This window comes from Clarias gariepinus, chromosome 13 (genome assembly GCF_024256425.1).
Source record: "Clarias gariepinus isolate MV-2021 ecotype Netherlands chromosome 13, CGAR_prim_01v2, whole genome shotgun sequence".
Taxonomy (NCBI): Eukaryota; Metazoa; Chordata; class Actinopteri; order Siluriformes; family Clariidae; genus Clarias; species Clarias gariepinus.
In genome coordinates, this window is record NC_071112.1 from 10,612,454 (window position 1) to 10,684,542 (window position 72,089).

At 38.5% G+C, this 72,089-nt stretch overlaps 3 protein-coding genes across 3 annotated transcripts; 1 reads left to right on the forward strand and 2 right to left on the reverse strand.

The window, feature by feature from the left end:
• The first annotated feature begins 22,731 nt into the window (after nucleotides 1-22,731).
• Nucleotides 22,732-38,866, forward strand: mrps5 (mitochondrial ribosomal protein S5). Its single transcript, XM_053509194.1, has 11 exons — nucleotides 22,732-22,810; nucleotides 25,515-25,649; nucleotides 27,222-27,347; nucleotides 27,674-27,907; nucleotides 28,249-28,283; nucleotides 35,291-35,381; nucleotides 35,744-35,790; nucleotides 36,735-36,792; nucleotides 36,945-37,007; nucleotides 37,396-37,532; nucleotides 38,435-38,866. Exons 1-11 carry the CDS (start codon nucleotides 22,762-22,764, stop codon nucleotides 38,657-38,659), a joined length of 1,200 nt encoding a protein of 399 aa, XP_053365169.1. The 5' UTR covers nucleotides 22,732-22,761; the 3' UTR covers nucleotides 38,660-38,866.
• A 4,530-nt stretch (nucleotides 38,867-43,396) lies between these two features.
• On the reverse strand, nucleotides 43,397-54,741 carry LOC128536103 (myelin and lymphocyte protein-like). The gene is made up of 4 exons (XM_053510263.1): nucleotides 54,589-54,741; nucleotides 49,840-50,007; nucleotides 46,727-46,870; nucleotides 43,397-43,942 (listed from the first exon to the last, which is right to left on the reverse strand). Exons 1-4 carry the CDS (start codon nucleotides 54,679-54,681, stop codon nucleotides 43,868-43,870), a joined length of 480 nt encoding a protein of 159 aa, XP_053366238.1. The 5' UTR covers nucleotides 54,682-54,741; the 3' UTR covers nucleotides 43,397-43,867.
• A 7,213-nt stretch (nucleotides 54,742-61,954) lies between these two features.
• Nucleotides 61,955-66,006, reverse strand: LOC128535969 (myelin and lymphocyte protein-like). The gene is made up of 4 exons (XM_053510099.1): nucleotides 65,845-66,006; nucleotides 62,821-62,997; nucleotides 62,359-62,505; nucleotides 61,955-62,156 (listed from the first exon to the last, which is right to left on the reverse strand). The coding sequence occupies exons 1-4, from the start codon at nucleotides 65,926-65,928 to the stop codon at nucleotides 62,082-62,084; spliced, it is 483 nt and encodes a 160-aa protein (XP_053366074.1). The 5' UTR covers nucleotides 65,929-66,006; the 3' UTR covers nucleotides 61,955-62,081.
• Between the last annotated feature and the right edge of the window lie 6,083 nt (nucleotides 66,007-72,089).

Sequence of the window (72,089 nt, forward strand, 5' to 3'; positions counted from 1 at the left end):
AAGCTTAAGGATTAATTAGGCGATATATGAGTCATGAATAATCATTAAGTAATTAAGTAAAACTTAGCTGATATTCCAAAGTGTTAACAGTGTGGCTGTAGATCATTAACTTAACACATCGTTAGTTAAACTATAAGTTACATGGCTTATGGCTGTGTTCACACTGAAGCTACTGTACTATATACACCAAATACACATATAGACAAACTATATACTGTATAGCAAGCACACAGATGGCTGGAGGTAAGTAATAACAATAAAAGAAGTAAACAAGTAATAAAAAAAATAGTTATTGAATAATTATTAATAATAATAATAATAATGCATTTTATTTAAAAGCACAAATGTTTGTCCACATTTGTTTGTCCACATCAGTGTCGGGAACTGGATATGAAAGCCCTTGTCGTTTTATTTGAGGTGCCTACTTTTATTATGGACCATTTTGCTATATTAGCAATTAATCTTCTTGTTTAAAAAATTCTCGTAATACGGTGACGTAGCGAGAGAAAAAAATTTCCGCCGCTACTGGGTTCACCCTCTGCCTGCACAAAGACAGATTAAAGGTTTTTTTGTGGTTTATGAAGAAATGCTGTAGCTGGTAGAATGCCACATTGCACGCTGATCAACCAATATGCAATTTGATGTTAGCCCGTAGAGAGACTACTTTATTTTGTATAGCATGTAGGATCATGGGATATATCCGGTCCTCCGAAGCATTTTCCTTGCTTTCGTTGGGATTTGAACGCCAAGAAAAAGCTGCATGCAACATTCTTTTGACGCCGTATAAATGCGCAGCCGAACAAACGCACGTCACCAAGGCCAGTGTGAACACTCTCATTGACTCCTATGTGTAGAAAACCCTTGGCGCTTGAGCCGCGCTCACCGGACACTACGAATGCCAGAAAAACGCTCGATTTTAACGCCAGTGTGAACAAGGCCTTTAGGCTGCTGCTCAGATACAATTTCCTTTTTTTTGTTGTTGTTGTATCTTAATAGTCTGACATTAATTTAATAGGTGCAAGGAGCCATTATTTATTTAAGAAAATAGCTTTCTAATGATACGAACATTAATGCCGGCATACATTGTTAAAGAATGCTTTCAGTTATAGAACAATTGGATTACAGTGTGTGACTTTATTAAGGCTAGAAAATGCTCTTGGAAAGCTCCTGCCTGTTTAGCTAGCTAGCTTAGATTGTTGTTAGTCTTTCGGCTGCTCACCACACCGGAACATCCAATTCGCACAACAACTTGGCACAGGTTGCTAGCCAGTTTAGGAAAAGTTGCTTATAAATTGAGTGTGCACTTCTTTCTATCTGTGTGTTTAATGGTTTATAGTTAGCATTACTATGGAAGATGAGGAAAATGAGTTTCATGAGTTATAGCTACAGTATCAAAAATCTGCTCCAAAAATCTTGAATGAAAAGGGAAAGATTCAAGAAAAAGAGGTTAAATGACTGCGACAAGCATCACATGTGGATGAAGCTAATGAAACAAACACAGGTTCTTCAGACTAGAAAGATTTTTAACAGCCTGTCTATCATTAAAACAGAAAAAGCTCTGTCTCCAACACACACAACACATACACAAAACGTCTACACACACACCCCTACACACACATGTAGATAGATAGATAGATAGATAGATAGATAGATAGATAGTGTGATTGTAGGTCAGTAACCCACAGACACTCCCCACTACTGTACTGTCTCCATTATACATTTCTGTAGCACACACACACACACACGCTCCCCCTGTTCAGGGCCATTTAATATCGGTGTTCCTGTGCTGCAGAGGAATGCTGTGTGGAATTTTAATGAGCGACGCTGAGACAGAGCCACTAAACTCTCTCCGTCACTCTCTCGCGTTCTGTCTTTCTCTCTCAGCCCTTTAACATCCCTCCATCCTCCACAGTTTACTCCTCCATCACACCACTTCAATTTTCTTCGGTCTGACAGGCCCAGAAGTTTGTGTTTGTGTGTGTGAAAGAGAGAGAGAGAAAGATTCCTTTGTGTAATTATGTAATAATAATAATAATTTGTATTTTAAGATACCATGTTCCATATGGTTAATGTGTCGATACACTGTGTACTCTGCAATGACTTTAACTGGTTTATAGATAATATTACTTTTATTAATGGTAAAATTTAACAGCAACAGTAATTCCTGCAATTAAAATTATAAAATTTTAAATTTTAAACAATATGTATCCGCACACTGGGAGCCGTGGCATCGTGTGTTCCCGTCTAGATTCCTTGGCAGTTAAGTGTCCACACGAACCCCCTACCCCCAAACCCCAGGAGCAGTGTGTCCACCCAGCAGGTGTGTCTGAAATGTTCAGTCTCCCGCAGGATCGATCACTCTGCGCTTTATTAAAGCAGGCGGCTCGTTATTAAAGCTCTGAAAGGCTTGGTGTGGAATCAGCACTTTTTCTCATCACATCCCTAAACTCCTCAATGATGCATGAGCGCAGATTCACTGCTGAGCCCCAGCCAGCAGACATGAGTGTGGAGTGCAATATAGGGGGAAAAAAACACACGAAAAAGGCAGGAGGAGTTCAGTCTATATACCGATGTATTACAGAGGACTGGTATTAGCCATAAACTACTGCCATTAGCCACGCCCACAAAACAGCACAAAAGGCAAACTGTTAATCATTTTTTTTACTCTCTCACACTTATTCTCTGTAGCTCTTATCCTGTTCAGCAGTGGTCTCCAACCATTTTTTCCAGTTTTATAGAAGACGGGCCAATGCATACTCATAACTAAGTGCAGAATAAATACACCATACCATAACACTAAATCAGTGTGAGCCCTGAGGTACTTTCCCTGCGAAGAGACAATCCCATCTAGGAGTGATGGAAGACAGTCTGAAGGAACATATCCCCGAAGTCTATTCCTTATGTCCAGTCTGCTCAGTAATTTCATTTTCGTTGCTGCACTGCAGATAACCCTGTTTCACAAAGATGGCTTGTTGGAAATGGAAGCAGGGTTTTTAGTGCTTTTGTGGTGATCTCGGGATTTCTCCACAATGATTTTAATCCAAAACATCGGCAGAGGTTGCAAGACATCTCAACACACTTTTAAAGCCACATCTATTATATAGAGCGGGCTTGAGGCATGTCAATCACCTGTTGCGATAAACCCATAATTTAGGTAGGACTCTTGGAAATTTTCTTTTAAATGCAGCTTTCTTTTTGTTGGCAGTCTGAGAGACTCCTCTGCTGTCTCATCATTGGGTTATGTTCCCTTTTTCATTTTAGCTAGACTTAGCTTATAAAATTAGCTTAATTTTATTGGGCATCAAAATAGAGAGAAGTGTCGGAAAGTGGCACAGATGGAACAGAATGTGAGATAATCTGATAATTTCTCACAATAAAATGCTCTGCAGGCTTCAATAGTCATGGTGGTGGGGAATAAGGGAAAGAGAAAACCCCATAACGATGCCTGAATGACCTCACCAGTTGACGGACCAGAATAACCAGAATGATATCATCAGTCATCAGTGGTACAGTATAAGGTATAGCTGTTATACAGTATGTAAAGAGCAGGTGTGTGTATAATTAAAGCAGCCAATAAAAGCATAGCTTATTTGCACACAAAAACCTGCGTTTAACTGGGTTCTCAGTTCAGTCTCAGTGATTATGTAACATGGGAGGTTTCTATTATGATGTAATGCATTAGGAGACATTTTTCATTATGATATAATCTGGGTTATGATGTAATTTAGGGGGTGGAGTCTGGGGTTATGATGTGATGTAGAGGAGGGGTCTGGGGATTATGATATATCGTAGGTGAGGGGTGTGGCATATAATATAATGTGTTGTATATAATAATATTCCACATGGTATATTATATCATAACCCACCAAATCACTAAAAACCTTTTACAGAAATAACAATAAAAGAGAAAGAGAAAGTATACAAAACTAAAATAGAAAAAAAAAAAAAACACAACTCACTCACTGCAAAGGTCCTCTATTTGTGTGTGTGTGTGTGTGTGTGTGTGTCTGTCTGTCTGTCTGTCTGTTTGTAATAATATCACCTTCTGCTTTTTAATATTTCTGTCCCAATGCCTGCACGCACACACACACACACTTCACTGACAGCTGAAAAGTCGATAAGAGGGTTTATAAAAAGAAGCACAGAATGAGAGGTATATGTGTGTTCATACTTGTGTGTTTGTGAGTGTGTGTTTTAACACCACTGACTGCTTGTATCACATTACATATATCAAAACCTGATACACTTACATGGTAAGTGTCAATCATACACACACACACACACACACACACACACACAGTGTTCTGACTGGCTGAAAGCAGGACGGTCTGTCTGTCTGTCTGTGTGTCTGTATCTGTGTCATTCTACAATAAATAATAAACCATTTTTGTTTTAGACCATTTGGCTTTTGGAGATTTGTGATAAATTTGTGTGTTTATGATAAATATGATCTGTCAAAACCTCTCACTGGGGGCATAAACACCACGACCCCCACCCCCATCACACACACACACGCACACACAAACACACACACACACAGCAGCAAGCAAAAAAGCAAGAAATGGAATTTTCCCTCCTGCAGCTAATATGTATTGAGTAAATAGACCTCATGATCACATTAATGTGTGTGTGTGTGTGTGTGTGTGTGTGTGTATGTGTGTATTTGTGTGTATTTATGTGCTGACATACCATTCTGTTATTCTTGCATTTAAGCAAGTGTATGGTATATTATTTGTGTTTGCATGTGAGTGTGTGTTTGTGTATGTGTGTCTGTGTGTGTTTGCATGTGAGTGTGTGTTTGTGTGTGTATGTGCTTAGGCTGGCCAAGGGCATTGGGCAGTGATTACTGACACTAATGAATTACTGTTAATAAAAAGTGTGCTCAAGACACACACGCACACACACACACAGGTTTGGGCAGATTGCTGGTATGTAATCAGGTGCTGATTAATCCATTAGCTTAAAGAATTAGCATGCCAGGGTGCACTTGTTAGTTTGTCGTGTCTCTAAATTCCGATCTCGATCAGTAATGAACCAAATGGAAATGATGTTATCATGTAATTACAATACGTCTAATATGGTATAAAAAATTTACACACATTAAACTGGAGTTTTTTGAATTCCTCGTCTCCTCATTTTAATTAAGTGTATTTTTAATCCCTAAATATTTACTTTTAACATTCAGTGAAATGAGTGAGTTCCTGATGTCACTTATGTTATAGCAGCTTTAAACACTTGTTCCCTCACCAGTCTCTCTTTATTCTCTCTTTTCAAGTTAATATGAGAAAATCACAGACTCTAGCTGTAAACATTACATGTAAAACTCCTCACCATATTAAAGATACATGGTGTTTTTAACTGTTTATTATGAGCAGGTACATGTTCATGTGAATGAGCCGTTACTATGGAAACGATAATGCATTAGCGAGAGAGCACATTAATATACTGTACACCTGCACTGCTGTCAGAGCTGAGTCATAGCCCTGTGCTCCTTCCTCACACTCTTAGTATAAAATAACACACAGACTTATGAATAGTTTTTTGAGACAAAAACCCACACCTATTCAACACACTGGAAGAAGCTTTTTCTCTTGTTCGGGCTTGAAGAGTGTGAGTGCTGCGGCTGAGAAAAGCATACACTCCTCACACTCCTCACTGAAACTCTGACAATCAGGGAGAAAAGGATAAAAGGCTCCATCCTTGCTTCAGAAAATCCATTAAGTCAACAAGCTAATTAAGGCATTAGCATTATGCTACACATGCTAATCTAACAGGAATTCCATTTTATTGAATCTAATATTGGTAATAATATGAACATTAATACAATAAGTAGCATACCCACATCAATATTTAACTAATAGCTCAGTAGAACATGCTGGCTATTTTTCATCCTGAATATACTGTAGTTATATATACGATTGTTGAGGTCAAAGCAGGACTTTTGATTGTGCAGAAATAAGGAATGCAGTTCTGAGAGTCGGTGGCATGGTGGCCACCACTGTTTGCAAGAAGCTTGATGCTTGATGGGTTTTCACCGGGTACTCTGGTTTTCTCCCACAGTACAAATACATGCAGATCAGGTTAATTTGCATTCCCAAATTGCCCGTAGTATGTTAATGAGTGTGTGATTAAGTATGTGTGTGCCCTGCGATGGATTGGCACTCTGTTCAGTGTGTACCCTACCTTGTGCTCCAAGTTTCCTGAGATGGGCTCCAGTCCACCCACCAACCACCCCCCACCACCCTGTATACTGAATGAAGTGGTATAGATGGTAAGTACTGTAAGTGAGTTCTGAGAGTAAAATGTCCCATTATTTCAATATATAATTCACTGATACACTAATGCACTTTTCTCACCATTTCACAAGTGCTTGGATGCCATTAAGGTAAAAGTACGCCAGAGCCGTGATCGGACTGCCTGCTTCATGCCTGAAACGCTTGAAACTCCTTTAATGGCCCAAACATGTGAAAGTGGCTTGGAACAAGGCCAGGACTATACGGAGGAAGTGGCAATTACTTCCAGCCAAGTTCCTGTAATATGCAAGTTGTGTTCATGAATGATTGTCTGTACAGTTCCCACAGACAGATGCGTCTCTAATGCAAGTTGACGACAACTTATTTAGTTTTTTTTATGGATCAGGTGTTCCACTTACTGAATGTCCAGGGGAACTACTGCAGTGGAATGACTGAGATTGTATGGTCTTCTTTAAAACAGTTCAAGTGTTTTATCCTGAAAATGACCCCCAATGTATCCCAACTTTCTTTAAACCCCTCACCAGAAGGTGCTGGAGAACCAGTATTGGCAGTCTAGCATGTGAGGAGATGCACAATGCAGGACTAACTAATTTGCACACAGTTATACTAAAAAAAATAAAATAAAAACAGCTTCCAGACTCATTACTTAGTAGCACAGAGAATAACACCTGGTCTTATTCTGTAGTTTATTTATTTATTTCTATCAAGCTCAGGCAGTTACTTGAACTTTAAAGCCACTAGACTCTAAATCAATATGATGCAATGATAGTGTGTGTAAGTGTGTGTGTGGGGGGGGGGGAGGGGGTTAAATTTTAGGATTAGGTGTTGGGTTTAGGGGTTAGTGTTAGAGTTAGGTGTTAGGGGTTTAGTGTTAGGAGGTTGGATTACGTGTTAGAGTTTGAGTGATAGATGTTGGGCATTAGGTGTTAGGTTAGGGGTTTGGTGTTAGCATTTAGGGTTAAGGGTCACGTGTTAGGTGTTAAGACAGGTGTTGGGGATTGGGTGAGGTGTTGAGTGTTATGTAGGTGTTAGGGGGTAGGGATTTAGGTTTAGGTGTTAGGGCTAAGGGTTAGGGTAAGGGTTTAGGGTTAGGGGTTGGGCTTAGGCGTAAGTATTGGAGGTTAGTGCTACTGTAGGTGTTAGGGTTTAGAGTTACCCTCCCCCATACTGAGCCATGTTCCCACTCCATCTGCAAAATAATTGAGTGAATGAAGTTAAATCTGGTTCTTACCACATTTATGGTCACATGCAGCAGGTTATCTGTGTGTCTATGACACATTCTAAGAATTCTGTATAAACCCGGGATCCAGTTCCTCACACCATCACTTATTAGTACCAACCTGTTGAGAGAATGAGAACGTAGTAAGCATGTGATAAGCGCCTGATCAGAGCGTGGTGCGATCTGATTGGATGTAATAATAATAAAATGTCAGTTCAATCTCATTGGAACCGGTTGAGTGTGTGTTGTTGTGTATGTGATAGAAAATTACTGACAACGTGACAGACACATAAGAACCTATGATACTTATAAGAACTTGATAATTGCACATTTATATATTTGGCCCAGTCCCTGCTGCATTCTACAATATTTTTTGGGACACAGTCTGAACTTCATGGTCATGGTCAGAATGTGTAAGGGGCCTTAGCGTTTAGGATCAAAGGTTATAGTCCAGCCGTATCAAATTTTAATTAAATTTAATATTTTGTAGCTGGCATGCTACAATTTGGTTAAATATTTCTTTCATTTCATGGAGGATCAGAAACTTTAAAATGTAATACTAGCAATGGGATAATCTGTCCAGGTGTAACTCTTACACAGTGTGTGAGGACGCTGAGTGACATCCCTTCACAGGTATAAGAAATTAAGTATTTATATATCCCTAGACTAACCTCACTACCTGGTTTTTTTTTCAGCAGTAGAATTAGCACTAAAGGTGTGTGTGTGTGTGTGTGTGTGTGTGTTAGGGTGACAGGAGAAGTATTGTATGTGTATCCCTCTGAGCCACATCGTAACACTGTTGATCAAACACCTGTGTGCTCAGAGATCTCCTCCAGCTACACCAGCAAACGTGTTTCTCACATGTTCCTCATCAGTCTGATAGAACAGTAAAAAGAACCTGTTCACTTCGCACATAACGATTGTCCTCAAACAACACACAACCTGTTACACAATTATTCTCTGTCTGTCTGTCTGTTTGTCTCTCTCTCTCTCTTTCTCTGTTTTTCTCCCTACCCGCCTGTCTGAATCAAAAGATTTTTTTACTCTATGTTCAGCAGCACTTCAGAATTAATACAGCTTAATTGTACGATTCAAATTTTTTAGATTTTTTTTTACTTTTTCATTAAATTTAACTTTATTTTATTTTAAGCGCCACATCATCTAAAAAATCCATTGCAGAAATATAATAATTGGCTCTGAGAAGAGTGACAGCCATGCACAATTACACATAATGGAGCTCTAAATGAGTGACTGGCAGGTATAAATTAACCCGTGTGTGTGTGTGTGTGTGTGTGCTTGTATGTCTATAGATACAATGCATTAAAGTGAACGTCCTAAAATAAAACACCAGCCGTTACTGAAATGTGCAACTGAATAGATGAACAGTGTAAAAATGATGAACACACACACAGACACGCACAGTTCATTTATTTTACATGCATAATTGCTGTACAGCATTTTTACCTCACAGTCATTAATTCTGTGTGTGTGTGTGTGCACATTCTGAAATAAATGACATTAATTCAGAAAGGTTATTTTCCTAAAATCCTGCACATGTTCAGAGAGAAGGTGCTGATTAATTAAATTATACCTGAGATACAGTATGAAGCAATCATGCTTAGTGTGAGCGCAGCCTAATGACAGAAGATATTGTGAAATCAAAGGAATGGAGACGTCATTGTGTCAGATGCCTGCCGGAGAGCGGAGCTCAGGTGCAGGAGGTGCTGTTATCAGTGACAGGGGAAATTTTATAAAAAATCAGCTCAACATGCAACAAAAAATCAGACTGTGTGTGTGCTCTCTCCTGCAGGAGCTTTAAAGGAGAAATATGGAGGCTAGCCGAAGGCTACGAATGGGACTGTGCACTGTCTAACAGACTTAAAGATTCTAAAGAAATACAGTGTGAAGGGGATGAGGATTTTGGGTGAAGGGTGGATATTTTTTAAATATAAATATAAAAACAAACTAAACCCATGCAGCATTGGCATCATAAAAAAAATCAAATGTCTCTCTCTTTCTCTCTCTCTCTCTCTCTCTCTTTCATTAGTTTTCTTTAATCCCATTTTCCTGCAGTAAAATATGACATCATGACATAATGTGAATATTTGATATAATGTGGAATTCCTCTTCATTATTCATTATTCATGCACTCTGTACTCTGAGTGTTACATAGAGTTCCTGAGCGTAATGCATGAGGGACTTTAGTTTTTACATTTTTAATTTTATTTACGGTGGTACCTGCCTTAATTATATTTGCCTTAAGAGCTGAAATTTTGCAAGAAATTTGCCTTGGGATATGAAGCATTTTCGGCATACAAGCGACCGAACCAAGCTGAACAAGTTGTGTGCACGTCCGGGAGTGGACGAGTTTACATATTTTAAACTTAATTTATATGTTTCCTTGGATTTTTTCTCTGATTTTCTCCCTAATTTAGTCATGACCAATTCCTCCCTGTCACTATGGGGCTCCCACATTAAGCTACTACGACCACTCAGTCGGGAGGGCCGAAGACTATCACGTGTTTCCTCTGAACCATGTGACGTCATCTTTTCGAACTGCTCACTCACGCACCATTGGGGGTGGCGTAACACATTTGGAGGACAGCGCTATCAGCTCCCTCCGATTGCGTGAGCTCACAGATGCCCCTGCCTCCCATCCCATCCTGCTGAGAGAGCTTAGCCAAAGAGGCACTCGGCTGCGAGAGGCTACAGCATCACCCGGGGATCAAACCAGCAATCTCCAGAGGATAGGGCGAGTATTTTACCACTGCGCAACTCGGGACGAGTTTACATATTTTTTGGTGTTTTTTTGTGTGTTTTTGTTTCATTTTGTGTAAGTTTTAGTGAAGATGTAACGCCATGGCTCAGAATAACATTAGCAAGGACAGCAGTAAAAAGAAATCGGAGCGACTTTTAGTTACGTTTTTAAAACAGCTCGTGCTAAGAGGAATAATAAATGAAGGTTAAGTGAATTATAAATTGTATAAATTGGTAATATTGGTTATACACCTGGAAGTTAATAAGGTGCCTGGGCCAAATGGCATCCATCCTCACACTTTCAGAAGTTGTCTGAATCACTTATGCAACATACAGTAGTACATTAGATTTTCTCTCCCACTTTCCTTTAATAAATAAAAAATCCTGAGACATGGAAGAGGCCTCTTGTATAATGCTGTTTCCTATAAGAGGAGTCATGCTCGTGAGAGCACCAATTTCAGACTCATAGCGTTAACATCATATATCATGAATTGTTTTTGAAAGGGAAGTTTTGAAAACAAATCAAGATGCAAGTTTTCTCTTTCCAAGTTCCTTTGAAGTTTGCATACAGAAGAAAATGTATGTTGCTGATGCTCGAATTTATAAGTTACATGCTGTATAAAGTCATCTTAAAACGGCTGGTGGCTCAGTTCAGATTATGTGTTTCTCGTGTGTGTTTAGCATGGCATCCAACCACATTTGCTGGCCTTCAATTTTCAAAGTTCTACTGGAGCTTGGAGTTTGAATAATTTAATCTCCAGACCTCAGTAGGTTAAAGTTAACAACAGTCTCTGTGACACGAATTTAACCATAACTTTGGGTAAGTCTGGTCACCCTTAAGATTTTCTTGTATAAAGCAGATCGTAGACCCTGTCAGACATCTCATCATCATTCTCAGATGATTCTGCTCTAGTAGGCCTTCTACACTGTGGTAATGACCAGACACTCAGAGAGGAGATTAAGAGATTAGTTAACTGGTGTCACACTGATTGCCTGGACCGTCACATCAGTTAGACGAACGAGTCGGTAATTGATTATTGGAGAAGGAACTTTATCAGTTTATCTCAATGACCAGCAGATTGAAATTGTCTCCTGCTATAAATACCTAGGAGTCCCTATTGATAGGAGACTGAAGTGCTTTGTGAATGTTCAGGCTGTGTTCAAGAGCACACTAGAGACTGTTTGTATTTAGGACATCAAAATCATTAAAAAGACTATTTAAATCTTTTTTTTTAATCAGAGCTTTAAAGCCAGTGTGCTGTTTTACACTATCACTTGTTGTGGTAAGATAATCTCGAGCAGAGATAGTAACAGGATCAATAAGATCATAACAAAGGGTAAGTTGTGTTATTAACGTATCTGCTGATTCATTAGAAACAGTGTTTTAAAAAAAGGCCAGGAAGAGGATGCCGATCACTCTCCAGACTTACTGTAGGATCATGCTCTGTTTAATATCTTTAACGTCATAGTTCTATGTGTTCTATGTCATAGTTCTATGTGTATTATAGTTCTATGTGTACAATATATTTCTATTTTCAGGTTCTATTTTTTCTAGTTAAATTTTTATTTAAATTTTCTATCATATTTCTTCTATTGATATTTATTACTTATAAGTTTTAATTCTCTTTTTAAGGTCACTGGCGGTCGTGTAAGCATTTCACTACATTTCGTACTGTGTATGAGTGTGTATGTGACAAATAAAATTTGAATTTGAATTTGAATTTGAAACGTCATGAGAAGTGCCATGAGTGGACGCTTTTTTAGTTCCTACTGCTGTTAAATTAATCACTGAGATTTCTGCTAGGTATAAATTAATTAACTGGCCTCAGGGTTTCACTTGTCTTTGTCGGGAGCACATGTTATGTGTTTTACTCTGTACATCGATGTTATATTGTTTATATTGTTTTTTTCGTCTGCGTGGTACAAGGTCATCAAGTAATGACCAAATAAGTTTCCCCTTTGTAATAAATAATGTTATTTATTTACGTATTTTGCCGAAAATACTTCTGTGGTGCTGTGCAGAGCAGGAAAATTGATGACTAAGACCTATTCTAGCATACTTATAAGCACCTCAGTTTTGACTTGAAAGAATTTGACCTATCCCTTAATGCCTCTGGTGATGTACCATATACAGATGCAGCTAAAGGTTAGAGCCTACTAAAATTTTGCAGCACCTGATTTATATCATTACGTGATACTTTTACCTTCTTTCTGTGTTACATGATTAAAGGTTATGTTGTCCATTCCTTGCCTGTTAGCACACACCACTGCTCAATGACCATGTGGAATTTGCGGAAATATTTGTTTTGTAATGGCATCTGGTAAGTAACACCCCTTTTGCTGTCTAAAAGCGGGCAGGACCATGGCAGACAGACATTGTGACAACAGATGCCAAAAGGTCTATATCAGGAATATTGCCCTTGTAATAGAGTATTACAATTAGTTAAATATTGTATATTATTGTAAATAAGGTATGATAAGACTTCATTCATGGATAATGTTGGTATTTCAAGCTGCAGTGCATGTGCTTAACTGTAATAATAATACTTAATCAAGCTAAATGATCTCCTACTGCCCTCTGATTAGGGTTGTGTCTCATTGCTTGTGTTATTTGACCTTAGTGCACCTTTTGACATCATTGATCAGACATTTCTCCATGATTGATTGAAAAGTGTTGTAGGAGTTAAGGGAATGACCCTCTCCTGGCCCAGGTCTTATTTGACTGATTGTTATCAGTCTGTAGATCTAAACTGTGGCTCTTCTATATTTTTTCTCTACATGTTTTTTTCTGGGCAACATAATTCATAACTATAGTATTAGTTTCCACTGTTATGCTGGTGACACAGTTATATATCTCAGCAAATCCACCTCTGGGTTGGATTGTTGTAATGCCTTACTGACTGAATGTTCTACTAGATGCATAAACATGCAGCAGCCCAAGTCCTGTCTAGAACAAGACGATATGAGCACATTGCATTGGCTCCCAGTGAAGCACTAAATAGTGGGGCTGTGCAAAAATATCGATACATCTAACTATGCGATAATTTCTTTTACAATAGTGTATCGATAGTCAAACCTCAAGTATCGATACTGCACTTAAGTTTCTAATAGTTTGGAGGCAAGAGAGTTTTTGGTCTAACAGTTTGGTGACAATAAATACCTCATATTAGAGCATTATGTTCCAGTTTTATGTTTACTTGATGAACTTTTAATTGAAATTTTAGTTTTATAAATTGTTTATTTAATTTATATGTAACTTTAGTGGCATATACATTTTAGTTAAATGTTTAAGTGTTAAGTGTTTTATAACAATATGGACTTCAATCACACTGTGCCGTTCTAATGAATTGGAATGGATGGAAAATAAATTGGAATTGGAATTTTAATTCGTCTGCCTACTTTATCAAGTTGTCAATATAATGTGACACACATACTAATACAAACTATTGCAATATATCACAATATGTATTGTATCGCAATATATCGTGATTTATCGTATCGTGACCCATGTATCGTGATACATATCGTATCGTGAGGCCCTTGCCAATACACAGCCCTACTAAATAGTCTCGCAACACAGACACACTTATATGAAAGTTTGCTGGCTATTTGTTGGTACCTTGTATTATGAAATTATGAAAACTACATCAGGGGCAGGAAGTTATGAAATAGCCTTTCAATTGATGTTTGGGCTTCAGACATAGTCTCTTATACTTATTTTTATACAAAGTCCAATGCTTTTTTATCCAATCATTTTGTGAACTTAAAAACGTAGATTATTATGGTGAACTGGTATGTTTAGATGCTGTCTTCCCTCACTCTTATTGATCACTCAGGTTTGTTGACGGGGGAGTGTCTGGTTGCTTTACATTCCAGGGAGCCCTCATGTCTGTGTTTTCTTCTGGCTCTCCCTTTTTATGCTATCATAACGAGCCCTGCCGGAGTCCCTGCTTGCCCTCTGCACAAAAAAAAAAAAACAATAGCTATCTTCCTTTATATCTCTCTATCCCGCCTTCCTACCTCTCTTTCTTCTTTACTACACAGCTGAGTGTTTGTTCAGGTGATGAACAGAAACACATTTTAACATTGTTTATTATGTATTAATGTAATGGAAGATGAAAGAACACTCTTCTCGTTTACACACTCGACTCTTCTTCTGTGTCTCAGTAAGCCTATAAATCACATCTTCTGTGTGTGTGTGTGTGTGTGTGTGTGTGTGTGTGTGTGTGAAATGCTCACGGTTCCCAAGGTGAATAAATAATGTTTGTTTTTATATCCACCTCAATGACACAGTGTGTGTGTTTTACTGATGATGGATACATCCTCCCTTTTTTGCTTTCACATTCAAGATTCCCAGTGACTGAGTCAAGCCATTAAACCCCTCTTTCTTCCTTCATACTTCCTTCCTTGTTTCCTTCATTTCTCTATATTTACATTTCTTTCTTTCATTTCTCCTTTCTATATTGTATTTTACTATACTATGTGTTCACATTTTCTGTCTTTTAATCTTTTTCTGCAGTGCTTGCCTTGTTTTCTTTTTTTCCATCGTTCCTTATGAAGAGCCGCTATTACTCCAACAAAAGCTCAGGAGTGTCTCAGTAAACAAGCTCCAATATCAATAATGACCCACTGAGATAAGTGTACAACGGCACCGTGTGTGTGTGTGTGTGTGTCTGTGTGTTTTCCGCATATAGGTGTCTTGATGATGGTGTTTAGAAATGCCAGCTCGGTGCCCCCGAGTCGAGCTGTGTTGATTGTAAAAGCTGTGTTACTTTCCTTGCCCTTTCCACCCAGTCTCTTTTACACACACACACACACACAATGATTATAGATGTAACTTGGGAAACAGTTGAGTTTTCAAATACAAATTTTAATAAATTTTGTCTTGGAAAACAAACAAGTCTTGGTTTACGAGTACCAAGTATCATGTATCACGCATGCGCTTCTTGTTTTGACGACGAGCGTCACTTGATCACAACTGAGCCAATGGTTTTTGTCTCTCTTGTGCTGCAGAATTGTGGGTAATCGCCTCCCCTGCTGGGTCTTAGTGTGCATCTTTTACTGGTAATGTACTGTACTGTACTGGTAATGTACTGTACTGTTAACTATAACGTTGTGACCACGTGTGCTCGTAAAATATATTTTATTTTGTGTCTGTATGCGTGTGTATACAGCAAGTCTTATTAGAGAGGTTAAAAATCCATTTTCTCTCTCTGCTCAAGGCCCAGCCTGCTCTTTGTGTCTATACACTTTGGATACACAGACCCCTACTACTTTCACCTTCAGACACACACACACACTCTTTCTCTCTGCACAGAAACACTTTTCTGCAGGTTAATTTGTTTTACAATTTTTTATTTTACGTTACAGCAGTGATTCCTTATCAAAGAATAAAATAATTATTAAAATATAAAAATAGATATTCCCAAATATTTAATGTAGGCTATAGGAAATTGCACACAACATACATGGATTTTTTATTTAATTTTGTGTTTAATGACTCGCTCCAACCCTCCCCGCAAATAAAGTGACAATTTATTTACCCGCCCAACCGGACCTGCGGGGTCCGCAGGTTACCAGACGAACCGCACATCACTAACATACATACACAGCGCCTGCATGCACAAACAGAAACAATTATCAGTTGTGATTTATTTTTACTTAATATTTTATGTTAATAATTTTTATGTATTTATTTCTTCGCACCGTGGAACGACTAATTTGTGTTTCCATTATTTCTTATGGGAAAACTTGCTTTGGTTCATGAGTGTACGAATTATGCTCGTAATCCAAGATTCCACTGTATTACATAGTGCTGTTGAATTTTCGATTCTGATTGGCCAGAGGATGTTGATTAATTTTACGTTATCATTTTATTAGTAACCACTTATTTACAGGGACCTGTTTATTTGTAATATTAATAAAAGGGGTCCCCAGTGTCAGCGCTTTGTAACTTTTGCTGTAACTTTAAGGGAACCTAAATATATAGAAACAGAAAATACCATTTTTTAATAATGTTCCTCTAGTTTTTAGTAAGTTACTGTGGTATAAGGGAAATAAATTAATAATATAATTAACCTTGGCTTGTTAACAGGAACTCTGCCTCAATTTATTTAAATGCATTGAAATAGGGTTGCTAACTGTTGATTGTTTAAAACTTCTAGCAATAAATAAATAAATAAATGTTAACCATGCATCCTTTAACTCAAACTAAGATTTGAGGTAATGTTTTCTTAGGCATATTAGTATAATCCATCTCACAAATAGACTGTTAGAATTATTTTATATATAAAGGAGTTATTTCTACTCTCTTGCTCTCTTCCTCATAGATCTGATATTAACGTGTTAAATCTTTCCTGCTGCTATCTTCCTGTCTCCTCTTGCATCTGTTCTTAAAGGTGTGAACGCTCCCATGCTCACCTTCCCATTCTCTCTTTATGTCTCTCTCCCTCACTCTCTCTCCCCCTCTGTCTCCTTCCCCCTCTCCCCTTAACTCGAGCCAACATCTTGCGATCTGTCTCTGGACGGACACCTCTCTATCTTCCTCTCCTTTGATTCTTTAGAATCTCACCAGGACATTTACAATGGTTTATGTTCTTTGTAGTAACATATGTCTATGGCACAGGTGTTTGGTCAAACATATATAAACCCCATCTTTTGCTGTTAATAAACAGAGACCTTTCTGACAATGTGTGTGTGTTTGACTGAGTCTCTCCTGGCGCCAGAAAAGCTTACCGAAGCACAGCGGACAGACCGAGCGACTGGCCTCTTCTACTATGCAACTTTAGTAAAACTTTACATAGACTCTTAACAATTATAGATTATGTTTAACAATGCATATTAGCAAACAATCTTATTGAATTATTCGTGAAATAATAATAATAATTTCAATTCTAACTATTTATAAGGTGATAGTTATTAACATGCTAAATATTTATTATTATTATTACTATGAATGATGATAATAATAATAATAATAATAATAATAATAATAATAATAATAATAATGGCAGTGTAAAATACTATTAAGTGCACCATGAATGCAGCATTAAGCACTTAATTAAACACAGCTACTGAACCAGCTAATAAACCCCCCCACACACACACAACACACACACACAATCCATTCCATCCGGTCTATATATCGAATAATTTTATCTGAGGCATGTCTCCAGGCTCTAATTATCCACTAAACTTCCTCATTAAATCTAAACCATCACCTTCAACTACAAAACTTAACCCATGACCTTAAACATGAATATGAATTATGAGAAGAATTCAATAACCATAAAGCCCATGTGACCTTCATCACCGTTTGATCTCAGGTCAGGCTGCGAGGTCAGAATTTCAACTTTATTCATTTACATCACACTTTCTTCAGTTTCTCTCAAGTCATAGTGTGCTCATGCAACAAAGGATTTTCTCACGGTCTATAGTTTTGTGTGGTTATGCACTACACTGTTCATTTATAGTGCAAATTAAGCCATAATTAACTGCCAGCACACATTTGTGTTAACAACATGAAATAATTCTTAGGAATGTAAATACAGTGGAACCTTGGATCGCGAGCATAATTTGTTCCGGAATCATGATTGTTTATCAAAGCACTTGAATTTCCCCCATACTAAATAATGGAAAACCTGGACTTTAAAGAATCGTGACTGTTAGACGAGAGCATAATCAGGAGTCCCCCTGCTCCTGTGTAGGACGACATTCACGCCCACTGAGACTGAGCATGGGAGACGATTTCACACAATTCCACAGCACAAGAGAGGGACGATTGGCTAAGTTGTAATCACAAGTCAAAATGTATTTTAAAAATGTTCTCATCTTGCAAAACGCTGCAGACCAAGTTACTTTCAATTCAAGGTTCCAGTGTACATGTTAAATAATTAAACACTTATAGCATATGTAATCGCACAATAAACAAGAACACATTTTGTATCTTAATATAATTGATAATTGTGTAATGAAATGTAGTAGTAATTTTCTCTCCCCCAAAATTGTTTACAAAAATTTTATAAATTTTTCCATTCGAGAGGCGAGTTCTTAAAGCAAAATTTCATATTACCAAACGCATTTACCCATAGGAAATAATGTAAATGCAGATAATCCGTTTCAGCCACCCAAAAAAATCACCAATTTTACCAATTTACCATAAAAATGGTCCATGCTGATGCAGACAGCTTTTCTCTGAGGACTTATGACTGCAGTCACTCAAACTGGACTCCATATTATCTTAAAGACATCAAATGTTTTACTGAACTTCCTGCCTCCTAACACACAGTATGACTGCAGATCAATTCCTGCTATCCGTTATCCGATAAAGTTTTTCCTTGCCACCATTGCCCTCAGCTTGCCCATCAGGAACTTCTAATCATTTTAATTCATTCACATTTTTCACATTTCATACAAATTTCTATAATTTTCTTTCGATTATATAAAGCTGTTTTATAACAATGACAATTGTTAAAAGCGCTATACAAATAGAAAAAAGTGTGAATAAATTTGAATCAAAATAAATTGGTTAAATGGCATAATCAATTAGATCACACAACAGCTGAAAGCCCATCTTTTAAAACATGCTTTGTAATGTAACATGTCTCGCGACAGGCAAACCTGTAGTCAGCTGCACCACGGTTTTCCAGTCAGGCAGGCCCATGGCCACACTCTTATGCTGTCACTAGGCCATGATGGCAATTAAGGACAATGCACGACACCTGCATTCATGTCTATATAGGTCCCCAAGATGATGCAGTAGATGTGCGGACATTTAGGAAACACCAGGATGTGAAGCGATGCTCTGGAAAAGGAGGAAAAGAAAAGAGAAAACTGAAAACTGAAAAGAAAGGAGAAAACTGAAAAGAAAAAAAAAAATAAAAGGATTAACACTGTTTAAAGAAAGCACGGAATTTGTGTTCACGTTTGTATTTCAGTCCGTTTAGTTTTATTAATAAACCCACGGTAAGTTTGCACAAAGCACTTCTGCAGCAGACACACACAGCCTCCTCTCCGACGCCCTGCATAAGGGCTCTGTATACAATCACCCAGCCCGCTAACACCACGCACTCTCTTCACCACATAACATGCTTTTTAACATTTTGAGTGTGTTTGAACAGAAGAATCACCAAACTGTGATTGTATACAGAGCCCTTATGCAGGGCATCGGAGGGGAGGCTGTGTGTCTCTGCTGCAGAAGTGCTTTGTGCAAAGTTACCGTGGGTTTATTAATAAAACTAAATGAACTGAAATACAAACGTGAACACAAATCCTCTGCTTTCTCTAAACAGTGTTGGTACACAACAGCATTCCCTGTACTATAGTATTCTGTAAACACCAGCATTCCATAGACTTTAATATTCCATACACCTCAATATTCCAAGACTTTTGTATTCTGTACACATAAGTATTCCATATACATTAGTATTCTGTACACATCAACAGTGCATAGACTTTTGTATTCTGTACACATTAGCATTTCACATACATTAGTATTCTGAACACATCAGTACTCCTTGGACTTTACTATTCTGTACACACCAGCATTCCATAAACTTAAGTATTCCATACACCTCGATATTCCAACACTTTTGTATTCCTTACACCAGCATTCCATATATTTTATTATTTTGTACACATCAGCACTCCATAAACTTTAGTATTCTGTACACCTCATTATTTTATACAATCTTGTAATCTGTACACATCAGCATTCCATAGAGTTTAACATTCAGTACACCTTAATATTCCAAAACATTTGTATTCCGCACACCAGCATTCCATATTCTTTAGTATTTTGTACACCTCATTATTCCATACACTCTTGTATTCTGTACACATTCCATATACATTAGCATTCTAAACACATCAGTACTCCTTAGACTTTAGGATTCTGTAGACATCAGCATTCCATAGTCTTTAGTATTCAAAACACATCAGTTCATTTTGAAAAACAAAACGTAATATTTCGCAAACTTGAGGATTCCATATGCTTGTGTTCCATGAACCCATACCACTATGTTTGAATTATAAAGAGGTATTATTGTTATTTATTATTTATTTATGTGAGCACTCTGAAATGTTGACAGAACTGCTAAAGGACATAAAAGTTCCGGGTGGAGAAGCATTAGAGATGCTAATGTCATGAAATGGGAAAACTTTTAGTCATGGCTAATTAAACATTCATCAGTTTGCTCTTGATATCAGTATGTTCTGGACATCAGATGTGATGAAATATATTAAAATGAACAGTTTCTTTTCTTGTACAGAGAACACAATACAGCGCTATTAAATTAGCTATAAAAGAAACATTAAAATGTAATTTCACTTCACACTGCCCCAGTTGCACTGTTCATGATAATACTGCATCCTTGCAAGCATGTGTTCAGGAATACTGAATGAACTAGAATTTAAAATATGTTTCTTTTTTAACTATAGATCCCACTTGTATCAGTTAAAACAAGTTTTTATGTGAATTTTACAAATCGTTTGTGTAATAGGCACTGAGAGGTGGAACATAGTGGTGTAGTGTATGGAAATGTTGGAAAAGAAAGGTGCTGCTGAATTTGGTCACTGCTGTACTGGCAAGCACAAGCATCCAGATTAGCATTTGTGCTAGCATTGCCACCTAGTCTCATGTTACTGTAGTTGATAAACTACTGATGACTCTATCAATAACTTCTTGGGGCAATTTATCTTGTTCATACAGGATAAACCATGTGTGTTTGGGTGTACACAGTGAGAATAGAGCCTGATGCTCAGCCATGGTGTTTCTATGAGATGTTTGGAACTTTAATCAGGACACCAGGCCTCAGTCATTATTGGCCACCTGAGCTTGTCCCTGCCAATCACATCTCCCCCTCACTGTGTGATTTATGGCGGTTTCCTCTGTCTCCTGCACATCTGATGATTAATAATGGGTGGTTGAGTGCTGACAGAGGCCTTCAACACTCTGCTGCATTCGTTTCCTCTGGTGTTGTTGCACAGGAAATTGGAAAAGTTTACATTCACTTGAGCCAAAGTAGCAGATTTATACTGCACTTAGAAACCTGGCAGATACACGACTCTACTGAGACTACAGTGGGTGTGTCTCTGGGTCCATGTATGGGAATGTGGGCGTGTCTTTAAGTCCATATATGGGGATATGAAAATGTTTTAATTGTATTTTGGTTACTGGTCCTCCAATGTATAAAAAGTATGAAAAGATAAAAAAAAAAGATATAAAATGTATAGGAAGATATCATTGAAAGAGCAAGTTCTGACCAACGTAAAGACAAAACCTTACTTTTATATAGGTATTAGTATTATATTTAATTCTAAAAGTATATTCTGTGCGGGTGTACCCCGCCTTGTGCCCTAAGTGTCCTGGGATAGGCTCCGTGTATACTATAATTAAACAGTATAGACGATAAGTGAGTGAGTAAGTGAGTGAGAGTATATTCTGTATAGTTTGACAGCAAAACGTGATAACTCCAAGAAGTAAGAAGTATTGCAAATTCAGGGAAAATATTTTGTGGGTGATTTCTTTGATTCACAAGGGTGTTAATAAAGCACAAATGCCAAAATATTATGTCAAATTTTTTTTGATTATATAAGTGAGAATTTTGTCTTATTCAAAACACTATAACTTCACCACCCACCATTTTGTCCAAATGATCCAGTATCTATTGAAAAGGGAAGTGTAAGGTTTGCACTACACAAACTCCACACACTAAAAACTCCCATATAGCTTTATTAAGTTATGTATATACAGTACAGTAAAATGGTGTTTGCACAACATCCAAATCACATAATGTCCTGTCTCACAGAACGTACTGTGGTTTTTTACACGACACATACATGTCATTCATTGCTGCTGGAGTGACAGCAACAGCAGCAACAGAGTGTAAACCTCCATTTGATGCATCAACATTATCCAAAAATCCACTAAATGCATTTCATTTGCAGCCCCTATTTTGTGAAGTCTGGAGTTCTGTTAACTTGATCGTGTGATAGGAAGAAGCGCTATGATTGGCACATCACAACTTGTCCGCTTTTGCCCATAAATAAAGCCAGTCACTTCTGTTGTGGTTTATTTTTAACGGGCTGATGGTCTAATGTTAAACTTACTCTTCGGTAAAAAAGTGAACAAATAAAATGTTAAGTCTTGTCAAAAGCCTTGCCTGTAAACACTAAAGATAGCCATATGGATAAATTGACTTGTTTAGTGACAGTGCTCCGTGTACCCCCTGATATCTATTCATTTATACAGTAGTTATTTCATTTTATTTTATTTTATTTTTTGTCAAGCGCTTTCTTGAGCTACTGAGTAGGATATTGTTTTATGTTCAAACTTTTTATATTCAAAAAAGTTTTTATCTTTTTCTGCGAAAAGTGATGATTGGCAACTTTTTATTTTGTCATCAGCTCTTTTCAATTAAATTACTTGAACCGGTTTTATTGTAAGAATTTTATTTATTTATTTTTATATTTTGGACCGGCATTTTCTTTTCCTACTTGTTGTGCTGTTTGGGGTCCTTTCAGAATTTCAAGATGGCGGCGGCCACCCGGCTGTGCTGTGTCCTCCGTGTATCATTAGCAGGTGAGATTTGCAGCTGTGGTTTTATTAATTTCACCGGTTTAAATTTTAAAATTATAACTATTAATAACTAGCACGTGCTTGTGCAGGCAGAACGCTTTGTTATAAATTTTGTCGCAGTTACGGTTACAATAAATGCCGGATGTCTGTAAGCGGTCTCTCCCGCGCATGCGCAGTGAGGTTGACATTCAGGGTGGCGTTATGACATGTGTGAATTACAAAAAGACTCCTTAATCCATGGATGAGAAGATTATAGTGCTTATAATTGATGCTAGGTCTAGTCATTGGGAGGGTATTGTGTCCTTTATGGGTAAACTACAGGGGTCGTACACCATGCTGAAAAATCTCCAAAAGTAATCCAATCAAAGCCGAAGTACTTCTGATATAAGTGCACTGCAGAAGGAATCACATGGCCTCATGCCAAAGATTAATCCCTATTAGATTGATCTCTTCTGAAGTGCTCTCCATAGGGAATAAAATGGGTTGTTTTAGTGCATGTCCTGTGGGTGTTTCTGTAATTTGCAAATTCGTTCCTTTTCCTTCATTTTTTTGTAGTGCGGTGCGGACAATATTTACACATAAAGTTAGAGAAGTATACAGATTGTTTAAATCACCTACATGTACTTTTCGTGCCAGCATGAACACATGAAATCTGTTCTTTTCTAAATATGATTTTGGCCACTTCCATAGATGGTTGGATCAGATTTTTCACAATGCAACCTCAGCCTGAAAAGTCAATGTGTTTTTATGCCAATACAACATATTACACATCACATTTTAGCTTTAGGAAATATGAAGGATGATAGCAAATGAAAAAAAGCTAACAACAGTGAAATATAACATAGTTTTTATAGGTCTGTGTGTCTACAGTCATGGCCAAAAGTTTTGAGAATTACATAAATATTGGAAATTGGAAAAGTTGCTGCTTAAGTTTTTATAATAGCAATTTGCATATACTCCAGAATGTTATGAAGAGTGATCAGATGAATTGCATAGTTCTTCTTTGCCATGAAAATTAACTTAATCCCAAAAAAACCTTTCCACTGCATTTCATTGCTGTCATTAAAGGACCTGCTGAGATCTTTTCAGTAATCGTCTTGTTAACATAGGTGAGGATGTTGACGAGCACAAGGCTGGAGATCATTATGTCAGGCTGATTGGGTTAGAATGGCAGACTTGACATGTTAAAAGGAGGGTGATGCTTAAAATCATTGTTCTTCTGTTGTTAAACATGGTGACCTGCAAAGAAACGCGTGCAGCCATCATTGCGTTGCATAAAAATGGCTTCACAGGCAAGGATATTGTGGCTACTAAAATTGCACCTAAATCAACAATTTATAGGATCATCAAGAACTTCAAGAAAAGAGGTTCAATTCTTGTTAAGAAGGCTTCAGGGCGTCCAAGCAAGTCCAGCAAGCGCCAGGATCGTCTCCTAAAGAGGATTCAGCTGCGTGATCGGAGTGCCACCAGTGCAGAGCTTGCTCAGGAATGGCAGCAGGCAGGTGTAAGCGCATCTGCACGCACAGTGAGGCGAAGACTTTTGGAAGATGTTCTGGTGTCAAGAAGGGCAGCAAAGAAGCCACTTCTCTCCAAAAAAACATCAGGGACAGATTGATCTTCTGCAGAAAGTATGGTGAATGGACTGCTGAGGACTGGGGCAAAGTTATTTTCTTAGATGAAGCCTCTTTCCGATTGTTTGGGGCATCTGGAAAAAGGCTTGTCCGGAAAAGAAAAGGTGAGCGCTACCATCAGTCCTGTGTCATGCCAACAGTAAAGCATCCTGAGACCATTCATGTGTGGGGTTGCTTCTCATCCCAGGGAGTGGACTCACTCACAATTTTGCCCAAAAACACAACCATGAATAAAGAATTGTACCAAACACCCTCCAACAGCAACTTCTTCCAAAAACAGTTTGGTGAAGAACAATGCATTTTCCAACATGATGGAGCACCGTGCCATGAAGCAAAAGTGATAACTAAGTGGCTCGAGGACCAAAACGTTGAAATTTTGGGTCCATGGCCTGGAAACTTCCCAGATCTTAATCCCATTGAGGTCAATCCTCAAGAGGCGGGTGGACAAACAAAAACCCACTAATTCCGACAAACTCCAAGAAGTGATTATGAAAGAATGGGTTGCTATCAGTCAGGATTTGGCCCAGAAGTTGATTGAGAGCATGCCCAGACGAATTGCAGAGGTCCTGAAAAAGAAGAGCCAACACTGCAAATACTGACTCTTTGCATAAATGTCATGTAATTGTTAATAAAAGCGATTTAAACGTATGAAGTGCTTGTAATTATATTTCAGTACATCACAGAAACAACTGAAACAAAGATCTAAAATCAGTTTAGCAGCAAACTTTGTGAAAACTAATATTTGTGTCATTCTCAAAACTTTTGGCCACGACTGTACATCTGCTCGATTTAGATTGCAAAAGTATAAATTACATTATGACATATTGTGGTTCCATTAATCTGTCATATGGTGGCACTGGACTTAATTTTGTTTTTCATCCGAGCAGATGTTACAAAAGAGAGATACGCTTAAGATCAGACTTGAGAGATCTGAGACACAGCCCTGTTTAAGACAAACCTTTCCCCTGTCAGCCTGCAGCTGTCTGATCTCTGTTCTGTGAATTACATCTGCATGTGATTTATGTCTCTTGTCTTTCAGACCTGCATGAAGTTAACTCTGTGTCTGTCTGTTAAAGGTGCTAGAACATCAAGCGGTTCTGGGTTGTTCTCCTGCATGACTCTGAGCAGTGGATTTCCGATTTGTCCGGCTACTGTTCTGACGGCTCCAGCTACCTGGAATCAGACTCGTCATTCCAGCTTTTTCAACAAACGTAAGCAGTGTGTGACCTTTTATCTCACCACGTGACTGAAGAATAATTAAAAACCTTGATGGAACAAATCCCCCCCCCCACCCCCCAACATTTTACTGTGATGCATTTTCCTTACCAACATGGATAAATCAGGGTGCACAAACTTTTACTTACGTGCTTAACCATGATGTGAAACCCTTGTTCAATCAAGGAAGGATGTAAAACACTTTAACTGGGTTCTAAAGATATATGCTTTATTAACTCTTGATTACATAAGTAAAGAGTGGCAAGCCCAGCAACACTTATCTTGAAAGAGGAACTAAAGACATTTTTACAAAACTTCTTGGTTCTTCAAGGCTTCATTCAATAACTAAAGTTTCCCTTAAGAAAAAAAGTTCTACTTTAAAATTTTTTTAAATGAATCTTTGCGGAATTCTGGGTTCTTATCTCTCTCAGCAGGGTCTACTTCACAAGGGGAATAGGTTTATTACACTAGTAAATCTAATCGAACCTCCTACATAGAACCTTTTATGTGATCAACTGAGTCCTACAGTTTTTAAGTGTATAATTTAGAGCGTAAATAGTGCTGGTCATCTGCCAGTGGAAACCCTTGTTTAAACAGTCAACAAAAAAAACATGACCATCTGCTCTTCTCTAAGGTCACAGTTTTTCCAATTCATTGCAAATTGCACACTTGTAAATTCTTGTAACCAGTCATAATACCGAAGGTGGGATTTGTTGGGGGGGCAAATTCACCTCTTACTGTGGATCTGAATGTCTCTGATCTAGTCTAAGATGCCCCTTTCAAATTTAATCATTTCATATCGTCATTAAATGAGTCCCCGTGTCCCACTGCAATAACATCAAACTAAAGAGGGAATGTGTGTGTGTGAGCACGCACTTGTGTTTTTAAAATTGTAAATTGAATTTCTTATACTGCCCCTCAGCAGGCAAAGAACACAGGATCATAATTAAATCAACTGATTGAAATGTTTATTTATCATTTATTGGGTTAAATCAGTTTCCTTAGTTTAATTCACTCAATTCATTAGGTATGCGTCATTTAACATCTATGATTTATTTTAGGAAACAGGAAGTGATGTGATTTGTTATACCGTCACAGAGTTGTGTGTGAGGTCCTGTAGATTGACCTTCTGTCTCAGTTCCAGATCTAGAGATTTCTCCTCTTCCTCATGCTGCTACTCTCACTAGCACTGGGTTGAGCTCTTACACTTTTCTCTGAAAAAAAGAAAATGAAAGAGAGAGAGAAAACGCTGCAACACTCAATCACATAAACGCTTTGTGTACAAGAGATGATACACACACATGCTGTGTGTAAGAAGCTGTTGTAAGCTCTGTTATAAACTTACGATAGTCAGGCATGGCCTTATGATGATGGTGACAATGATGATGGCGATGGAGTAAATCAAATCTCTTCTCAACTCGAGCCTCTCACAAACCTCATGTGGCACAAAAACCCATATGATCATCAGTCCTGGACATTGTGCAAGAGGGACATTGGTGCATCATAAAAAACAATAAACCCTTAATATCAGCTCATTTTATCACTGTGTGTGTGTGTGTGTGAGGCAGTGACTGCGGATGAGCTGTGGCGCGGTGTGTTAGCCGAGAGCGGTGCCGGGTCCAGGAAGGGTCGAGGGAAAAGAACCAAACGCAAAATGAAGAAAGACCTGAATAGAGGACAGAACATTGGAGAGGGTAAATTATATATATACACACACGCACACACGCACATTTAATATTCTCACTTATGAAAAACATAGCTCACAAAATGAAGCCACGTCACTTCTGACTTTTGACTGGCATTGCACATGAACTAAAGAAGATGATGCTTCAGTTCAATTCATGAATCATTTAAACAATTAATGACTCACTGATTCAATTAATGAATCAGAATAACAAATGAATTAATAATGAATCAATTCTTGTTTTTTTTCTTTTTGTCTTTGTCATTCTTTCTTTTCCTTCACATTGTTCTTCTGTTTCTCTTCCCGTTTGTGTCCCTCCTCATCTTCCTCCTGCAGGTCGTGGTGGGTTCCTCTGGCCAGGTCTGAACGTTCCCATAATTAAAAGTGGAACCATACAGTCGTTCTCTAAGCGAGGGGAGACAGAGCAGCAGGAGCTGAGGGCGGAGCTTGAGCGTCAGCGGGACGAGTGGGACAGGAAGAGAAAGATGAAGATAAAGAGAGAGAGGGGCTGGTCAGGAAACTGCTGGGGAGGAATCAGTCTTGGACACCCAGACCCTGGACCGAATGGAGGTGTGTGTTTGTCTGCGCGAAAGACCTGAATCGTGTGCCAGCTATAGACGTGTATGTGTGTGTGTGTGTGCCTGCAACTGGCATTAGTTTTCAATAGACATGCAATAAACCACACACACTCAGGGACAGTCATGGTGGTGGTGATGGAGTGTATATCACTGAGACAGATCTAGTTTAACATGCCCTTGGGTCGCCACTGTGCAATACAGGAAATATTTCTTGTGTCTAATTTTTCTTGTCTTTTTCAGAAATACACACACAGAGTCATGCTGGACAATGTTGTGTTTATTGCTGTGTGTTTATTAAGTGGCTAAAAAAGTTTTGATGTGTTTGCTTTTCAGAAACATATGAGGATTTTGACTGCCGTGTTATTGAGGTGAGTAAATACACACTGGCGGTGTTAAATGAAAGAAAACTCAAGAAAGAAAAAATATTTTTTACTTTATTATACTTTTATTATGGAGCTTTTAGGTTTTAATTTTTAATTAAATTAAAATGTAAGGTTTAAATTAAGTTAAAATGTGAATATATAAAAATGTTTTGGCAGTATTTTTATCATTTTTTCTTATTATTGTACTGATTGACTGATCATTGGTCCTGGCTGATCAAGCGATTGATCCATCTTTAGTGTTTTATCCATAATGCACACTGAACCAGAAACAAAGAGGAGGTTTAGACTCCTACTGAACACCAAGAAGATGAAAAAGATAGCTGCAGTGTTTAATACTGATTAACGTCATAATTAATGTTTAATACTGATGTCGTCATTCTCACTGCTGTAGCTGGTCCACTGGGTGATAGCCAAGGTAGAGGGGTGCCAATACATTGTTCAGAATGGTGCACCTGATGAAGTGGTCAATTTCATTCTGCAGAAATGGAACAATTGGCCGTTTTGTGAAGTGCATGTTTAAAAGCGACTGAATCATGCTGAAACAGCCGATGTCTGCGAGTTTTATTGCTCTTTTATTTTTGATCCTATCTGCACTCCCTCCTTTTCCTCTCATCAGAGTGCTCTCTGTGCTTTCTTTCTTCACCTGCTTTTTAATTTCAATAAAAGCTCTGTCTGCAGCCGAATCAGTGCTTTCACTCGTCCAGCACTTTTACTGCGGCTATCCTGAAGTAGGAGAATGACATTGTGTCGCTTAGTGAAGGTGGTTGTTACCCTCGTTATAAGGAGTGATGTCACTTATTCTGCTTCTTAAATCTAAAAAAAGAAAAAAAGAAAATAACAGGCTACACCTCCTTCCTTGGTACTGAAAACAGAGGCCATATCTTCTTCCCTTAGCCTGATGGGTACAGAGCATGCGTTCTGTTCGGCTTAAAGTTCCCCGCACAGGGTAGTCTGCCATTCCAAACCTCAGGCAACGTCTGTGCTGGTCATTTTGCTGGGTGTTCCAAATGAAGGACTTTTGTCTAGGGAAGTTATCTTAACCGACATTCCCTGCACAGGGAGTAGGGAACACCTTTTAAAGTACACTGTGGAACATAACACATCTAGAAGCCATGTCTCCTTCCCTGAGACTGATGGGTTCAGTGGTCATGCATCCTATGTGAAAGAAAGAACAACCGAGTGTATATGTGGGGAGAGTGATTGGCACATTTTTAAAGGAAAGACAGATTATCAGGAGTCATTTGCGTGTGCAGATTAAAGCTCACACACAGTGATGTAGTGTCACTTATTCACTCTGTAACGATGGAGGACATGAGAAAGTGATTCAGGAGTCACGTCATTTTAAATGTCAGTTATAATAATATCTCAGACACTAATGACGCTTGCACGTGTGTGAGCGCGCACACACTCTCAAAGTAAGTGACAAAGTGCTGGTTAGAACTCCTGTCCACTTTTAAAGGTGCACTAATTAAATCAGAGGCTTCCAGGAAGCTGTAGAAGCTGTGCCAAGGACACAGACTTTACTGCCAACATGGAGAGACTGAGCAACGGACTGAGAGAAGGAAACGGAGCAAGAGTTGGACAGCTAGTGGGAGAGAGAGATGTTTTCCTTTATACACTTTTCCTCTAAAGGGAAAGTCTGCCACCTTCAAGGGCTAAAGTCTATATCTTGATTGGCCAAAAAACTGCCTCTGAAGTCTGCAACTTCTCAATCTGCACTCTGTGAGATTTCAAAACATGAGGCTCTGCATTTTTATTGGTCTAAATGAAAAATTGTCCTCTAAAGTGTCTTCTAAGTCATAACATCTATAGGTACTTTTCAGAGGTATATGTTGGGCCTCTGCTGGCATCTACGGCTACACTCCTATTAGGACTAAAGTCTAAAGCCCCTTTCTCCGGACTCTTTTTCGGCCCCTCCCTCTGGACTCTTCGTCGGCCCCTTCCTTTGGACTCTTTTCTGGATTTAGGTCTGGACATTGACTGGAACATTCTAACACATGAATATGCTTTGATCTAAATCATTTCATTGTAGCGTTCACTATATGTTTAGGGTTGTTGCCTGCTGGAAGGTGAACCTACAAGTTCATTTTTGGTCTCGTCTGACCAGAGCACCTAATTTCATGTTTGTTGTGTCCTCCACTGGCTTGTCGCAAATGGGACTTTTTAAGGCTTTTGTTCATGGCTATCTTCTTGTCATTCTTCCAAAAAGGCCAGAGTTATGGAGCGCAATCAAAAGAATTATTTAAGTTTGTATGGAAAAATTAATGTGTATATGAAGCAAAATGGTCAGATAGTCCCTGATGAGCAAGCCAAGACAGTGGCAAGGTAAAATTCCTTGAGATGGCAATAGGAAGGATCCTTGAGAGGAACCGGACTCAACAGGGAACCCACTCTCATTTGGGTGAAACAGAAAGCAGGAATTAATCTGCATTCCTACTGTGTGTTAGGTGGCAGGCAGTTCAGCATAACAGTTGATATTAATTGATGTTAATATGGAGTCCAGGTAGTTATTGGAGGCTCAGGTAGACTCGTAGGAAATTCCAGTCCTGAACTATCGAGCGACTGCAGCCAAGTCAAGTCCTCAGAGAAACAGCTGTCAACATCAGTCGAGGCCAGAACCGTCTTCGTGGTACAGTGAAACCGTCCCCGGACACCAGACGCATCCCAAAGAGAGACACGGGGCATCCATGTGACGAGATATCCAACCAGAAGCGGGGCACCAGGATGAATCAGACAAGTCCTGAGGGCAGAGGGATTCTGGATCACTGGCAGCTCAGGAACGACATGTGTAGGTCGACAGAGAGAGAAAACAAAAGAGGGGAGAGCAGAAGAGGAAATACAGATACAGTTGGGTATGGTCCCAGTCACATAATGTATAATATGACTGTATATTTAGTGTAGAATGCAAGCAGGGACTCCGGCAGGACTAACTATGACAGCATAACTAAAAGGGAGAGCCAGAAGGAAACAAACATAAGGGCTCCCTGAGATGTAAAGCAACCAATCACCTCACCGTCAACAAACCTGAGTGATCAATGAGAGTGGGGAAGACAGCATCTAAACATACCAGTTCACTTAATACTCTGTCCACGAGTCCCCCAGATCTGCTTCTTTAGCCGAGGCAAATCTGTTTACAAAAATGCTTGGCTAAATAAATAGGTTTTTAGCCTGGACTTAAACACTGAAAATGTCTCGAACATTATTTGGAAGACTATTCCATAACTTTGGGGTTTTGTAAAAAAAAAAAAAAGAAAGCTCTGCCCCCTGCTGTAGTTTTCATAATACGCTGTACTGACAAACAGCCTGCATCCTTTGATCGAAGTAGGCGTGGCGGATCGTAAGACACTAGCAGTTCACTCAGATACTGCGGTGCGAGACCATTTAATGCCTATAATGTTAACAGTAGCATTTTAAAATCAATTCAGAATTTCACAGAGAGCCTTCAGTGTGTATAAGATAGGGGTGATGTGCTTGTGTTAGTTGAACAACCGGACAGTAAGGCATTAAAATAGTCCAACCTAGAGGTGATAAAAGCATGAACTACTTTTTCTGCATTGTTTAGTGATCATATGTTCCTTAACTTGCCAATATTTTGAGGTGAAAAACTGCTATCCTGGTGATATTGTCTACATGAGCTTCAAATGAAAGGCTGGAATCTATAATCACTGTTGCACTTGATGGAACAGAAAGACCATCTAAAGTTACAGTGTGAACTGTACTCTTGCTTCTAGCTGCATGCGGGCCTATGACTAGAACTAATAGTGGTCCTGTGGTCAGATTCTCTCTATGCAGCAGTGCTCTATAAGCTGTTCAAAGCTTAGGGTATTTTTAATAACCTAACCATGATGCTGTTTGTTCACTAATGTTCTTTAACAAACCTCATAGGGCTTCACAGAATTACTGCATGCGTACTGAGATTAAATTACTAACTAGGTGACTTTTGAAGACAGTTGGTTCTACTGGATTGTAGTTAGGGATATCAAAGTATAGGGGGCTGATTACAAATGCATGCCACACTTTTCAGATTTTTATTGAAACATGAAAACCATTCATCATTGTACCTCAACTTCACAATTATGTGGCACCTTGTATTTTTATCTATCCCTTTAAATTCCAATAAAGTACATTTTTGTATTTGTTTGTCGTTGTCACAAATGTGAACGTTCTAGGGGTTGGAATACGTTTGCAAGGCATTGTATTCGTATGAATAGGATGAGATTTTTTTTTTGTAGATTTGCGTTTTATATAATGATTCTTGATTCTAATTTTCTCAGAACAGCTGGGTCGAAGCATAGATTGTTTTGGTTACCTGATTGGAGAAAAAAAATGTTTGATTGGAGCTCAGAATTTTCTGTTTCTGGAAAACACACATGCGCACACATTCGTACACACACACACACACACACACAATTTCCACTTTTAGCAATGAATAGCGTGTCCCTGCAGCCTTGCTCAACTTCCTCAGTTCCTTCTCTCGTCTCCTCCCCAGGAACTCTGTTCTATCGCTTGCCTAATTAGCCTTCGCAATTAGGTTTCTCGCTTTGCATTTTCTTGTAAATTGATCGTAGTGCTTCAGGGCAAACGAGGTTTTTGTGTGAATAGAAGCAGTATATCTGCGCTACTGTTCTTTTCTCTAAAGCTTCGGCAGTAAAGACAGAAACAGCAACTATAATAAAACACAAAAGCGGCTTAACGACTGGGCGAACTTAATTACCATGCAAAAGGAGTCTCCCTCGCTTTATTCTCTCCATTTATCTCTCCATCTCCCCGCTTGCTCCACCCCTCCTCTATTCCTTTACTCATATTCCACTATTCTCTAAATTGAACTCGTGCTGCACTTTTCGCTAATAGGTTCGAACTCGGTCAGTACCAGTCATGTTCATTACGATAAATAAAATAAAAGATGTTATTGATATTGAACAGTCTGCCAACTTGTCTGTAGTAAATCTTTTCAATATCCTTTAACGGTGAAGAAAAGTAGCATGATTCATAATAAAATAATCGACTGATTAACCTTTGACCTTAAAGTTATCATGGTAAAAGGGTGGATGTTGGTTTTACTGGGAAGTGAGCGGCTTTGAGCCTACACTGGATGTATAGAGTACCACTGGGAATATTATGTAATTTGGGGGAAGTCTGCATTGCCTCTGCAAGTTGAGTTTTTAGCCACACACACACACACACACACTAAACTTAAGTGTCTCTTTTGGCCGCTGGAGTCATGTACAGTATGTTGTGTTTTATAAAATGATAATTACCCGTTAAGATAATGAACAGCGGGATTGGATAATGACATGGCCCTGGCTAATAAGCAGATGTTTTGAGTGTGTGTGTGTGTGTGTGTTCACATAACTCCCACGATATTTACTTTATGACTTTGAAATCACTAATATAAATCAGTGTTTTATTCCACTGGTAATGATTTACATACACATAACTCAGTTCCCTGCTTCGCCTGTGTTTACAGGGGAAAGTATTAATTGTTAATTAATGTATGTTAATTATATACTAAAGGTGATGGATATTTTAACAGCATTATTAGACTTCAGTATCATTTTCTTTTCTTTTTTGTGTGTGTGTTGGGGGGGGTGATTTAAACTTGTCCGTATGCAATTCCCACCCATCTCTAGGGGTCTCCCACATCAAGGTTACTACTTAGTCTGCACCTTCCCTGATTATCATGTGTTTTTTCCTCCGGACCACATGACACCAGCCGACTGCATCTTAAGGCGTTACACACTCGGATGACAGCGCTATCCCCTCCTTCCACTTGCAGGAGCTCACAGACACCAATGATTGTCTGTATAGCCATGATTGATTTGATGGCGCTAATATCCTCCCATCCCACCCCGCTCTGCCAATCCGCTCTCTCCAGGCCCTCAGCTGCGGGAGGCTACAGTATAACCGGGGCATTGAACTAGCGATCGCCACATGGTCGGACAAGCAGTTTACCACTACGCCATTTCTGCGGAGTATTAAATAGAATATATAAAATGGTTCATACTCTTAAACAGTTTAGTTTAAGTTTCCCAAGCAGTCGGCAATCACACTGCCCGAGGAATCCACTTCTCATGTTCTGGTCATAATGAAGTTGTTCTGGGCTGTTAATGGCATTACTGGAGCTGCTGGTCATATTACATCATCCACTTTGAATTACTGTAGAAACTTTACAGAATGACATCTTAATGTTTGTGTGTGTGTGGTGCCATCTGAGCTCAGCACATTTCCCTTGCCAGGGGTTTGAAGACTTGGTACTTGGCGCTCTGTCGATTTCCATCTCCTCACTCCTGAGGAGTGTCTGACAGCACAGAGAAGGAATACACACAAGGTCTCTGAGGCCAGACAAGACGGGAAGGAGACAAAGAGGAGGAGATGGACAGACGAGTGTTTCAGTTTATATGGTGTGAGGAATTGTGTAAAAGAAAGGAAATAATAAGGGATGACCTTGAGGGAGGTTGGGGGCGTGGTTACAGACCTGAGCCATATCTAGGTTTTATTATAAACGAACATAGGCGCACAAACACACGCAAACACACTGATGGATGTGATGGCCAGTATATCTCTCAGTCAAGAAGTTACTTAATAATGCATGGGGGGAGACTACATTTGATTCATGCCTTGCCTCTCTCTACACACACACACACAGAGTTGTTGTTGTTTTTCTTTTTTCTGTGGGCAGTGAATTTTTTTTTTTTGGAAAATACTATACCAAATTTATTATTATTATCTTATTTTTACTTTTATTTACTGTTTTATTTTGCATAACAGGCATTTTTTTCTTTTGTTCACTGCACATATGCTGCAGTAATATTGTCTGTGTGCGCGCGCGAGAGACTGCAGTATTTGAGCTCACGTGCTGCAGTTTACTCGTCATTTAGTGGAGTCACACTGCCCCCTAGTGTTAGAGTCAGTATTATACCACATAGATTCTACTGGAATGAACTTGCTGTGTGTGTGTGTGTGTGTGTGTGTGTGTGTGTTTTGATTGACAGGTAAAGAGTGTGTTCAACATGACAGCTAAAGAGGGCAGGAAGAGGTCGATCAGTGCTCTTGTTGCTGTGGGAAACGGTAACGGAGCTGCAGGTAAGTGATACACACTGGAAACTGACTGTCTGTGTGTCTGTGTCTCTAACAATAATGTCTGTTGCTTTTTTTTCTGTTCATCTCTTCTGTTTCTTTTTCTCTTGATGTCTCTCTTTTATCTGTCTTTAATAATAATTATTATTATTGTTATTATAGATTATAATTATATAGATTTTCCTTTTCAGGGAAAAAATATTTTTTATATATTTTTTTACTTTCTTGTCTGTTTCTGTCTTAATTTAAAATAATTATCTATTTCTCTCTTTCTCTCTCGTTCAGTCTGTTTATCCTTGTTTGTTCTGTCTTCTTGTGTGTGTGTGTGTGTGTGTGTTTGTGTTTTTAACATGCTGTTGTGTTTTCAGGCTTTGCTTTGGGAAAGGCCACAGACAGAACCACAGCCCTGAGGAAGGTGAGTGTACACACACACACACACACACTCTCTCTCTCACAGAAGCGTTATTAACATCCCCGCATTAGTTGGTTGTATAATGAGAAGTAAAGCGTGATGTGAAGCTCCTGCCGGGTCGCAGCCCGTTTTAGTGTTGTCAGAAAGCTCCGCCCACAGCCTGGTTTCATTCCACCTGCACACACTTCCTGGAGGTAACACACCTGTAGTACACCTGGGCAACATTTTCTCTACATACTGAGTGTATGTGCTGCACTTGGTGTGAGTCATACTCGTGTCTAATATGTTTGTGGAGGTGTGTGTGTGTGTGTGTGTGTGGGCAGTGGCATAACCAGAATGAAGAAACTTCAGTGGAATGAGTATCGATACAAAACAAAGCTGTGATTGTTTTTCTGGTCTATGGAGTGAAATATAGTCACGAGGAAAAGAAAGTACGCCCTGCTTTAGGTCTGAGTTTTTATATATATTTATGTGTGTGTATGTGTGTGTGTGTGTGTGTATGAGTCGGTGATCTTCACAAACTTCTGTGGAGAAATAAATAAGATCAGGTGATGACCACAGCAGGTGTCATCATGTCAGTCCTGTCTCTCTTCTGAGTGTGTACAGACGCTGGTGAGACTCACACACTGAGTGTGATGCGCTCGTTCAAGGAGAAGCGATGAGGATTCGGGTTATTTCATCATTTACAGTTAGCTGTACCCCTGAGTGACTGTCTCCGTGTTAATAACGTTAGTGTGAGCACCACATATGGCCCTGACGCAGGTTACTGTCAGATGAACAGTGTACAGCCCGTTTTATAAACTCTGATTTCCTTAAACTCCAGTAGTCGCTTAATCCGGCTACTGCTCTTAATCCGGTGTCAGTGTCACCGCCCTTAATCCGGCCTGGTATCGGAACGCCTCAGAGCAGAATTTACTTATTATAAATAAATCTTCTGTTGCTTTCAGGCCAAGAACAGAGCAATGCACTACCTCTACTACATCGAGAGATACAACGATCACACCAGTGAGTTACCTGTGTGTGTGTCTGTGTGTGTGGAACATGAGACGACTTGGCTGTTTGCCCCAGAGGCAGTAACCTACATTCAGAAAGATGTGTTCATGTATGCGCTCTGACCTATGTGTGTGTGTGTGTGTGTGTGTGTGTGTGTGTGCCAGTTTATCATGATATTGAGTCAACGTTTAAGAGAACCACACTGCGCATGAAAAAACAGAATCAAGGTAAAAAGTTTTCTTCATAATTTTTTTATAATAATTATAATACTAATAGTAGAAGTTTTTACATTTGTATTTATTTATTCCCTTTATAAAGGTAAATTCATAAAAGGATATGACATATTACATATGTAGTATTAATTATCTAAAATATTGTATGCATAAATTTTAAAATTCAAATTTCAATGTGTGTTTTGGAAAGTTTACCATTTTAAATTCAGATGCAACTATTACTGGAAAGTAACTAACAAACTATGCAAAAGTAATAAAGTCTGAATTGAAAAAAACAACAAGTGTCTTGAGAGCCAAAAAATTATATAATTATTTTATCCCTCTGTGTGTGTGTGTGTGTGTGTGTGTGTGTGTGTGTGTGTGTGTGTGTGTGTGTGTGTAGGATACGGGCTGCACTGTCACAGGGCAGTAATAACTCTGTGTAAACTGATCGGGGTTAAGGACATGTACGCTAAAGTGGAGGGCTCGGTCAACCTGCTTAACATCACACGCGCACTCTTTCAGGGCCTGGCCAATCAGGTGAGACCTTTATCCCCATGGAGACCTCATTAGCCAATCAGTAAAAGGTTAAAGGTTAACATGATGCCAGTTAACACACACACACACACACTGATGAGATCCTGGGTTCTCATGCTGGGAACAGGTTTATTCCTGATCCTTCCTCAGGAGTGTTTACACACGGATATCTTCTGCTGAGTGTGTTTGTGGGTGTGTGTGTTTACGAAAATTCTTTAATGTGATCCTGGACTCATCCTCAGGTCGTTAAGGTCTGGATGAATCTTAGTGTTCTGCACACGTGGACATATCTGTAAACGAATGAGTTTATGAATAAACAAGATGAGCTGCCCAAGTAGGATATAAGTATTGGCACCCTGTCCAAGAAAAGGAGTGTGTGTGTAGTAGCAGGTGCACTGCAGTGGCCAAGCTGCCATACTACTCGTTGCACTTAGGGCATGATAAACGAGCATAAGTTTCTGTCCCTGTTTCTCTCCAGTTCTCTTCTTCTCTGCTCTTTTATTTCGCTTTTCTCTTAGCTCTTACTCTCTTCTCTTCTTAAGTCCTAGTTTTTGTTCTTAATGTTGATTCAGCTTGTGTGTTTATGTAGATAACATCAATCACACTAACAGTTTTCGGCGAGACGAGTCAGACAGCCGCTTCAGCATGCGCTTACCCTGAGACCTGAAGACGCACAAACAGGAAGCCGATTGTCCTCCACATCATCAGTCAGCCTCGTTATCCTCGTCATCATCAGTCACCTTCGTTATGCTCGTCTCGTTAGCCATGTCTCATTTGTCTGAGTGAAGGAGATGTTAATGCTTTGTTACTGCAGCTGCAGGTTTACAAACAGGCCCGACTATAATGAGCTGTGAGTTGATTGTGTGTGTGTGTGTGTGTGTGTGTGTGTGTGTGTGTGTGTGTAGGAGACGCACCAGTCGCTGGCTGACAGGAAGCAACTGCACGTGGTGGAGTTTAGTGAGGAGAGAGGACCACTGCCCGTGGTGGTGGCAAAGCCGCAGCTCGGAGCCCGTAGTGATCCGGAGGTGGAGGACGACGTTCCGAACACCAAGTTGCACTGGGCCGACGTTCAGCTGGCGCAAGGCATGAAGCGCTCTGTGTGGGCCGGCGTCAAGAGAACCATCTGGTGATTTAGGTTGGAGTAGAACCACGGTGGAACCCAAGACCGAGTCTGAAACCACAAGAACAGATTGAAATAAACACACCATGAGAACCACAAAGATCCCAGACAGCGCAGTGTGAGGTTCTCAGGTCACCACCAAGAGAGTCACATTCACCGTGTTTATAAATATTATTATTGCTAAAGATAAATAAATGAAATAAATGTTTCCAAAAAATGTTTGTTGTTGAAGCTTTAATGAATCTCATGTACATTAGGGATTTAAATAATTTAAGTAGAACTTACTAACCTTATATGTATTAAAAGTGGGCTGGGACTGCTTTAGGTCATAAAATACACACTACATTAAAATCATTAAAATATCAATTAGTACATAATGTACAATTAATACATTAGTACAGTGAATCTCATTTCATCAGATGACTTTTTTTTCAGTGCTGTGCTTAATTTTTTACCCCCACTGAACCTTTCCCCAGTTTGTAGTGTTTCAGTCTGGAGGTAGGATAGGTGGAGATGATTTAAAATCCAGGCTGATCCTCGGCGTGGTTCACAGGAAAGCAACCTGAGGTAAACTTCAGCTGCAGGAGCTCATCCACCTGCAGGTTATAATTACACCTGACTTATCTGACTCTACTGTGGACGTGTCCGTCTTCTGAAATGACACGTATGCACACATCCGTACGCCTTTTCTTGCTCCGTCTGGGTTAAAACATATCATATTTGTGCGTGCACTCATTTATTTCAAACAATGGATTTTAGCAGAAATCTGCTTGGGGTTTTGTGCTGGAGCACAACGAGCTGTTAAAAGGAAGAACTCCTTGCTGTAGCTGTTTTAGCATCTGTTGTGAGCATTGCAATGAAATCACCACACTTCAGTTGCTGATTTGTGACATCATGCCTTGTGTATGCACAGAGGTAAAAAGTCACATGAATTCCTATCTGCTGGTTCACAATCAACTCACATGACCATGTATCAGATATGCATCCAGTCTGTGACCTCATACGAAAGTGACTCAGGTCTGATCTGGAAATCATCAGGTTTGTGTCAGACAGCTCTAACAAATCAGACATGAGATGCTTCAGGCGGGCGTAGCCTCAATGAGCTCTTCAACTCACATCAAGATTTTATCATACTGTACATGACACACCAACTGTGTTTCAAATCATCATCAGTGTTAATGAGAGATCTGTGGGTTTTTGAGTTTTATGGCGAATCATGATAAAAGTGTTTAAAACTCCCTTTCACACACCTGTTTAGAGCTCCAGAGCTCCTTATTCTTGGATGTAATTATTCTAATTATGATTTATAATTAATGTGGTGCTCATGTGAGGCTGGATATTACACCACACATTAACATTACCACTGAGAAATTACAGCAAACGTGTGTGTGTGTGTGTGTGTGTTGAATAAGTAATAAGTCAGTTGTGTTATTGTCCGCTGTCTCAGAGATACTTCATCAAATATTCATTTGTGTATAAGAACAAAAGAGCACAGTTAAAGATGAAGGTCACAGCATCATAAACACACACATACACACACGCTTAACATTTTTAGATGTTTATATAATTCTCAAATACTCTATAAATTATAATTGTACTAAACTATCATTAAGATGAATTGTGATGCTTACCTGATTAATATTACAGGGTGTTTAGTAATTATTTTTATTACTATATAATTTATTATATAATTCACTAATTTTAAACAGAAAATTAAACTTTTAATTAAACAATGATGATGTAAGTATATACGTTTTAAATAAAAAATCGTATTAGTAACACATTTAATTGAATAGATATTATGTAGATTAATTAATGATATTATTGATAAATGTAATTATAATAAAATATCTAACAAACAATAAATACAATTGAATTGTTTGTAATTATCAATATAATAATTTAATAAATGGAAACAATCCAAACATTGTGGTAAATGATATATATATATATTTTTTCATGGATGTGTGGAAGATGAGCAGCTGATAAAAGTTTTTCAGTGAGACTGATCTCATTGGCTCTGGAGAAGGAGCCGAGTCCAGTGTGAGTCAAGTTTAAGTCCTGAACCTAGAAGCCATTAGGAGGAAGCAGTGAGCAGGACACGCCCAAAGTCCCAGGCAGAGGTGTTGAGGCGTGTCACTGTCCCAAGCCGTAAACTGACACCACAGACTTCTGCAAGTCACGCTGAGTGTAAAAGACTAGCTCGAGTCACAAGCCTGTGTTTCTGCTGCCAGCAACTCAGGAGGCTTTCTGTAGAGAGGAAAGGAACTGTCAGGTTTATTCTAAAGAGGACCTCAGAATGTTCTGACTAAAGAGAACTCGAGCTGATAAAATTACACTTTCACACCCAATATCAGTTGAAACCATCTAGACTTTATACACACTGTCCCAAAAACAGTCTATGCACACAGGAGGAAGCCAACACTTTGAATTTTATATTATTTAAATCTAGCATTTATGGCACAAGATTACAATATACTTTTACAGGAACATGGCCACCACATCACATACCAAGACATTAGATGACAGAGCAATTGTCTTCATAAGGTTATATAAACTTCAATTTTTTTTAACGTATCTCCTTGCCTCCTAAGTCTTCATTTCTCTAATGATAATGATGTTTTTGCAGTTAGAACTTGGTGTTCTCCTCTCGTCTCTGTTTGGAGACCAGACCGCAGTCTGGTTCCTGTCTGTTTTATTAACTGGAATATGGAACGTTGAAAAAAAAAGGCCTCGGATCTTAGAAGTCATAAATATTTGAAACTTGCACTGTTGTCTTAATCTTGATCTCCTTAATCAATAGGGGCGACAATCAGACATGCACAAAAAAAAGCCAACTCCTTAGAGTTTCTCAAGTTTTATTTACATAAGATCATATTTACAGTGTTGCTTACTGTGTTGTCAGGGCTTAGACCAGAGTGTGGTTTGTTTCATTCCATTACCCTTTGAAAATTAGATTTTGACGTTAAATAATTGCCGTACAGATGAGTAATAACACACAAGTAATTCAATTAGAAAATAGTCATAGATCATGATAATGAAGTGTAGTAGTGTCTACAACATGGAGTCCACTGCACAGTAGTGAAAGCTGATGTACTGATCTTACTGTGATGATGTTTCTGAGTTTAACAGCATGATATTGAGTCTCTGTGGTTCACCTGTAACTTATACAGATAAAAATAACATTTTACATCATGAAGCTCATAAGGTTAAGAGAAGGAAAGAGATTTCAACAGGGAAAGAGAAAAGACTGAACTAATCTACACATTTAAAAATAGAGATGGAGGGGAAAACTGATTCAGTTGAGTATTAGGATTCTTTTGTATGGGGATTCATGTATCTCCACTTTAAAATTTGAATCGCCATACAAATTGCATTGCCACCTAAGTATTGTGATAGTATCGTATTAGGTGGTCTCTGTTTAGAAAAGGATACAGAAGAAAAAGAAAGCTTAATTTGGTATTTATTCTCTAAAAAACTGAAATTATTTTCCGTGCATATTGCAGTATGTCGGGATGTTGGGTCAGAGCACAGGGTCCGTTATGACGCACCACCTGGAGTATAGAGTGTTAAGCATCTTGCTCAGCATTGGCATCTTGGTGTTTCTGGGGCTTGAACACTGACTTTCTAATCCGTAACCCAGTAAGACGCCATTTACCTCTATAAACTGAAAAATTTTGTTTAGAATACAGAATGTAATTTTGGTTAAAATTGGTTATCCTGTGTTTATTACACTCAGATGTCCTCCAGAGCTCTTTCGTCACTATCTTGAATGGAGCTTACTCTGCCTAAACCCTGGTTAATCCATAAATGGTCAAATGGGTGACGCCTAATATAGTTTGACTGTTCTTCGGAACACATATACTTTACTCAAAGACCAAATGGAAGTACAAAATTTTTGGATGGTCTGTGAGTATAATTAATTCCAATGCAAGGCATATTATCTTTAAAATAAGAATAAGAATGCTCTTTAAGGGTCTACGCAGCTGGGACAAGTCAAGTTCACTGATTCCAGTTAGCTGGTTAGTTAAAGGGAAGCATTGCAGACAGCTAGCGGGTTGACATCAGAAAATTCACAAGTTCACTCTCCTGTACAGTCGGATCTAGTTATTGAGACCAAAAAAGTTTTTGTAAAAAGCCAAAAACATGTTTATTTCTTTATGTCCATAAGGTGGAGATTTTAAAAAGGGGCTCTATGGAGATTGACTCAGGTTAGGAGCCAGCGTTGAATTAAACAGAGTTTGTCAGGTTGATTATTTTTTTATGATTGAGTGTAGTAAGCAGATTAAAAGGCAGGCGAGTCTGCTGGCAGCCGTGTTGTTGCTGTGGAACCACAGACAGCAAAAGTTCAGAATCTAGCCAAACATATCTGTAAGTAAAACTCATACACATGTAATACCGACCTCCATACTCAATTTAAAGCTGATCAGTTTGTTTCTGTCTTGCACTGAACATAACAATTTACCATGCTAATTATGCTAGCATGTCTATGGGATTTGTAATGTTATGTTAGCTTAGTGCTTATTGCTAGATAAAATTTGCTAAATGCTAGTTATTGTTAGCTGATAGTGAATTTTACAAGCACTTGTTAGTTGTATTTTGTATATCCTTAAGTTGATACTACAGTATATCATTGATTTGGGTTTTGACTAATTTGTGGGGGAACAATTTTTTCCATTTTTTATTGCAGTTTTATGTTCCTTTCTTAAGTAAACATCATAATAAGAGAGCTAGTATTTTAGTATTGAATCAGATGGACGAAGAAAAACAATATGTCGACCTCTAGAATGAAGACCTTACAAGTATTTATAGAGCTCTAGCTGGACTCGAATCCATTCTGTAAGTGTTAAATCAACACCAGGGACTTTGTTGTGAAACACACAAACAAGCACACACAAACAGAGAGAAAGAGACGCATATAACTTTTATTAAATCATGTTACTTACTCCAAAGTCTGTCAAAATGATATAAAAATTAATTTCTTCTCAGGTACAAAGATTTTTTTTTAATCCATGTCTTTTACTTTCTTATAAAATTTTTCTTTTTTTTTTATTTCCAAATAAAACGTTTTGTGTTAATATAATACAGAATTAATTTACATAAAACAATGATTATGTTAAACTATAATCTGTGATTAGAATGATCTAAACTCATCTGAAAGAAAGGATCAGATCAGAGAGGTGAGGGAGTGAGGAGACCAAGACGGCATGGCGTTTGTTCAGAACGATTTCCATCTGATGGCAGACAGAATACAGTGAACAAAGTAGAACAGTGTAGCAGTGTAGGAGAAGACCTGAAAAACACACACACACACAAACACAGATGTTAATCAGTTAATGCTGATTTGAGAAACAAATTTTAATCTGGTGACTGTTTCATGTGCTGTTGCATTTGCTCTTGGGTAATATTCATGCTTTGATAAATCTAAAATGCTGTTTAAAAGTGTCACATTCATCACGAGGTAGCCCTTTCCACCAAGGCAGTTGCAGAACTAGTTTGGAATTGGTGCCCAATTTTGAACCAGTTCTTTGTTTTTAGATAGCCAAAGCACCGGCTCTCAGGCAGGAAAAAAACGGTTTATGGCAACACTTTGCTTGGCTAGAACAAAAAACTGCTTACAGGATCATCAAAACCAACTAAAAGTTAGTGACCATCATCTTTAAAGAATGGACTCAACGGGCAGCTCAAATGCTTTCTAGTAATGATGGTTTTATCCCAAAGTAGACTTGCAAAGCCAGGAGAACTGCTTGCAAAGCCATATTGAAGTTGTGCCACTAGCTTTTTTCCCGCTAGCATTGCCGGTTAGCATTACATAAAAAGTAGATACTTACATGAACATCTACAGTGACGTAATTACTCTATAGCCCATTGAAAAGCAAGGCCTGTATGGCAGTACAGTAAAACCTCAGATTACGAGTAACTTGGTTTCGAGTGTTCCGCAAGACGAGCAAAGATTTTTAATAAATTTTGACTTGGAAAACGAGCATTGTCTTGGTTTACGAGCACCAAGTATTATGTATCATGCAAGCACTTCTTGATTTGACACCGAGCGTCACGTGATCACAACTGAGCCAACGATTTTTTCTCTCTCCTGCACTGCGGGTAATTAGCTCCCCTGCTGGGAGTGTGTGTGTTATGCGTGTGCGTAATTTGACACCGCGCCGGTTTGCACACACTCTCTCTCTCTCGTCGTTAGTGTGTGTCAGTGTTTGAGTGTGTGTGTTATGTGTGTGCGTGTGTGCGTGTAATTTGACACCGTGCCGGTTCACTCTCTCTTTCTCTCGCCTTTATTGTGTTTGTGTGTGTGTGTGTGTGCGTGTGTGAAACAGAGAGGGGGTGCTTTACTCACACACAACCGGCACAGTAGCAGCGCAGGAGAGAGAAAAACACAGAGCTAATAAATTTCATTTGCTAATTATTTCCACTAAATCAGTAATAGAACATACTGATGTGTGGACATGTGAACCTAGGTTAAAATATTTAAAAAGTTTGGTTCCTGTCACATTTCTAGGTATGCCTAGGTATTTTGGGGTGTGTAAAACCCACTGACGCTGGGGCTTGAACCAGGAACCTCAGATCCAAAAATTAACAAACTATAGACTAGCTATTTGAGCCACTACTCCCACATCAGCTTGTAAAAATTAGGGATGCACCGAAAGGAAAATTCTGGGCCGAAAACGAAACCGAAATTTTTGGATGCACTTGGCCGAAAACCGATACCGAAACCGAAACCGAAAATGGCTTCATTAAAAAACATGTTTAAAATATTTTCTTTTTGTTTGTATTTAAAAAACTACAAATTAATTAAAATTATTGCAACTTTGCTGTCCTCATCTGAAACTTTGAAGTGCTTCCAAACCGCCGACATACTCCGTGTTTGATGCGTAATGACAGCGCGAACGAGACGGGAGGATGGGAGAGGCGTGGCGACAATTTCGGCTTTTATTTTCGGCGCTTTCTTACGTTTCGGCCGAAACCGATAATGCTATTTCGGCCGAAAATTTTCGGCGGCCGAAATTTCGGTGCATCCCTAGTAAAAATAGTTCTACTTGAAGGTAGCTCGAGCACATAACTTTGGCTTCATTTAAACTCCCTTCTAGAAGCTCTTATAATGAAACTTGGCATTAGCACAGCTGGGTAACCGCCGCAAATATGGAGAGTGTTGGATTTCCAGATTAATCACATGTGTTAACGTGTTAATATTAACAGCCCTAATAATTTAGACAAAAGCCTTATAAATTTATTTTACTCTTAAACTTCATCACTTTCATATAGCTGGTTACTGTGGTCCGGTTATAGACAGGAGTGCACACTGTCTTATATAATTCTGCTTCAAAGTCTACATCTGAGGCTTTATTTAATGTTTTCAGTCATGAAAATGATATAAAGTGATATTATCGCTTTCTACACTCTTAGAACTTTCAGAATCACAGCATTGTTGTTCTTGTGTGATTCCTGTGTATGAATCGTTGTCCAGGAGTTTCTCAACTGTGGTATTTAATCTATATGCGTTTTTATTGTTTATCCAATAATATTCCATATAATGTTAAAGAATTCCAAATTAAATGTAAAGTTTGCCTTCACAGCTATGAAAAAAGAAGAAAAAATCTAAATGAACTAGGAACAAGACCAATATATCATAGAAGCACAAAACCAGAAGTAGTAGTAATAATTATCCTTTATTAATGACAAAACTTTAAACTTTAGACCTGACCTTGATCCCTTTGAGCTGTTTAAATATAGGCAACTATCAACCCTCCTCTTTACCTTCAAGATCCTAGAAAAGGTTGGTGCACAGCAGCTATTCTCATTTCTACACAGAAATTTCATAGAAACGTTCATTAAATGTATCAGTCAGGGTTTAGGCCTTTTTCTTTGGTTTCAGATAACTAGAGAATTAAAAGACAGACAACCAAATGGAGAACAATTCTACATAATGAACTAAATAATTGTTATAATAGAACAATAAAATCCAATGTATTACAGCTTTGTCTTGGTGTGTGTGTGTGTGTGTGTGTGTGTGTGTTAGCGTGTATGTGTGACTGTTTGATGTGTGCGAGTATGTGCGTGTCCTTACCACTGCTGCGATGTCGATTTGATAATATCTGAACCTGTCCACTGGAAAGACCATGGTGTTGTTCTTCATGTTGAGTGTGATGGTGGCGAGAGGAACCGAAGCACTGAGATAGAACATAGCTGCCAGGAGGTGGTACACAAAGTCCTACACACACGCACACAGAAAACTAACTTTAGTAAATGTAGTTAAATGAGTGATTTCTGTAATGCACACTTACATATTAAATATCAAGTGTTGACACAGACACACACACACACACACACACACACATATACACACACATAAAGACTTTTTAATTTCAGCCTCTTCCTTTATATGTGGGTTAGATTTAACACTCAACCTAGATACATCATCCCTCATGACTAACTACATTTACATTAGCTACTGGTACTACATACCACTAACGAGGTGTTTGGTGTTTGTTGAAGGGTGGGTATTGAGTTCTTCTAGCAGAGAAGAGCTACAGAATGTTTAAAAGGTGGAAGAAACAGAAGGGCAATGTTTGAGGGAAAGGGTCTGGAAACTCCAGTTATGTTCAAAAGTTAATGTGTTGTTTGTAAAAGCACAATAAAAATAATCTGTTCAAAGCGGGTCTCTGTATTAGTCAAAAACAAGCTCAGAGAGACAACATATTTTGACCTAGCCATTATTTACTTAACAAAAATGAAACCAAAAAGAGGGAAAAACATGAGTACAATACTAAGTACCCCATTACTGATTGCACAGGTTTTAAGAGGGTAAGTTGCAGCCAGGTGCTGCGGATCATCAGCCATTCATAATTTCCATACTTCTATGAATGCAGAAGTTTTGGCAGTTTCCTGGTCTGAAGCATTCAGATGTCAAGAGGTAAGGACATAAGCTATGAACTTAGAGAAGCAAATGTTTCTGCACATTCATCTGGAAATAAAACCATTTCCAAACAATTTGGAGTTCAACACTTATTCACATTCAAGACAGTTGCCAAAATGACCATGTAATGGTCAAAGAAATACATAAAAAAAACAAGAGCTACATGTCAGACCTTACAGGCCTCACTGAGCATTTTAAATGTTAAAGTATATGAGAGAACAATTGGAAGACGACTGAACAAGTGCAGTTTGTTTGGAAGGTTTGGCAGGAGAAACCTCTTCTGTCCAAAAAGAACAAGCACGACTGAGGTTCAAACCAATACCAAAATATCATCAAGGCAAATATGAGGCCACCTGTCCGACAGCTACCTGTGGAAATTGCGTCATGCGACAGGAAAATGATCCGAAGCACACCAGTAGCTCTAAATTAGAATGGCTGTAAAATAAAAGAATGAAGGTGTTCGAATTGCCTAGTCAAAGTCCAGACCTCAACCCAAAATGCTGTGGTGGGGCCTTGAGAAACCCGTCCATAAGCGAATGCCCAAAAACTAAAACGAAGAACAAAATTAACTAAGAGACTGATAAAGTCATACAGGAAACGATTATTTCAAGTTATTGCTGCTAAAGGTGTATCTGCAAGCTACTGAATCATGGGCGTACTTTGTATTGCCCACATGTTTTTGTTCTTTTAGTTATATACTGTAAATAATTACACTGTACAAAATGTTGTTGTTCATCTGATGATTTATTATGATGTTTTTACACAAAAACACTTCAGAGGAGATTGTGTTTAGCCAGGCCATCTAGTCTAGAGTTCAAGACAGTTGATTCAGAAATAAGATAAGGTTTGTGTTGTAACAAACATGGTGCAACTAAGATTGAGTTGAAAACAAATTTAGACACATTTAATACGCCCATTAAACCCTGGCCATGATTTATATTTACTTTGAAAACACTCGTGTTTCCACAAATGAGACAACTAATTGACATAAACTGACAGAAACTTTATGTCAACACTACAAAATCAGAAATGCAAAAGTCACTGGACTGCCGAAGCAACAGAACCGTGTAGACAGTACACATAACCAGATGTCTACCTTATAACCAGCATATAAAATTACAAAAACTCAGAACACCTTAACATAAAGCTCAGGAACCTGATTTGTGCAGCTGCATAACTCAACTCTGATTACGTTAACATCAATAAATACTATTTAATACAAAACAGTGCTTTTAATATTTACATTTCCCAGTTTGAATCAAAATGGCAGTATGTGTCAAAATAATATATATAATATATAAAAAATATACCGCACCAGTGTATTTATTTACAGTGAAACCTCGGTGTTCCGCAAGACGAGCAATTTTTTTTTCATTTTAAATTTTGACTTGGAAAATGAACAAGTCTTGTTCGAGTACCGAGTATCATGTATCACGCATGTGCTTCTTGTTTTGATGCCAAGAGTCACGTGATCACAACTGAGCGAACGTTTTTTCTCTCTCTTGCGCTGCCGAATTGTGGGTAATTGCCTGCCCTGCTAGGTCTTAGTGTGCATCTCTTACTGGTATAATCAACATCAGTGCACCTGTGTACTTTACTGTTAACTACAACACTGTGACCATGTGTGTGTGCGTAAAACATATTTTACTTTGTTTCTGTATGCATGTGTGTACAGCGGGTTTAAAACAAAAGAAAGTCTAATTAGAGATGTTAAAAATCCATTTCCTCCCTTTGCTCAAGGCTTAGTCTGCTCTTTGCCTGCTGTGTGTCTGTGTCTGAGACCCCTTCCACTTTCGCCTTTCACAAGTGTGAAAAGAGTGGAGGAAGGGTAATTGTGTAAGACAAGAAGAGGAAGAGAGGAGCTTACTTTACACACACACAGAGCGCCTGCGTGCACAAATGGAAACACTTATCTGTTGGGATTTATTTTTACTTTTTTTAAAGGTAACGTGCAGGTTAATTTGTTTTATTTTTACTTTCTATTTTGTGTTAATAATTTTTATAGGTTTTTTTGGGGGGTGTGGAATGAATAATTTGAGTTTCCATTATTTCTTATAAAAAAAATTAAATTTGCTTTACGAGTGTTTTGGAATATGAGCCCACTTCCGGAACGAATTATGCTCGTAATCCAAGGTTCCATTGTATTTATTATTAACATTATTGACAAGGAAAGAGTTTCTCTGGAGATATTCTTGCTAAGTGAATATTATGATAATGATGATGATGCGTGGTGTATGTGTGTGTGTGTTAGTGCTTATGCTCACCGCAGTGGCCCAGGCTCCTTTGTTCTTATGTGCTCCACAGGCGAAAATAATGAGCCACAAGAAGGTCATGACAAAACAGAACACGGAGACGAACATCACCCAGCCCTGAGGGTTCTCCGGCTGCACATAAGTTGAGGCCACCAGGATCCATACCAAGCCACCGAATATCTAAGGCACACACATGTACATACACACACAACTAGTTAAGTGTGCACTACAAACTTCAAATTATTACTCATTATTTTCTGGTGGAACCTGTCAGGTGCTTTTCATTAAGTCCCCACCTAAATTTATAGAAAAAAGGGTTCTTTAGGCTTAATTAATTTTAAAATTAATTAATAATTAAGGTTCATTATAATTTGTAGGATTGGAAATTACCCAATACGATATTATTATGACACCTGGGTGTCGATTTAATTTGTATTGCGATTCTGTAAGTATCAAGCTTTTATACACATCCCGATTTGATCATTTTTTCCCCAGATGTGTATGTGTGTGTGTGTTTGTGTGTAAGTCATCCTACACAGTAGCCCCCTCCCTCACCCTCTTCTCTCGCACACACACACACACACACACACACACACACACTCACACAAACACTGCTCTTGCGTTATTCTTTGCAGTTAAATTTGTTTTATTTTTACTTTACAGCAGTGATACAGCAGATTCCGTTAGTGTGTGTGCGCGCTCGAGTGTCATTAGAGAGGTTCCTTGTAAAAGAAGTTTTGCGATAGCAGTGTTTAGTGTGTGTGTGTCTGTGAAGGTTTATTCCCACACAGTAGCCCCCTGTAGCTACTGTGTGAGTCGAGAGGAGGGAGGTAGTAGGAAGTGGTTCTTCACAGTAACCCCCCTCCCTTCTCTCGTCTTACTTCAGCTTCAGACACACATGCGCGCGTTCGTGCACACACACAAATGGAAACACTGCTCTGTCGGGATTCTTTTTAAAGGTAAAGTACAATACATAAATTACAGAATCATTTTTAAATTATTTTGGAGTTAGTGTGGCAATACATGAATTGCCACTCAAAAGAATGACGATATATTATTGAATTGATTTTTCCTCCATCTCTAATTATTAGCATTCCCCTTAAAGAGTTCAAGGTAGGATTTCTTTCCCATAAACTCTCACTCAGTATAAAGGTTCCTCATTTGTCTTTTTTTTTTTTAATATAAAGGTTACTTATTTATCATTTAATCAAGGGTTCTCTGCTGCCCAAAAGGGGGCCCTGTTTGGTAGAGTTCTTTCTAATAACCCATAAAGGATCTAAGTAAGTTTTCTAAGTATTTTGTTTTTAACAAGAGACATAAATAAATTGTAGATATCTCCAGAGTAATAATGTGTGTAATAATCACAAAAATAAATAAAATGAACTAAAGCTCTGTGATGTAACACTAGAACAGTGTTAAAATGTAAACGCTTCAGGATCAGGCTACACTAAACACACACTCATGCATTTAAACACATGCATGCAAGGATACTGTACACACACCACACCATGTAATATCATCTTATTACTGAACAGCATTGTGAACATACACACAACAGTATTAATAATAAATGTGTCTCACATACTCTATTTTGTATTTTTCACAAACAAAAACCCTAAAACCTCAAAAAATGTCAGTAAAATACTCTGAAACTCATTTCGCCAGGAATTAGGATCAACTCTATCGTGCTGCGTTTATCTTCATAGCACATGATGCTGTCAGTAATTAGATCAACAGAAAACAAACCCTAACCCACATGAAACTAAATCCTCACACTTGCTAGCACTCTGATGCCACGCCCTGAGGACGATCCACACACCTTGCCATGCTGCTCACTTTCTCAGCTCTGAAGGTTAAAGCATAGTTGTCATAAAAGCTTGGAGTGGGATTCTGAAAATAAGGGCATTGGTTCTGTGTGCGTACACACACACACACATCGCCCCTGTTGCACATGCCCAGCCATTTTGTCTAACACTAACCATACACCTTAACCTGCATGGCTCAGGTTCTCCATATTCCAGTGTGAAAGTTAAACAACAGATGCATGTGACTGTATTTATTCCAGTTAATACAGCTGACATTTAAAATATTCACCCAAACAAAAAAATGTAATAGGGCCAACCTTACCCACCAGTATGGCAGCAGGAGGTACTGTAGCATAGAACTCTGTGCTCTATACATACAGTAAACAGTCTACTGTCTAAATTGGGGCGCCTTCTTTACTAGATCCAAATTTCTCGTACTTCCATCGAGAATTCCATGCGCCCTTCGTCATTAGGGCCCTGGTTAATCAGTTCCATCCAGCCCTCACTATGACCCCCATGCGCGCAGTAAAATTATTTACACACAATAATTGATCAAAATTAATAATAATTAAAAATCAAAAAAGCAATGTATCACTATTTTTTTATAAGAACACTCAGGGGCATACAAACCTAAATAAAAAAGAATACAACAAAACTAACGCAATATTATGGGAAATGCAACAGTCATGCAGGAGCCGTGCAACAAAGATATTGTATGCGGGCTCCTGGGTACACTTGTATTGCCAAAGCTTAGAAGCAAGTCCCAAAATAACAACAGAAATACACACACACACCCATACACAAAATAATAATAATACACACATTTAACTCTACGGGCAAAAATAAATTGATGATAGTGATTAAAACTACTGAAAAGGAAGGAAAGCAAAAAGCAAAGGATAATAATAATAATAAAATAAAAGGAGAAAGTACATTGAAAGAAGAATTATTATTGATGCAAAAGAAGGCGAGACAAAGAATTAAAGACAGTGAATATACTGTAAAGTGGGATTGTGCTGCTTGCATGGTTATAATTTCCTCTCTCTCTCTCTCTCTCTCTCTGTACCTCTCTCACATGCCCTATTCTCTCTTACTTAAGTTTTTTTCTTTGAAGTTGAGTTCTCTTAGGAATATAAAAGTGATACATGATTAAACTCAATGCAGATTGTTAATATCACTTTAAATATTCATATGTATTTCCCTCTTCAGATAATACTATATCACTGCCCTCACACACTCTTTAATAGCATGTATGTAACTTTGCTGCAGTCTGTAAATACATTTGAATGACTATTTATTGTATTATATTGTTAATCTATTCAGCACTATGACTTTCCAATTATTATCCCTTCTTTTGTGTTTGACTGATGCCTTAACGCAACTGTAAATGGATTATGCAGATGTCCTTTCTCCTCACTTGGAGAGAAAAAAGTGGTGCAGCTTTATGCTGGTGAGCTCCAGCCACAACACACCTGTGTAGCGATGTAGCGATTCGCCCTGAAAATAAAAGCAGTTTATAGCTGACTTGGAAGAAAGAGGCTGAAGCGTCTTCCACGGACAATTGCTTTAAATATAAAAACATCCTAATCCCTACCCTCGCTGTGACTCACCAGTTTTTTAACACGAAGGTTTGTTCAAGCATCACGTCCCCGTATGAACCATAGAGGCTCTCTATTTAGCAAACATGACATAGCTTTGACACATTTTTTTTTTTAGGTAATGATATTTGTGTCACTGAGCTAATATTTACATTATCTAAATAACCCTCCTGTCAGCATACCAACAGGTTATAACACCTGTTGTTTGGGTGTTTCCATGGTTACTGTATGTCTCAGAAATGTTTCATCGCACTTATTGCTCTTTATTCAAACGTTTCTGCATGCAGTAGCCTACAAATTTTTAACCTGTTTAAACAGTATATTAGAGGCATAACCTGAACACATAGTTACACTCGTTGTCATGATTACATTCCTGCATTGATTTCTAATTATTTTTCCCTATCCTTCTCGTTTCTTTTTCAGCCCCTCTTTCACCCTCTGGCTCCTTGTCTTTCTCTCTCTCTATCTCTTTCCCCCTGTCTGTCTGTCTGTCTGTCTGTCTCTCTTACATTCACATACACACACCTCTCGGATCAGATAGTGATACTGATATGTGGCCCTGAGCTCGAGCTTCACAACACAAAACAAAAACACACAAAAACAGTGGGATCATGTTATTTTCCGTTTGGATTTGTTAGTGTTCCCAGCGCCGGACTCACCCAGGCAATGTCAAATTAATTAACCTTCAGTGTTTCACACCGACAGCACTGTCTCACCACACACCCTCACCTCTCTGACCCCAGTCACTCATTTATCCACATCTGTAATTTAAAAGTAACATGTTCATGTTTAATTAACAATTATATCTAATGTGTTTAATGAATGTAACATCTAAGGTATTTCATTAACATTAACACTACTGTACAGTCCTTAAGATTGACATGAGCGGTGTTTAACCAGGTTTGTGGTGTTCAGATAATTCTCTCCATTCACAAACAATAATAAACAAACTCGTAACTCTACAGTGTTACATTTGTATATTTGAGTTGTAAAAACTCTAAGTGCAGAGTTTACATAAATATGTTCTGTTTCTGTGTGTGTGTGTGTGTGTTTTTTTACGGTTCTCATTAACTCGATGTGAAGTAACCATGCGCAACTGACCTGCTCTCCCTGAGAGCACTAATGTTACACACACACACACACACTCATTAGTGCGTCCTATATTTCCAATAAAAGGTCATTTATAATCATGATTACCCGAGTGCGCAGTGAGAACAGGTGAACGTCAAAACTTTTCAGCGTGTGAGAAAGTTACCTTCAGTAACTTCATCCTCCGGTAATTGCCATACATTTCCGATAATAATAATAATAATAATAATATTAATAATAATAATAAGTCCGACAGGAATTCCTTTTACCAGTTCGGGGAGGTAGAAGATCTCCGGCGCAGTGGTGCAGATCCCGATGCCGCTCGGCAGGTTGGCCATTGACTGCACCGTCGCCGCTGCCATCCCTTCGCTCGCGCTCTAACGGAGTCACAGAGTAACGGAGCGCACAGAGTAGCGCGCGCCTCTAGTCTAGCCTTGATATACCTCTCCGCGCGCACACTGCTGTAGTCACACCTCTTCTCTCCGGGCAAGGGCGCGCGCGCGCACACACACACACACACACACACACACAAGCGCGCGCGTAGTTATGGAAAGCCGTCAAGGTCAAAATATAATCCTAACCTGCCCTATATTCTTCCTCTCTTAACACCTCAACCACTGATACTCTTAACACAGGTGTACCCCAAGGCTGCAACCTCAGCCCATTCCTGTACTCCCTCTATGCCTGTGACTGTAAAGATTTACCTCGGCATGCAAATTTAATCTGCTCCAGAAAAGAGTTAAGTCGAAAATTTGTATTGTGAAACACATGTTCCCAAAGGAAATTATGCTAATGCGGATAATTTGTTCCAACCCAGAAAATATTACCAATATTATCCATTTTTAAAACTATAATCATTTTTTTTGCATATTAAACAATCAAAACATTGATAAAAGGCATTTCAGTTAAGTAAAATATGAAATAAATAGACATTAAACTTCACTTAATCTTAATTTATGATTCCTTTTGGCACCTGCTGCTTTAAAAACGAAACTGAAAGTGACTCCCTTTCCTTCTTGCTACCTTCCTTGGTAACAACCTTGGAATCCCTAGTGCTATGGCTTTACTAAATAAATAAAAAAAACCTTATAAAAATAGGTAACCTTGCTTCGCTTGGCTTCCCACTGACACAAACAAACAAGTTTTAAAAGGCTCCCAGACATATGCTAAAAATTATTCATATGCTGAGGCAAATTTATTTAAAAAATTTCAGTTCTTTAGGTAAATTATGTGCTTGGGGATAGCAGAAAGCTTACGTGATTTATCTAGCTGATGCTTTGCCCTGACAATACCGAGAGGCTGAGTTTCTGACTGTCTGGAAGCTCTAAGCTCAAACGCACTGCTACAAAGCGTTTTAAGCCTAAAACACTCCTTTAACCATCTTAAACTGGCCAAATGTACAGCAATACAGATGATAAAATGAAGCAGAAACAAATGAATGATGAATAACTATCGTAGAACTATTTTTTCGTTGTTATGCTGACGACACGCAGCTTTATGTTAAAACTGCTCCAAGCCCCTCTGAAGCCCTTTCGAACCTTACTGCATGCCTTGAGGAGATAAAGGCATGGATGAACAATAACTTTCTACAGTTAAACAGCAATAAAACTGAGGCACTTCTTGTTGGAACCCCTCATCAGATCCTTTCTTTTCCCATATCTCAGTTCACTTTGATGGTCAGGTTATCACTTTGTCTCCCACATTCACCAACCTGGGGGTTTGGTTTAATCCACAGCTGACTTTTAGTGAACATATAAAACGCCTATGTAAAACATCAGTTTACCATCTAGGAAATATCTCCAAACTCCGCCCCCTTTAACACTCCCAGTGTCACGATCTGGGTGTATTGGCAGGTGTTGAACGCCGTGGGCGGAAGGAGCAGGCATAGAGGCAGAGGGGTGGTGTAATCAAAAAAAGAGTCTTTTTAATAATAATTAAACAAAATATAAATAAAGATACAAACAAAGAAACAAACAAACTTAAACGATACTTAACTTTGTGCTGACAGGGGCTCTCTGGTAAGACACAGATAGGGCAAGACACATAACACGCCCTGCGGCGAGACACATAACACGCCCTGCGGCGAGACACATAACACGCCCTGCGGCGAGACACATAACACGCCCTGCGGCGAGACACATAACACGCCCTGCGGCGAGACACATAACACGCCCTGCGGCGAGACACATAACACGCCCTGCGGCGAGACACATAACACGCCCTGCGGCGAGACACATAACACGCCCTGCGGCGAGACACATAACACGCCCTGCGGCGAGACACATAACACGCCCTGCGGCGAGACACATAACACGCCCTGCGGCGAGACACATAACACGCCCTGCGGCGAGACACATAACACGCCCTGCGGCGAGACACATAACACGCCCTGCGGCGAGACACATAACACGCCCTGCGGCGAGACACATAACACGCCCTGCGGCGAGACACATAACAGGGGGACAAACACAACAGGACATAAACGAGGTGTGGAGCTGAAACGAGACACTAGGGAGAACGGGAGACACTAGAGACACAGGAGACACAGGAGACACAGGAGACACAGGAGACACTAGAGACACTAGAGACACTAGAGACACTAGAGACACTAGAGACACAGGAGACACAGGAGACACAGGAGACACAGGAGACACAGGAGACACAGGAGACACGTAACGACGAGACGAGAGACCAAGAGAGGGACAGGACAAGGGCTAAAGACATGGCAATCAGCTAGGCATGGCTTCTAGCTAAACATGGTTAAGCACTGCTTAACCATGGCAGTTAGCTACACATACACCTAGCTAAGCATGTCTTCAGCCCCAACATGCACTAAGCTATACTTACCTAATAGCTAAAACACACTAGGGAATAGGGGCTCAGAAACACAGACAAGGATACCCAGTGGCTAGGCGAGGCAGCCCTCCAAGACTAAGGGAGGCAGCACTCACAAGCTAGTCGTTACTCCCAAGCCAGGAGGGACAGCACTCTAAACCTAGGCACACTGGAACACTAGGGGTAGAGGAAACACAGGACAGCTAGAGACACAAAGGGGTTAAGGCTAGAAGCATGCTAGTTACTGTAACACAATATAGATCTTAGCTAAGCACGCTCCTAGCCCCACACACACCTAACTACTTACCTGCTCTAGCTAACCACAAGAACACAGGAGGACAGGACTGAATCAGCTCCACTAACACAGACACACAAAACATACACAGAGACATTGCCGGTAAGAGAGCCCAAGTCAACACAACTAAAATCAAAGTACAAACTAAACATAAAACTAAACAGAACAAAAGCCCACACATGTGACAGTGGTAATACCCAAAAATGCTCGACCCAGTTTCCCAGTCTAAACAGCTATTTATAGATTGGTTGATGGCTACCTCGGTTCAGGTGTGCACTGCATCACCTGACCGAGGTGCCTGCTGGGAAACTGAGTCGGCCAACAAAAACTACAAACTAAAAACAGTGACCTCTAGTGGAGGACCCTTACACCCAGATGCAGAAAAACTTGTTCATGCCTTCATATCATCAAGGCTGGATTACTGTAATAGACTCCTTGTTTGGATCCCTGTCAAGGACATTAAAAAATTACAATACATCCAAACTAGTGCCGCTAGAATTTTAACGAAAACCAGGAAATTTTAACACATCACTCCCATTCTCCAATCACTACACTGGCTTCCTGTCTCATCCCGCGTTGAATTTAAAATGTTGATGTTAACACATAAATGTCTCTCTGGTCAGGCACCATCTTATCTGCAAGAGCTGATCTCTGTACAATATTCTGACCGCACGCTTAGGTCATCTGGAAGTATGCTTCTCAAAGTTCCATTTACTAGACTCCGTACCATGGGGGACCAAGCCTTTTGCTTAGTTTTACCACAGCTCTGGAATCGCCTTCCTGTCCATCTGAGAGCCACACAAAGCCTTGACTCATTTACATTTACATTTAGCATTTGGCAGACTCTCTTATCTAGAGTGACTTACAAAAAGTGCTTTAATGTTTACAACATTGGATACATACTTACACTGGGTTAACTAGGTTAATAACTAAGTGCCATTAGTCCAACACAACTGGGAAGAGTTTTTTATTTTTTATTTAATTTCTTTTTTTTTTGGGGGGGGGGGTGTAGGGGTTAGTCCATGTACTTGAGAAACAGATGCGTCTTGAATCGTCGTTTAAAGATAGTCAAAGCTCAGCTGTATGGACATTTAGAGGAAGTTCATTTCACCACCTAGGTGCCAGAACAGAAAAGAGCCTGGATAAATGCCGTCCTCGATCCCTGAGAGATGGTGGGATGAGGCGAGCAGTGCTGGAGGATTGGAGGGAACGTGGTGCAGTGCGTGGTGTAATTAGCGCAGAGAGGTAAGTGGGTGCTGGGCCATTTTTAGCTTTGTAGGCAAGCATCAGTGTTTTGAATTTGATGCGGGCAGCTACAGGAAGCCAGTGCAGGGAGCGGAGGAGTGGGGTGGTGTGGGAGAACTTAGAAAGGTTAAAAACGAGACGTGCTGCTGCATTCTGGATCAGTTGCAGAGGACGAATCGTGGACAGAGGCAGGCCTGCAGGAGTGAGTTGCAGTAGTCCAGTCTTGAAATAACAAGGGACTGAACAAGCACCTGAGTAGCCTGTGAAGAAAGAAATGGGCGAATTCTTATGATATTGTAAAGAAGAAATCGTTTAAAGCTAATTTGAAGACTTTTTTATTCAAGAAAGCTTACAACTGTTGATGTGGTTTTATTTTAATTGTTTATTTTAATGTTTATTTTAATAGTTTTATTTTAATGGTTTTATTTTAATTGTTTTAATTGTTGATGTGGTTTTATTTTTATCTAATGTTAGCACTGAGATTTAATGAATGAAAAGTGTGTTATAAATAAATTGTATTATTATTATTATTATTATAACTAGTTCTAATATTTCTGATAGAGCTTACAAAATGAAACAGCAAATTAAATTCCCCCAGAAAAGTTCTGTTGAGTCTACCATGACCTGGTGAAGAACTCAGTGTTTTGTTTCACCTGCTGGGAAATCAATCAGGAAAAGCAGACATATTGAAATGAAACCATGAATTTTATATTATTATTAGTTGAATGTTGTAATTTTATGGTAACATGGTAATGTTAGTATAAGGTTGCTGAAATGTTTACATTTACAGCAAGTGGAAGATGCCCTTATTTAGAGCAACTTACATTTTTATCTTTACTTACATTATATAGTACATCTGAGCAATTAAGCGTTAAAGGCCTTACTCAAGGGCCCAACAGAGGCAACTTGGTGGTGGTGAGATTATTATTTACAGTCACTAGCGGCAGGAAAAAAACTTAATATTTCAACTTTTATAATTGCTAGCTTTATCTTTTAAAAGTAAAGTTAGGTACCAACTTACTTTCTAACAAGAATGGTAGTTAAGATAAGTAATTTTGAGGATTACAAATGTCTAATGTGTGAGCTACAGTAATTGACCTTGGGCATACATTCTAAACACTGTTTGGTGCTTCACAGAAGAACCTCATAGAACCAAATAAGAAAGTGACTTTTCATTAAAAAAAAAAATATATATATATATTAAATTATAGGGTTAATAATAGATTATAAAAAACAATATACATAACGTTAATAACTTGTTGAAGAACAGTTTTTTAAATAACTCTTTTTTACTCTTTTATAACTCTGTTTTTACTCTTTTATAACTATTTCAAAATGTTTCCATTTTGGGTAAATAATTCTCGATGTCAGGCAAGTAATTATCTCTATAAAAGTCAGGCACTAAATTTATGGTTAAGCAAGTTTTTCCTCTAGGAGGCACCTAGAGGCGAAATGGAAATTTGGGGAAATGGGCAAAATATCTGGCAAATAAATTCAACAATATGTGCATTTACTTAATGTTTGTTCCTTTTTACTATATGATCGATTATTACTTTTAAAAAATGCTTTTCACCCCAGCTTTAATGCAGTATCTGGTACAAAGACACTGGATTCCTTGTGTTGACTAACTCTTGTAACCACACAGACGTATATATAAAATTTGAACATTGTTGCACAGAATGTTATTATAATAAATTACTAATAAGGTTAGATTGTACTTTATAGGCTATAAGAATATGCTGTCTTCCTAACACTAGGAACACAGTGTTCCTCTGGACAGCGATGCAATATCAGAGGCTTTAGAGCGATTTCACCTCAACTGTTTCAAGGTTTAGTTTTTGACTATTTAAAGTCTCTCTAAATGAGTGTACTGATTTCCATGCAAAATTTTATGGAAATTTTTTTTTCAAATTCACTGATGTTACCAAACTTGCTAATAATAAAAACATTGCTCAGATGATTTTTTAAAATTTGCATTCTGATGTATTTTTACATGTGAATCATGTGATCATGCAAGATTGTAGCATTAGTAAATTCACTGTTAAAAATTAAATCAGCAATTCTGAGCACTTCATCTTTTTTATTCTATTTTGGAGAATCAATGCTGCTGATGTTGCAGTTGGTGCTGGGTTTTCCTCCCAAAGGTGCTCATCCCTAAAACACAAAAGAGTGTCCTGTTGTTAAAGTAATGATAAAATAAATAATGTTGTAGAAGTTAAAAAAAAAAGCATTGCATGTCTTTGGACTGTGGGAGGAAACGAAGTTCCCAGAGGAAACCTACCAAGCACGGGAAGAACATGCAAACTCCACACGCAGGGGATTCAAACCATCAACCCTGTGACCATGAGGCAACAGAGCTACCCAGTACACTGACATTCTAACTAAAACTTATTATTATTTGTATTATTATTGTTGTAATTGTGAGTTGTGTATATATTGTATGCAGGCTGTGTGGTTTGTTAAACAGTTTATTTGTGATTTCTTCATAAAACATTAACATGTGAAAATATTTGCAGGAAAAGAATCTGTTAATAAAATCACATAAACATTTCTTCAGCTTTAGATGGCGCAGAAATTCAGAATAAAACATTGCTTCTTGCTTTTTTAAAAAATTTTTTCCTGTATTATTTTCTTCACTCCTTTTCTTTTTCACATGCCGTGTTTGACACAGATAGGGAAAGCCCTGAACACACACTTAATGTGGGCGTTGGCAGTGTTCAGGAAAGAGGCAGTGAAGAAAAAACACAAACAAACAACTCAAGAACAAACGAAGTTAGAATAAGACCTACATGTTTCTCTGTGTCTCTGTGTGCATGTCGTTTACATACAGGGACTGTGAACCAGCTTAGTGTGGAGTCGAGCACCACGTTGTTCTTTCATACATTTTGAAAATGTAAAAAAAACCTTATAACAATGCAACAGAAAGGGAAACTGCTGAGTATAAATGATTAAATGTGTGGACAGAAAAAAATACAATGTTTTTAATATATTTTTTGGGTTTATATAACTTTAATTAATAAAGATAAAAAAAAATTTATAATCTCATCTTTAAAAGAAAGCTGGGGTCAAAGGTCAGGGAATAATAAAGAGTGGGGAACTTTGGGATTCGATGTGACAACATACAAATTTTCTCACATTTTTTAAAACTTGTTTCTTTATTTTTTTACTTTTGTAATTTTTATCCTGTTTTGCGACAATGACCATTATTAAAAGTGCTATAATTTTTTTTTTTTTATAATAGACCGAATTTAATTGAACCTAATCAGTGACAATTAAACCTGCTGCCCCCTACTGGGCACTTTGTTTTTTGTTTGATTCTTTTTTCAGGTTTTAATTTGAATTTTGTTGTTGAGGTGTGGATGGTTGCCTTGTTTCGCTTTTTTCTCTTCAGGAGGATTTCCACCGGAGCGCAGAGAAGATGGCATGGAGGAAGTAAAGCAGCGTGGTTACATAGGACATCACCTGAACACACACACACACACACACACACACACCAGAATAATTATAGGGAAAAAATAGATCTGTTTGTTTATTTATTGTTCTGTGACAATAAATATTTGTGCTTTCCCTTCAGAAGGAAAGAATTTTGATGAAATGTATAATGTTACTGTATAATGTACTATATATTAATGACAATAAAATAAATTCAAAGTATATTCCCTACCACAGCAGCAATGTTTTCCCGATAGATCTTTAAGATATCATCCGAGAGAGTACTGTCAAATAAAGCCTTGAACTCAAGTGTGACGTAGGCCAAAAGTACTGATGAACTCAGGTAGAAGAGCACTGCAATAAAATGATACGCAGTGTCCTGGAAGGAAAAAAGAAAAGATAAAAAGTTTTCAACTTGTCATCTAACATGTTTTTATTCTATTTGATTCGACTTAATTAAAATAGACGTTTGTTTTATGTTTGTAATTTTGATAACGATGTGTAACCCTAATGGCATTTAATACAATTTCTGTTGAAAAAGTTCACTCTAAATAATAAGAATAAGACAAGAATTGATAAATGTACAGGAATCAAATGAGGTTTGTTTTTGTTTTTTACTGATTTTTACATAACATTTTACAGTTGTGATTAATTTAATTGAAATAAAATAAAATGTGTGTGTGTGTGTAATTACCAGGCCAGGCCACACACTGCTCTGGTTCCCTCCACAGAGGAAAATGAAGAACCACAGCGTGGTGAAGACAAAACAGAAGATGCAGACGAACATCACCCAGCCCTCTGGATTGGGTATTGGGAGGGGAGGCGTCACTTTAGTGGAAGCCACAAGACACCATGTCAGACCTCCGAAAATCTGTAAGAGCCGAACAAACACAACAAACTGAAAAAACACCTACTGTATAAAACACTGAAAAGGGAATAAAACCTCTGGAATCCAAAGACACCTGTGATGGGATCATTCAGAGTTTTTTTGCACATGGATTTGGGAAATTGTATTTTATTCTTTAAATATTTTAGAACAACTTTAACCTTGAAGTTTTCTATGTGTGTGTGTGTGAGTGTGTGTGTGTGCTCATTGCAATATGAATAACTGTTGTTTTATTAAGTAATTGATTTTTAATGTAACTTGTGTATTTGCGTTTTTTTTATACAAATGTAAAAAAAAGTTTAAAATGCACATTTAAAAAGCTCAAAATGTTACAGTTTATTCATTTACAGAAATGAAAACATTCTTCTACACATTATTTATATATAATAAATGTTAATAAATAATATAAGGTGTAATCACTTAAAACCTCTACGTTTCCACACAAACTAAATTAGAAATAATTATGATTTAACATATAAATGATAAATTAAGCACTTTAGTGGAACTGTATGATGTTGCTTCACCGTGAGCGACATGAGAGTCACAATGAGAAAGCTGTGTTCTCGTGTCCCAACACGCTGAAGACTCCGCCTTAATCAAATAACCAGTTACGGCCTGTGGAGGCTTTTAATGTCAGATAAAACAACAAAATCTGACCGGCATTGATGCAACTTGTGGCTGTGTAAATATTACAATCAGATACCACTCATTGATATAAACTCAATCTGTTGTGAAAAGCTCAAATACATTAGCACACCTTTATCAAATATGTTTCCTAACAGGTTGCAGTTCAGATATCGTTCTGTGGATCAGGAAGGTTCGGTTTCATTTCCCACTTTAAAACTGCGCTTTATTCAGTGCTGATGAATTATTACGATTTCAAGGATTTCAATATGGTGATAAACTTGTTTATTTACTACTCATGACCATCCGTAGACCAGATGGATGGAGAAACTCAGTTCTTTCTCCTTTAGAAAGTGCCTGGTTTAATGTGTGTCTAATGACTGAAGAAACCTGGCAGGAATGAGGAAGCTGAGAAGCCTGGACTCCACTCACGCTCTCATGGAGAGAAACATGAAGGGGCAATTAGACTTATCTAAGGGTTCATTAATCCATTAAATGCTAATTTATACCGACATTGATGTAACCTGGCCTGGAATTTTTGTAATAATGCTGTTTATACAGGGAGATATGATTACTCCATACTTTTAAGGACAATATTATTCCATTAATGTTTATTTATAATTCTTCATCCTGCCAAAAGTTCCTTAATAAATGTAATAAATCAATATCTAATTTTTATACAGGGTGACACAGAATAACGGGAATTTTTGAAATGCGTAATGAAGCGACATCACACACTGCACAGCAATTTTTTAAAAATTATAAATTCCATCAATGTTTCGTAAATGTCACATTTTAGGTTTCAATTACTATGAATAAAATTTATTTCTTTTATCACTACTAGTTTTATTAGACTGTAAAAAAGTTCCTGTTTTTTGTGTCACCCTGTACAATCCTTTTGGTATTTTATTTCATTTAAACTCTATTTTGTAATTCCTCTCCCTGGGAATCAATACATTTATCCTATCTTAAATAAAAGGTTTAAAGGTTCTCCCTAAAAGTATTGTTTGCATAAAGTATACCGGATTAGCAAGCTGCACATAAAGTGACCGCCCAGTTTTTAATTTAGAGAATGTTGTTTTCTAAATTTGGTCTGTTTTTTATTCTTTTTTAAAAAGAAGTCATTTAAATACTGATTAACCTCAAGCATTTCTCAGGAAAACCCATTAACATTTTCTCATCGAGTCACTGAAACACAAGCCGAAGTCGAAAGATGTGTAAACCACAGGTTAAAAGCTTTGAAGCAACCGAACTGGAAATTCCAGCAGCGTCAGGATCTTCGTCAGCCATTGTGTTGCCTTTAAATACTCAGCTCCACAACCAGCTTTATGTACACAGACAACGCTTTGTGTTGATGCAGTCCAGTCTGATCTGAGGAATGCACCGACTTTACAACAGGCAACTTTTACGCTGCTTTTGTTCAGAATGACCAGGAAATAAAACACCATCTCTATAAAATTCTGCATTAACCAACACTGTGATAAAATCTTACACTGAGCTGAATTTATTCACATGACTGCGACTGCATCTGCACCAACCGGAGCACGTCTGTTATCTGATTGATCATTCCAGAAGAATGGACAATTTCCAGGAATTGATTAAAACCTAAAAGTATAAACCTGAAGCTTTGAACTATAAAACAAACAGCCATAATGAGGTCAGTATATTTAGCAAATAGATGAATTAACTTCAATAATAGCTATCTACTGAGTGCTTTGCATTTGACTAATAGAAGATTACCCTACGAATAGACTAATAGAAGTAGATCTTAGGCATGGAACTCAAAGTTTCCCGAAAAACAGGATTTTAAAATTCCTTCTGCTTTCGCCTGCTTCAGCTTGAGAAGCCTTGTGATAATGATAAAGGAATTTACTTCCCTGTAACATCCTGTTTCTTTGGAAACATCCATCCATCAACCTAATTCGAGGGGTTTTACACTTCCGTCTATCCGCATTTCTGCATAAAGCAGGCTCACAGAATATATCCACCTGTTACATGCATAGTTTGTATTAGAGTTAGGGCGCATGTGTGTGTTTAGCTCCTCACACATCCACACCCCTGCATTGCTCAAGTGTGACCTGCACTGTAGTTTTAATCAGGAAATAAGAAGGTTGCTATTAACTTACCTCATTTAGTAGGTGCATGACCACAACCATACACAAGTATACAAAAAAAGACACACAAACACACACACATACACATACTTACAAATTCTGGGATGAAGAGGATCTCAGGCATGGTGGTAAAGATGCTACCACCACTGGGGAGCCCATTGCCCACTGCAGAAGCCATAATCCTACAGAGTGTGTGGATGAGTGTCCGTGTGTGTGTGTAGATGTGTATGCAGAAATATGACTGAAAATAAGTTCACAAAGATGTGAGCGGTTTATAAAGTGGACTTGCTCTCCTCCTCCTCCACTCCTTGTCATCTGCTAGGTCCTCCTCTTTTTGCTGCCCTTTTGTCTTCAATTAATTCATAATGCCAGTTTACCTAGATTAGAGAGCAGGAGGTGTGGTGTGGACTGGTTGGATGGGAAGTACGTGTAATGACATGTTTCCACAACAATGGTCAAGTTGATAAACGTGTATGCGTGTGGTTATGTGTGTGCGGGAAGAAGTTCATGAGCCAAGAAAGTAGTGCACACTTTTTGCTTTCTGAATGCCTCATCAGATTTTTGGCAATAAAATTGTTTACATTTAAATCCTGATTATTTCCTTATGAAGTTCTCACTGTGTGTTTCACATGAAGGAAAGCCCTTCCTACGCACCTGACAACAGGTGTGTGTGTGAACAGGTAAGGAATAGAAATAAGTTTGCCGTGAACACACACACACACACACACACACACACACACACACATACAGACTATATAAATGTATACATACATGGAACAAACTTTTATTGCAAAATGTAACTTATTTCACTAAATTTCTTTTACATTTCTGTGCAAACACACACACACAGTCATCTCTCTCTCTCTCTCTCTCTCTCTCTCATGATAAAGGAATTATTAAAGTCTATCTGAAAACAAGCAGAATATCAGTGAAGGGAGTATAACGTGTTTGAGGTAGCGGGGACTCTCAGGAATTCATCCCCTCTCAGGTACGCAAAGCTGTAAAACTGTTTGCTTTGGAGGCTATAAACACAGCCTCAGGCATTTCAGTTTAACATCTGACAAAACCTGCAAACAAAGTACTTAAAGCAAGTAAAGAAATGGGAACAGTAGAGCCCCAGTTCTTCTTCTCTTCTTCTAATGCTGATGTTTGTATGTAAGCTGATGTGTGGTCTTTAATCAGGGCCAGGAAATAAAGGAAAACATTATGCAGTAAAGTGAAGAGAGCTTCTCTAAACATCCAAACAAAGTTTGAATAAATGTCCTACATTTGTTTATGTATGATTTGTGGTGCATGTGTGTGTGTGTGTGTGTGTGTGTGTGTGTAGGTGTGCACGCGTACACACATGGGGATTTGTACCTGACATAATATTTCCTCATTCTTATGTTTGTACAAGTTTTAGCCCTTTGCAAGGTTTAAATTATGCCATACTGACTGTAATAGGTGACAGTTTGAAGTTGCTGGATGCCTGGATAATTTTATCTTTAAAAAGATAAACAAATACAAATACAAAAAAAACGTACAATTGAGCAGTTAAAGGGTGTATGTGCTTTAAGAGCCTAACAGTGATAAAACTGGGATCTGATCTTATAACTTGATGATTTTGAGCCCTAAAGGGACCACTGCCCCGCCCTTGTCATGGAGTTACAGCCTGGTTCATATGTATTTCAACATGGACACAATTTTCATAGTTTTGTCTCTGTACACTACCAAAATGGATTTGAAAAAGTTAAAAGTATTTATTTAATGAAATAAAAGAATTCTGCATTTGACAGTTGTTCATAAGAATTCTCCATATGCCTCTTCAGAGTTCCAATTCTCTCGCAGTCCAGAGAGGTGCTGATGCAGGTGAAAAAAGCTATCCTTAAGCTGAAACAACAAAACAGGCCCATCAGGCAGAGAGCAGAAATTTGGGAGGTGAGCTCAGCAACACCAAAAGAACAATAGAAGATAATTAGCCTACCCAGTTCTGATAGTAGATAAACTTGTACCTGCGTGATTGGAAATGATGACTATGGAGAAGGAATGGAGAAGCTCATAATCTAAACCATACCACATTAGACATGGTGGTGGTATCGTAATGTCCATGGGCTCCAGATGTCAGACATCACTGACTGAAAAGTGTGCACCTGAAAAGTGTGCACACTGACAGACTCAGAAAACACCGAGTGAACCTGTATAAATGGGTGCAATTAATAATTAAATTAAAACTTAAATTTAAACTGAAATGCTACACTTGATTTACATTTTGTTTGCTTCATCTTAATTCCACTAATTTTGTGCATGGAGGCAACAAGGTAAAAAATGTGTCTTTGACCAGAGACTTATTGACCCGAGTGTGTTTGTTATTGAGTGTAAGGCTATTGTCACAGAGAATACATTTACTGTGGGTACAGTCTGTTTTCCTGTGAAGAAGGTTACTGTGAGTACGGTGCCAGTTAGAGTGACTGTGTGTAAAGAGCAAAAAATGCACAAACGCATGAGCTGTAAGCTGACCAACATTGGTAAGGTTCCAGCAACAAGGTTAGTGTTCCATAAAGTGTCTGATGCAGCTTTGTACAGTGTAGGTGTGCAGTGCGATTGAGAAATACTGTGCTAGGTGCTTGACTAGCCCAGGTGAGTTTTGGTGTTGAGTAATCTGACTGCCTCAGGAAAGAAACCGTCACTCTGTGGCTTGTGGTGGTGGCACAGATTCCCCTGTACCTTGTTCTAGACGTCAAGAGCCCATGACAGGGGTGACAGCTATAGGGGAAAAATGGGATGTTGCGGTAGGAGGTGTGAGAGCAGTTGACAGAGGTGTCAACAGGGTCATTTGGTGGTGTTGAGAGTCCAAGAGAGGTTCTCAGTGTTGTACACACCAAAAACATTTGTTCAGTTATTGTTCCATAGTGAGTGGTCTACTCAGAGGGGTAGGTCTACCAGTGGTTAAGGCTCTGGGTTGGTGATCACAGAGTTGGTTTTTTGAGCCCCGCCAATGCTAGAATGCCAACGTTGGGTCCATGGGCAAGACTTTTAACTTTACAAACCCAAGCGCAGTTGGGAGGGTTGTGATAGAAAGGGAAACTGGTATAAAACCTGAACCAGATCTTTAATTACTGGGAGTTAGGTTAACTGTTAGCAAGGGTCAACTGTTAGTTAGGGTCATTGTGAGTGAGGTTAAAGTTTATATGACTAATGATTTGGTTTGTTGTAAGAAAGAAAAGGTTATTATAAGGTGACAGTTATTGTGAATAAGGTTAAGGTTAGGGCTACTGTGAGTAAGGATAATGTGAGACTTAGTTATTTAGGTTGTAGTCTCAGACACTGTAGCCCATCTCCTGTAGCATCTGTTCAAACTGCACATCACAGGACAGTGTAGCACGTACAGAGCAAAGTGCAATCGGAAATGACTAACATTGCTATGATTGACAGGTTACAAAAAATGTGCATGTGTTCCAGAGTTACCTGATAAGGTCTGAAAGAATCAAGCCAAGTTGCGCGCACACACACACACACACACACACACACACACACACACACACACACACCTCTTTCTTCTTACTTCTGTCCTGCTTCTCCTCCCTGCCAGGACCGGTTCTTACACACCTTCTTGTGATGAGTTCCAGTTCTTCAGACATCTCAGTATTAAGATTACTTCAGACTGTCAGTATCTCACTACTGGGAACATACTGTCTGTTTGTTTCTGTGTACGATTGTTACCTGTGACAGCAGGATACACACAGTATTTGTTTCTCCCTTTAGGTCTCGTTACTAATTTATTACTAATATTCAATTCAGTTTTAACAAAAATTAAACTATTTCTATTAATAATCGCTTAATTTCTTTGTTGCATTTTTTTATTAATATCTTGTTTTGTGATCTTGTTTCTTTTTACCCCGGTCATGCAGGTACAAAAATGCATCATTGGAAGGAAAATTCAGGGAATGTATAGATAGCATCAGTACCACATGTTCCATTGAAATTTGTGGTGATACAGCCTAAAGTGCTTAACATACAAAATTTCTTCAAACTGTTCCTCGAAGCTGTTGGTCACAAGAGGTCTGAACTGAGATTTTTTATAAAGTTTTGATTACGTTTATAAACTTTAAATGGTTTAAGTTTAAATGTGAATTTTTGTAGTAGATGGACATCAAAGGTCAACAATGGAATGTTAGTCAGCTCCAGTGTGACGTATTCAGGTGTGCGGGCTGCACTTTGACACACAGAGCCTTTATTCTCCATCATTCACCTTCTGAATATTCACTTGCAAGTGTAAATGCTATTCTGCTTGCTAACTGCCACATAAAGTAAACCAAAATTAAATAAATCATGACCTTGATTTCTCCAAGGGCCAAATATAAATACCCCCAACCCAAATCTAGTTAACAGAGCAGAAATGACAAATCCTCTACTGGCTGTGTAATGATCCTAAATCCATAAACACAACCTGACTGCAAAATAAATACCCCTTTTTAGTTCTAAATGACCCAAAACAAAAACAAATATCAGCCCACTGTTTTTTTCTGCTGAATGCCTTACTGTAAATCAAATAATAGACAAAAATACCCCCATGCCGTGAAATCAACAGACATTAATACAGTTTTCCCACCACCACTGGTAATGGTCCAATGACAAAATCTAGATTATTGTTCAAGGGGCACGATTCTCGCTTTGGGCAGGGGAGGTCCTGGTTTTCAGAGATCATAACCAGCAGCACAGGAGCACCTCAGGGGACTGTACACTCGACCTTTATCCACTTGGCATTGATCTAATCATAGCTCATAAAAGCACATCTTAAAGTCAGTTATATCCATGTTACAAAAGGAATGTAGTTTGTATCAAAACAAATTGCTGCTTTTTAATAAAGAAAAGATTAAAGACATAATTTAGAAAACAAGTGTTCTAGATTTCAACACTATGTTAAACTCAATATCAACAACAGCACTGTTAGCATCATATACTGGACGATTGAATTTATGCACTCTTGCTGAAGTAAAAATGTACCTACAATTAAGTTAATATGTCTATCATTTTTCCAACACAAAAATAATTTTTTTTTGAGCGACAAACATTTCTTAAACTTAGGCAAGTGTATATTTTAAATGCTGTAGCTAAAGCTTAACTCCAAACTTCATGTTTTACCAAAAAAAAACACAAATACTTATATTTAAACGTTAGCTTTCTGTAATTAAAGTTATTTCTATCTTTTTCGTTAACTTTATCTGTTAGACTTTGGCTAAGGCAGTCACTAGCTAGCTATAAGAGTTGGCTATCTTACTGGCTAATGTTTCGGTAACTTAAAACGGATTGTGCTTTATTACTTTACAGGCATAAAATACGAGTCAATATTATATTCCCGGTAATACGTTTGAAATCGTTCAAGTTCAAGTTCAAGTAGGCTTTATTGTCATTACAACCATATACAGTTAGTACACAGTGAAACGAAACAACGTTCCTCCAGGACCGAGGTGCTACATGCAACATAAATTTACAACATAAATTAACAGAGACACTAAACTAGCTAACCAAGAGGCCTAGTTAACTGTCTAGCAGAGACAGGACAGAGAGACCTAACATAAATTAAAACATAAATTAACAAAAACTAACTCGCTAAGTATAACTATTTTTACAGACAACATAAAGTGCACGTACAAATGTGCAAACAAGAGCAACAACAAAGTGACAGTGCGACAACCACGACATAACAGAACATAAAATATGGTGTTGAGGTAGTGGGTAAACGTAAACATTCTTTAAAAACAGCAGCAAAAATTGAGGAATTAGTGCAAAAATTAGTCCAGTAATGATCATTGTGCAAAAGATAAACAGTGAAGCATTTACAGGTTGGTGTGTACGATAATTTGGGGGTGTAGGTCAGTGTGTCTGCACTTGTGTTGATTAGTCAGTCCAGTCCCAATATTTTGAGGTAGTTGAGTTAAGCTGTGTGATAATGTTTGTGTTAGTGTGTGTGTGTGTGTGTGTGTGTGTGTTTATCAGTCCAGTCCCTTTTTGTTGAGGAGACAGATGGCTTGTGGAAAAAAGCTGTTGTCTGGATGTGTGTGCCCGAATGCTTTGGTACCTTTTTCCAGATGGCAGGAGTGTGAAGTGTGTGTGAGAGGGGTGTGTCCGATCAGCCACAATGCTGGTGGCTTTGCGGATGCAGCGTGTGGTGTAGATGTCTTCAATAGAGGGGAGAGAGACCCCGATGATCTTCTCCGCTGTCCTAATGATGTGGTTCGAACTGTGTGTTGCTACACAGTCGTGAGTCAGCAGTGTGAACAGCAGGGGACTGAGCACGCAGCCTTGTGGGGCCCCAGTGCTCAGTGTGGTGGTGCTGGAGGTGCAGTTTCCGATCCGTAC

What these genes read in the sequence shown, in the direction of transcription:
- LOC128536103 (XM_053510263.1), bottom strand. Translation starts at nt 54,681, where the DNA reads ATGGCAGCGGCGACGGTGCAGTCAATGGCCAACCTGCCGAGCGGCATC. An exon ending in TCTTCTACCTCCCCGAACTG is followed by an intron (nt 50,008 to 54,588) that starts GTAAAAGGAATT and finishes TGTGTGCCTTAG; the next exon opens with ATATTCGGTGGCTTGGTATG. An exon ending in AAGGAGCCTGGGCCACTGCG is followed by an intron (nt 46,871 to 49,839) that starts GTGAGCATAAGC and finishes GCGTGTGTGTAG; the next exon opens with GACTTTGTGTACCACCTCCT.
- LOC128535969 (XM_053510099.1), bottom strand. Translation starts at nt 65,928, where the DNA reads ATGGCTTCTGCAGTGGGCAATGGGCTCCCCAGTGGTGGTAGCATCTTT. An exon ending in TCCTCTTCATCCCAGAATTT is followed by an intron (nt 62,998 to 65,844) that starts GTAAGTATGTGT and finishes CGGCTCTTACAG; the next exon opens with ATTTTCGGAGGTCTGACATG. An exon ending in GGGAAAACATTGCTGCTGTG is followed by an intron (nt 62,157 to 62,358) that starts GTAGGGAATATA and finishes GTGTGTGTTCAG; the next exon opens with GTGATGTCCTATGTAACCAC.
- mrps5 (XM_053509194.1), top strand. Translation starts at nt 22,762, where the DNA reads ATGGCGGCGGCCACCCGGCTGTGCTGTGTCCTCCGTGTATCATTAGCA. An exon ending in AGGACAGAACATTGGAGAGG is followed by an intron (nt 27,348 to 27,673) that starts GTAAATTATATA and finishes TTCCTCCTGCAG; the next exon opens with GTCGTGGTGGGTTCCTCTGG. An exon ending in TTGACTGCCGTGTTATTGAG is followed by an intron (nt 28,284 to 35,290) that starts GTGAGTAAATAC and finishes TTTGATTGACAG; the next exon opens with GTAAAGAGTGTGTTCAACAT.